Consider the following 72089-nt stretch of genomic DNA (forward strand, 5'->3'; position numbering starts at 1 on the left):
TGTTATCTAAGAACTCTTCAATCCACTCACGCAATTGGTCTGGTAGTCCATATGCTCTTACTTTGTTCATTTGTAACATCCCACCCGTCACTTATCTGGTTTTGGTGTGTGTTCACCCCAGATAAATGACTAACGGATCAACAGAGAGTGCAAAACTGCCGCAATGTCGGATAATGCAAAGAAAGTAATATTGCCCTGTGACTCCTGATTGAACTGCGGTGGCAGTGTTGACATTAATTGATTCAGAATTGATCCCTTTTAATTAAAAAGGGGTGCACATTGATGTTATATTCAGCTATTGAACACCAGATGAAAATGTTGAACATAAAATTAATTAAGAAAGTGACTTGGGATTTCAACTACTTGATTGAAAACATATGCAGTCGATTAGCACAGATTTATTTTAACTCACGACCTTCAATCATCACATTACATGGCTCTCCTAACAGGCAGTGGTAATAAATTGCGTTTGCATGGAGTAAAGCGCGATAAATCAAAAGTAATTCCTATCGACTGACCCAGGCGTAATGCGAAGCGCGAGAAGAATTCTACAATACACGGCCCATGAAACCCTCGGGGAAACTTTGCCGACGTTATCCAACAAATTATCAGTGGCCGGAGCGGGCGCAATATCACCGAATTCAGCGTGGCGGAGCGGCGTCGTTGTGTGGACGTCGGCCGACCTCGTGGTGATGCAAGGCTGCGCTCGTCTATTCACTTCTAGCTATCTTGCTCAGTACATAGCTGAACGAAAACTTCCTATCTCCAAGCTCAAGCGTTCCATTTGCTAAGTCCTAAACTGCAGAGATGCTCACTCTTTCTGAGGCAAGCTGAGTAAAGAACGCCATGTCCGCACTCTAGGCAAGCTGGGAACAAGAGACCCCAACAGAGACTTTTCCCAGTCCCCTCTTCGCCTCGGTTTCCCCTCCAGCAAAATCACTTACGCCAATTGCAGCGCAAGTCGCGTCAACTATGCATCGCTTCCCAGTGCCAACCAATGCCTGTTCTGGAAAGTGAACAAATACCCACAAAATTCCCCTTCCTCTCAATTTCTGCTATTTAGTTCCTCCCAGGCCACCCATCAAGGTTAGCGTCTGGACAAACACCAATTTTTCCGGAATTCTGACTCCCAGGAGAGGACTTCAAATTCCTTGGTCCTAAATTCCCATTGGAGGCCGGCGTATTTCATTCTGTCGCCCTTCACCTGATTTTCTTCAGACTCTGCAGACTGTGAATTCAGCGTGAAGTTGCTAGTCACGAACATGCATATTTTGACCTCTGTTGACCGCTCCACCATAGCTTTGCACGACTTTCTCGGATGTTTCACTGAAAACGGGACGACGGACATTTCTCAACAGGCATACAAGTTCTCTGTCTGCTTCCCAGTACACCAGCATGGGGTCAACCACCCACTCACTGTCACTCATCTTAAGGCAGCTTGAGGCCGCGCCCCGTTACCGCTTTCTCAGAGCTTGAGCCGCCCTAAGCTGCCTATTGTCGCTTCCCTTCACCGCTTCCCCGCCGGCCAACGTCAATTCTGAATACTTCCCTGGGATAAAGTAGCCTCCAGTAAATCGACGCGTTTCCACAAAGTTTTCATATCGTGTGAATTACTTTAAAACCATCACCCGACATTAATTATTCCAATACGTCCATACTATACCCTCTACAAGATGCATTGTGCCTTGTCAGTCATTTTTGTTCAGCCCTACTGTTCGCTCAACGTGAGTTAGGTGATCTTTAATTACTTCATGTCAGGGGCATAGTTCTTGCCATCTTACACATTAAACGACTGTGGGGAACTGTATCGAACCCCTTGCGAAAGTCAAGAAACACGACATCTACCTTGGAACCTGTGTCTATGGCCCTCTGAGTCTCGTGGACGAATAGCGTAAGCTGGGTTTCACACGATCTTTTTCGAAACCCATGCTGATTCCTACAGAGTAAATTTCTAGTCTCCAGAAAAGTCATTATACTCGAACATAATACGTGTTCCAAAATCGACGTAAGAGATATAGATCTATAGTTCTGCACATTGTTCGACGTCCCTTCTTGAAAACGGGCATGACCTGTGCCCCTTTCCAATCCTTTGGAACGCTACGCTCTTCTAGAGACCTACGGTACACCGCTGCAGAAAGGGGGACAAGTTCCTTCGCGTACTCTGTGTAAAATCGAACTGGTATCCCAGCAGGTCCAGCGGCCTTTCCTCTTTTGAGCGATTTAAATTGTTTCTCTATCCCCCTGTCGTCTATTTCGATATCCACCATTTTGTCATCTATGTGACAATCTAGAGAAGGAGCTACAGTGCAGTCTTCCTCTGTGAAACAGCTTTGGAAAAAGACATTTAGTATATCATTGCAGCTGTATGACATGTCGTGAACAAACACATGTGTTTTTGTCATGTGACTTCAAGGCCAACATAGCATGACGTCTTTGCAGTTTTGGCGTACCTTTCATGTTCATTTGAACTGTACCTGCTGCATTTTTTCTTCTTTCAAGCAAGCAGTGGAAGAGAGTTGGACTTGCGTACCAGTTGTCCACGTACAACGTGTGTTTAATATCGTCAGTTTACGAATAAAACCTCGAAACGCTTATGTAAGACGTTAGCGCTCCTGGCACACTCAGCTCAAGATGCATATATACGTCTTTAGCACTGGAGGTACGATGATTGTGCACGGATATATACGTCGTTGAGACTTAAAGGGTTAACACGCTCTTTCGACATTCATCTGCTTTCAAAAAACTGTAAATCTAAACTAAACTCCGCTCGAATAGGCCATGAAGGCCCAAAGGTACGAATCGGCCGCAGTGTCTTCCTCAGCCCAAAGGCGTCGCTGGATGCAGATGCGGAGAGGCATGTGGTCAGGACACTGCTCTCCCGGTCGGATGTCAGTTTCGAGACCGGAGCCGCTACTTCTCACTCAAGTAGCTCCTCAGTTTGCATCACAAGGGCTAAGTGCACCCCGCTTGCCAACAGCGCTCGGCAGACCGGATGGTCATCCACCCAAGCGGTAGCCCAGCCCGACAGCGCTTAACTTCGGTGATCTGGCGGGAACCGGTGTGACCACTGTGGCAAGGCCGTTGGCTCAAAAAATTTATCTTCTACATAAATGAAGATAGAAAAATGGGGTGAATCTTATCTTGTGAGTAGGAATACGAAGTTTTTATATTGAAAAGAACCATCCGATTTTGCAAAGGGTTATCTTTTACATATACGCATATATAACCTTGGGGCACTTTCGAGGAAGAAGTTTTCATTTGCCGCCCATAAATGTTCATCGCGTCGTCGACCAGGTTTAAGACAAACATCAGACAGTAATTAAAATCGTCCCACATTTTTGCGAGCATATCTGGAGTGACGGCATTCAGTGTTGTCGCTATGCGGCACAGCTGTGCGCCCAGTGTTGCCGGAACTCACACACGAAGCGTTTTACAGATACCGTCAGTTCAGGCGATCTCGGAGGCCAGTGTTGCAAAGCGAGGTCCGTATATCCCTAACGGCCGCCCATCGTAGAGACAGCTCACTTCTACTAAGTGCTTCTATTTGGTGGCGTAACTGAATTGCTCCTTATGAAAGGGAGAACACAAAGCGGCTTTTGTTGCTGTGTTACCCCTTGTCGAATCGACGCACACCGAGTGATAAAGAAGCGGGCGATTATCTGTACCAAGGAGACTCCTATGAGCAACCGTGTGAACCGACAAATTACAACTGGCGTCGTAGAAAAGCGTTAACCTCGATGGCTAAGTTAAAATTCCTTCCACTTCTCTAGCTTAATTAACCTTATACGCGATGAACTCCCTCTGCTATTGTGTCTTCATCCGACCCCACGATAAAAATCTCTACTCGTCTGTCTTCACTGTCTACTGTCGGTAGCGCATGTGCGACAGTCTCGCCTCGTTTCTGCACTCCTGCCTATGGATGTCGTCTGGTTGCTCGCTCGCCTTCGTGAGCAGCTCGTAACTTCAGTGTAGAACTGTACCAATTAACCTTGGAATTATCAAGATGCGCAATTTGGTAGCGTCAACTTGCTTCAATCGCCACGATATAAGGCATTTCTCACTTCTCGAGTCTCTAGTGACAATTATCCTCTAGTCGCTCCCATCTTATTGTAAAGCAGGTATCAGGCTTCAATGTCTTCTGCTAGATGTCCTACTTTCACTACTTCTGTTAGACGACTTCCTTCAAAGGGCAGCTGTTTAGTCACTTCCAACCGTGTGTGCTGATTAACAGCCCGCAATGCAACAAATCAAGTATTTAAAAAATGAACGCATAGAGCAACGGATGAAAGCGGCTGAAATACTGAAAATTTATTCGGACAGAACCAAAACCAGAAGTACAAGCGGGGAGCTTCGGTAAGCTACGACAGGGTAGAAAGAAAGGAAATCAATGGGGCACGAAACAGGATAATATCGGTTGAACGGGTGGCAACAGTCCAAATCACGCCAACAGGAACTTACAGTAGGTTTATACTGACATATTGTTCGCGTTACATCCTGTAAGGACGGTGTCCCTTCAAAGAAGACATTGAATTACACTGGGGATGACATCAGTGATCTTTCGCCTCCATAAACAATCTTGTGCTGCCCCTGCACTTTTCCCGTTCCCCTCCAATCCCGTCCTCCTAAACTGCCCATCAATCCCACAGTCCTAACAGACATAATTATCTGATGATGTGCTTTTTTTCTTAGATTGATCACGGTGTAATTGTCTAAGTTACAAGTACAATGGACGACAACGTGACGTTAAAGCAAATTCATATGAATTGATTCCTCCGTCGCTTCGTGGAAGAACACCATAAGGACTCCTTACCATCCTTGTGGCCAAAATGGAAGCAGCTTGCACAGCATCCGTTGCCACCCGTAGAGATCACATATCCTATTAAGAACCATGTCCCGCCGTTTTTAATATCCAAGGGATCATCATAAATCGCTGTCACATCAGTATAATCATCGTCTTTAAAAAATGAGTGATTTACGTTCGTCTCATTGCGTATTTCTTGCAGTGTCTTCCGCACTATACTGTAGCACTTCCATCTACGTAGCTTCCAAGCTTTTATTAAGCTATGTTACTTGGTAGTGACACCTTATGCGAAAGTTACTTTGTTCTTAAGTTTTTCAACCAGTGTATTTATAATTTTAATTTCATTTTTAAATCTAAAACAGTTCGTTACAAAAAATATAGACGTTTGGTTTTTACTTACATGCTTCTTTTATTTCGAAATACGTCTGGAAGCATCGCCTGATTGCACATTTCCTAGGTAATTCCCCTGTATGGCAACGTTTTCGGCTTCATTTCATGTTGGTTTGCTGCGCAACACCTTTCTTGGCGTGAGATGTAACGAAATATAGCAGCAACAGCGTTTCTTTATGATCACCCGGCACAAAGAAAAGTGTCTGTGCGTGTGTCTCTCTTTCCCCCGTCCTCCATTTCACCTCTACCTTCTCCCTATCACACTTTCTCCATTTCATTACCACACCTCTTTCCTCTCCCCTGCTTTGCACTCACTGTTCACTACCTTTACTCATCTATTCCTCCCTTGGCTTACCATATAGAACTTTAATTCCCAGTGCTAAACCAGACAGGTGGATGATGCATCGTTAATCCTTAAACACACTGGATAAGCCAAAGTTATAAGAATTGCTCTCCTAATCACAGATCATATGAAGCGAAGAGGTTTTAAAAATCGGAATAACGCAGGCAACGAGGGTCTTCCTGCCCAAAAGAAATCTACTAGTATCATACATTGGACTTAATTTGAAGAATAAATTAGTGAGAATGTGCGTTTGGAGCAAAAAAAAAAAAAAGTTCAAATGTGTGTGAAATCTTATGGGACTTAACTGCTGAGGTCATCAGTCCCTAAACTTACACACTACTTAACCTAAATTATCCTAAGGACAAACACACGCACCCATGGATCAGGGAGGACTCGAACCTCAGCCGGGACCAGCCGCACAGTCCATGACTACATGGAGCACAGCACTGAATGATAGAGAATCATGTCAAAAGATTCGATGCCATTTACTTCGTTTCTTTCCATTCCATGACGCTATAAAACGCAAATTAGTTAAATTTTTGATTTGCAAATTACAGGCAATATTATACATAAATTAATAACACCTCAATTAAATTCAATTACAAATGGGAGATTGCTTATACGCATGTTCCTTTCTATTTGCAGTTTAACTACAGTGATTGCATAGGCGATTTCACTCACTTCTTTTTTATTTCTTCGTGTGTAGCTAGATCTTGCATGTATACTGCGTACAGCTTAAGATGACGTCGGCAAGATGTGACCTCCTCAATGCAGACAGGACACTCCAAAGCAGACACTGTTCAAAGCCCCTCTCCTCCCCTCCCCCCCCCCCCCTACTGCATTCCGCAGATACGATATTCCCGCTTCGCAGTCTATAGCTTCATCAGTTTCCGATAGGTGGCGGCGCTATTTGTAACCTTTAAAATGGTGTCTGATCCGTAGGTGCGCTCCAGGCAGAGAGCTGCCATAGAGCTGCTTTGACGAAAAACCAGAGCATCGCAGGTATTCATAGGTGATTGCAGAATGTCTGAGTGATAAAAAGCGTGATTAGTCGTTGGGCGAGGTGTCTGTCATCATCGCAACGAGGTCGTGCAAATCTGTCCCATCTCCTGCGTGCTGGCTGGCCGCACACAGCTGTCCTTCTTATTGAAGGTGATGGATCACAGTTGCTCAGCTGGACTTCTTTGTTAGTAGTGTTGACACACTCACCCACCAGTTGGGGTACTCAAAAGGTGAGTGCTTCCTCATCCACCCTATAGCCTAGATTTCGAACCTTCCGGCTTCCACCCGTTTGGCCCAATGAAGGACGCGCTCCGCGTGAAGCAGTACGTGGATGGTCAGCAGGCTACTCATACAATAAGACGTTGTCCCCGACATCGGCCAGTAGAGTGGTACCATGCGGACAAAATGGTTCAAATGGCTCTGAGCACTATGGGACTTAACATTTGAGGTCATCAGTGCCCTAGAACTTAGAACTACTTAAATCTAACTATCCTAAGGACATCACACACATCCATACCCGAGGCAGGATTCAAACCTGCGACCGTAGCGGTCGCGCGGTTCCAGACGGAGGCGCCTAGAACCGATCGGCCACACTGGCGGGCCATGTTCACCAGAAAATTTGTTATTGTTTTGGTCCATACTACTTCCTGCAATATATACAATCAAGAGCCAAAGAGACTGGTACTTCTGTCTAATATCATGTGAGAACTCCGCGAGCTTGCAGAAGTGTCGCAGCACAAAGTGGAATGGACTCGACTGAAGTCTGAATTAGTGGTCGAGGGACTTGACACCATGAACCTGCAGGGCTGTCCATAAATCCGTAAGAGTACGAGGGGTTTGAGATCTCTTCTCAGCAGCATGTTACAAGGCATCCCAGATATGTTCAATAATGTTCACGTCTGGGGAGTCTGGTGGCGAGCGGAAGTGTTTAAACTCAGGAGAGTGTTCGTGGAGCTACTCCGCAGCAATTCTGAACGTGTGGGGTGTCGCAGTGTCCTGCTGGAATTGCCCAAGTCCGTCGCAATGCACTATGGACGTAAATGGATGCAGGTGATCAGACAGAAAGCTTACGTACATGCTACCTGTCGTATCTAGACGCATCAGGGGTCCCATATCGCCCCAACTGCACACGCTCCACACCATTACAGAGCCTCCACCAGCTTGAACGTTCCCCTGCTGACCAGGATGGTCTATGGATTCAGGAGATTGTCTCCATACCCATACGCTTCCATCCGCTCGATGTAATTTGAAACGAGACTCGTCCGATCCATGCTTCCAGTCATCAACAGTCCAACGTCGGTGTTGACGGGCCCAGCAGAGGTGTGAATCTTTGTGTCATGCAGTGATCAAGGTTACACCAGTAGCCCAGCGGCCAACGACCTGTCAGAGTCGTATCTAGACATATCAAGGGTCCCATATCACTCGACCTGCACACGCCCCACACCATTACAGAGCCTCTACCAGCTTGAACAGTTCCCTGCCGACATGCAGGGTCCATTAATTCATGAAGTTGTCTCTACACCCGTACACGTCCATCCGCTCGATACAATTTGAAACGAGACTTGTCCGACCAGGCAATATGTTTCCAGTCATCAACATTCCAATGTCGGTGTTGACGGGCCCACACGAGACGTGAAGCTTTGTAGCGTGCAGTAATCAAGGGTACACGAAAGCCCATATCGATGATGTTTCGTTGAATGGTCCGCACGCTGACACTTTATGGCCCAGTATTGAAATCTGCAGCAATTTGTGGAAGGTTGCACTTCTGTAACGTTGAACGATTCTCTTCAGTCGTCGTTGGTCCCGGTCTTGCAGCATCTTTTTCCGGTCGTAGCAATGTCGGAGATTTGATGTTTTACTGGATTCCTAATATTCACGGTACACTCGTGCAATGGTCGTACGGAAGAATTGCCATTTTGATCGCTACCTCGGAGATGCTGTATCCCATCGCTCGTGCGCCGACAATAACGTCACGTTCAAACTCACTTACATCTTGATAACCTGCCATTGTAGCAGCAGTAAGCACTCTGAAAATTTCTCCAGACTCTTGTTGCCTTATATAAGCGTTGCCAATCGCAGCACCGTATTCTGCCTGTTTACATATCTCTGTATTTGAATACGCATGCCTATACCAGTTTGTTTGGCGCTTCAGTGTAGAAGACAAAGAGCTTGCTGTAGAAGAGATTCGTTTACAGTAGTGAAGATGAAAAAGTCCCACAGCTCTGAAGGTAAGCATTGCAGAGCCTTTTTTGCTCCGAATGATCGTCCTTGCTATTTCAGTGAATACTGATCATCCCTCTGTGGACAACCTGTATATTAGATATATCCTGCTGTCCCAATATCCACCAGAAGATGAATGTACGGTGACTGGCAATAAGGTAACAGCACGGAAAGGCCACGAAGCACGGTGTGGCGGATACTGCCTGCCTAATTTCTCCAGGCAAAAGAGGCTTGAGTATGACATTTGCAAGAGAAACAGGTTGTAGCCAAAGATGTTTAGGACGACCAGAGTAACATATGAATAACGAAAGCATAACCCTCCGCAGAAGAGCGCTGTCTCTGCAGCGCACTGTGCCTTGACAGGGCAGCGTGCATTATTTAGCGCTAGGATGGAGGATGGCGTTTTAATGTCGTCGCCCAGGTAGGCGGGGTTAATTGGATCTGGTGACCGGTGGGCGGCGGGTGGCGTTCGCGAGTACAAACACGCCGGCTGACGCCCCCGCCTGATCTCGTAGCTTGTAACGTCAGTGGCCAGGGACCAGGGGCACCTCGTAGCCTGTCTGCGGCGGTCGGCGCTGTCGCCTCTGTGGTTCAAAATGGTTCAAGTGGCTCTGAGCACTATGGGACTTAACATCTGAGGTCATCAGTCCCCTAGAACTTAGAACTACTTGAACCTAACTAACCTAAGGACATCACATACATCCATGCCCGAGGCAGGATTCGAGCCTGCGACCGTAGCAGTCGCGCGGTTCCGGACTGAAGCGCCTAGAACCGCTCGGTCACAGCGGCCGGCGCCTCTGTGGTCCAGACTCTCTCTGAAGGGTTCTGTTCCTGTGCCTCCCAGCCAAGCACAGCATTCCAGAAGACAGCGGTCCAAATCTTTGTTCTACCATCCAGATTTAGTTCCCTACAAGTAATATTTGTTTAAAATTTCGATAAGACACTCACAATGAAACCCTTGACTGCGAGGTAGGGCGTTCAATCTTAATTGCTTGGTTTGCGGGAGGGGACCAAACAGCGAGGTCATCGGTCCCATCGGATTAGGGAAAGATGGGGAAGGAAATCGGCCGTGCCCTTTCAAAGCAACCATCCCGGCATCTGCCTGAGGAGATTTAGGGAAATCACGGGAAACCTAAATCAGGGTGGCCGGACGCGGGTTTCAACCGTCTTCCTGCCGAATGCGAGTCCAGTGTGCTAACCACTGCGCCACCTCGCTGGGTGATTTCAATCTTTAGCCCTTTATTTGGCAAATGGTGAAAATAAAAACAAAAAAATTTCAGTCCTTATATTTATTTATTATGCTTAAAGAACTACAATTCAGTCAGTTTTAGAAATTTTTGACAAAAATTATGAAAATTATGAAATGTTGCTTACAAGCAACACTGCCAGCAGTAGACCGCATTTATACATATTAAAGAAAAAAGTGTTTGCCAATAACCTCAGGCAAAAGGTTTCCTGTACGTGAATAATTTAATTTATGAACACATTAATGCATTCCTGCTGTGTAATAGAACTGTTTCATTTTCTCTTCTAGTTCTTCTTGCAATGGAATTTTTGGAAACAGTTCCTCTTTGGAACGAAGCACAATACTAGATTGCATATTGAATACGAGACTGTAGAATGTCCAGATGGATAATAATGACAACGATCTTGAGACCGTATACAGGCCAATGCTCCATATTATCAAATCGGACATCTTTTGTAACAGTCGGAGCTGTTTTGGTGGTGGTGTTATGTCTATTGAGGGCCTTCCTACTTTCCTTTTCCCTGAAAACATCAAACCATTGGCAATATCTGCCCTGAATGACTTCAATGAGGTCTTCTTATCCAGAGATTCTCTTCGAAATACCAGCCAGGCATTTACAACACTCAGATCTAGCATAAATCCAAACAATCTGATGTACCAACACCTAGTTTTCACTGGTACTCTGTAGAGCTATATCAGCATACCAGCAAGATCAATTCCTCCCATATCATTGTTGTACTGACGTACAGTACTGGGACAGGGCACATCAATTCTTATTTTTTCATTGCTGTCCCATCGTTTTACTGTTGCGAGTGGTTGGACACCACAAAATGAGCTTGCAAGTATCACGATTTAATTGTCTGCACACCTTACTAAAATGAGGTCTGAGTGACTGTCCTTCCTGTACTCATACCTGCCTCGTCCTTGTTTCAGTATCTGCTTCTCGTCTTGCAGAGGACACTTCTTTATTCGGTTCTTCCTTATGGTGCTCATGAACTCAATGATTTTGATTTTCTTAAAGTATTTTATAAGTTCAAGGCTGCAAAAGAAATTGTCAAAATAACCTCTGGGAGAAATATCTCATGGAATACTTTTGCAAAGTGTAACCACAACTTGTTCTCCAATTCCAAATACTTTCTCGTCATCAGCAAGATCAGTTATCATCCTCTTGCTACTATAGGGAAGAAAATCATAGACAACTCCAGACACACTAGCACGAACAAAAATCTTAAAACCCCCACTTGTGTGGCTTGTTTTGAATATATTGGCGCAAATTACCTGCTCTTGTACCTTTATATGGAACCACAATCTCATCCATAGAAAATTGCGACTCTTGTTTCTGCTCACGGCAGTTCTTTACAATTGACGAAAGAACAGGTCTTATTTTGAAAAGTCTGTCAGAAGGGTTCACAGCATTCTCATTGTTCGTGAAATGCAGGTATCGGTGGAGTTTCTGAAAGCGCTTCAAAATGAAAATGCTGGTGATTTTTTCACAATTCATTAACTGAGACCAATAGTCAGTGTACGAAGGCATAGAAACAAGACGTATGTGTATCAGACCACCGAAAAATTGTTCCATTTCATTTATATTGGCGTTTACTGACGTGGTAGTTCGTTGCACAGAGTATAAGTTCGTTTCCTGCACAATTTTGTCAGTTAGTTCTGAATCATAGAATCTTCTGAAATAACCGAGTGGTGTATTGCCTTCATCAGAAAACACAGGAGAGAGACTTTCTGCCCTAGCAGTTATATCTTTCTTTACGCACATGTGACTGCTTTTGTAATTTTCTTTTTCACTTGACTGGCACTTGCACTAGAAGGGTTCACTGCAGATGGTCCTTTCACATGTTCAGCTTCTGAGATTTCACTTCCTGAAACAGAATCAGTTTCTGGTATAACTAGGTTATGGAACTGAGATTGACGCTCTGGAATATAGTCTGGATCATCATCACTACAGTCTGCCAAAACTTCGAGTTCAGAGTCTTCAGATTCGCTTAGATCAGACAAAACCGGGTTTTCTGGTGGAACTACTATTCCTCTCGCTTTTTTAATTCCATAAAATATTCTGGAATCCATAGCTAAAAAGCTCCTGAAAATAAAAATGTCTACACTGTCACGCCGTAAGCATATGTAATATACTAATAGCACACGTCCCAACTATTGGCAATGTTGCTCACAGGCAACATAAAAGTTTTATACTGTTTACGTAATTCAAAACAATATTACATTAAAATATTTCTGCTGTAAACTCACCTCTGGGTGTTTCTTGAAGAAAATCTGCTAAGATTACTGCCAATTTATTGAAATCCACTCTTTCAGAACCAAAATAAGACAACTCTGTTGCTCGCACGAGGAGATCTCTGCAACACCACTGCACAAACTGCCATCTCGTGTGGAACACCTTGAACTATTACAACAACTGGCATTCGCAGTGTGTAAAGGAACGTTGTCTGGAGGCAACAATGCCAGTAAAAGGCACTGGGAAGTGTTTGTTGTCTCATAAGGCCAACGTAAATTTGATGTTGCTTGAGAGCAACACTGCCAAACAAAGGGTTAGTAAGGCTCCTAAGATAGTTTTATGTTAGCAATTATGACAGCAAAAATATTAGATGCTAATGATTCGCCATGTGCATCAGGAGGCCGGCAAAAACTGACTATCCAGTAGGTGCAGAGATAAATCGACTATGGGACACATGTATTGCACTTCACAAAATGGACATCGTTGACATTCAAGAAATGTTCAAAACTAACCATTAACTTGCATCATGAACACCGTATGAAAAATGACGTGCCACAGTGATCCAAAAGGTTCGCACCATCAAGATCGAAGGCGAACGCCTTGGGAGTTACGGCCCATGTAGGACATTCAGCTAGGTACAGTCTTAGACAATAAAACTGACCGCCCCTGACAACTCTTAAGTCCGGCCATATGCACAATCTGGCAACACTGTAGGATGCGGAAGTGTTAGGAGGAAGTGTTGTTTACTTCCGAGACGTTGTCGGACTGTCAGAGCCCGTGATTCAGAGGCAAGTGTCGTGCGTTCTCAACTTATAGTCGCCTGTTCGCGTCCGACTGTACTTTTTTTTTTTTTTTTACCACATTTCGCTCTAAAGTTATGAGTCTGACTGAACATCGAAGATCATTCGCTTAACATTCTACCCACCAGCAATAACAAGTATTCCAGCAACAATTCCGCAGGACAGCTCGTGGCTGCGTCGCGATCGTAACAGCTTACGCTCGAGCGTTTCCACGCGCTGCAGCGGCTACCGGCCACCGGCCAGGCGCCACCCGCCGCCTGAAATCCGGCGCCGCCCGTGTGATCGCGGCGCCACGCTGTCAGTGTATGTATCAACTGTCATTTTCGAATTTGAAGTTCTAGTTATCATCTTGCAGTTAAGCACTGGATTTTGCATACTTGAAAATCATGAACTACAGTTAAGCATTGTAAAATTGAATCGCAAGTGGAAAAAGGTGTAACATCTGCAACACAACGTTTACTTTTGGTATAACAGAGGGGTGAACGCAGAGGAGGCAGCTAGAAAGATTTGAATTGTGTGTGGAGCGAGTGCTTTTGTGAAAAATACGCCAGAAAAAGATATTCTTGTTTCAACAAAGATCGTTCTGGCATGAATGATTCTCCACATTAAGGAAGTCTCGATTACTGATATATGTGATAGATTACCATTTTACCATCATGCGACATTTGCATTCAGCAGGCAAAGTTCAGACGTCTGGTGTAGGAGTACTGCATGCTCTAATTCTAAACAACAAACATCAAAGGAGTGACTATCATTGAACGTCATCAGGTCGCTCATTGAGCATTCGTATGCAGTACTGTTATTGGCGACGTGTTATGATGCCTTTATCGTTAACTTCCTAAGAAGAAATGAAACGCTGAGCCCTACCAAAAGACATAAACTCGAGCAACGAATAGTGTGAACATAATATTTTACATCTGATAGATCCAAAAGTGTGTTTTGGGCTACGAATTCTGCCCCAAGGGCTGTGTGCAACACAGCTAGAATTTGTTGCCAACAACTGAGACACCTTTCGGTCTCAGTGTAAGAAAATCCAGCAACACAACTACATCACCTGTGTTACTGCATGATAACGCATTGTGTTGATTTGAGAAACAAAACTATCCAGGAGACTGATAGGAAAGTAGTCTCTCAGGCACTTGTATTGATAGAGAAGTCCTCTCTCAAACGTCCCTCTCGTCATATATTCGTCAAATTTTACCTTTCCCGCTCTTGATCGGTCAACCGTCAAGGCAATTCATTTCTAGACGAAAATACTCTTAAAACTACTCTGGTATAATGATATCGTTGGAACCAGTAGCTTTCTACTGGCGTAGAATTTGTAAACAACTTTAGCATTGTCAGATCGTTTTAGACATCTTGAAAGAAAATTCTGCTGCTGATCAATTCCTCTTTGATGATTACTGTTGCGTTTAGTAAACTAATGGAAAATTCAATTAAAATATTCACTGTACTAATACAAATTAAATTCAGCTTACTACAGAAACGTCACGACGGCAGTCTATCTTAATAAAGCAACAAGTGTCTGTAAGACGATTGAGCCTATTTTAACACGAATTAGTAGGATATTACCGACTTCGAAAAGGTCTGTATTTATTTCATTTCCTGTATCATTCGCCATTATTATGAAAATGTGGCATTTCATAGATCTAATTATGTATTGACAACAACAAAATATATGTCGGAATTATGAATTTGGCAGTACCGTAAGGTTTTCGCTCTGACACTAAGGGTTACTGAAAGTAGCAAGGCGAATTTTGCTCGAGCGTTGACTTACGATTTCCTTATTGCGTTTGTATCTGCCTGCTTGTAGCTCTGCTACAAAAGAATTAAAAATGTGGCTTCCAGCGAGTCTCGAAAGGCGAACGAAAGCAGATTGCACCTGGTAGCCAAACATGTTTCTTGGAAACTGGCTTTTTCCTAAAGTGGGAAGACATTCTTTTGTGGTTGAACTGTTGGCAAATGTCAGTCAGAGGTGTGCCGTTGGTCTAGGCGTTTCGGTGTGTTGAATTTGTAGCAATGATTTTTCTACAGGTTTTTTCTGTCCCAAATAGAGAGTTGAAGTCTCCCATTAGTATTTTCACGTCATCTTGGTGAATTTTGCTCACAGTATTTTCGAGTGTGTTCCAGAATTTTCCGACATTTTCGGTATTTTCCTTATTTTCGATGTTGGTGGGGGCATGAGCATTTATGAGTGTATATTTTTTATACGGGCTCTGAATGAGCGTAGTTGGTTGGTTGGTTGTTTTGGGGAAGGAGACCAGACAGCGAGGTCATTGGTCTCATCGGATTAGGGGAGGACGGGGAAGGAAGTCGGCCGTGACCTTTGAAAGGAACAATCCCGGCATTTGCCTGGAGCGATTTAGGGAAATCACGGAAAACCTAAATCACGATGGTCGGACACGGGATTGAACCGTCGTCCTCCCGAATGCGAGTCCAGTGTCTAACCACTGCGCCACCTCGCTCGGTGAGCGTAGTCATAAGTCGATTGTTGATGGGTGTGATTTCTTCGACAGAGTTTATGATAGATCTGTGCTCGAGAAATGCAATGCCGAAGATTGGTACGCCTTTCGCTACCTTTTGTTGTATTTTGCTCTTGAAGATGCCATGGTTTCCGTAATGCAAGTTTTAATTGTCAATTAGTCGTGGTTCTTGAAGAGCAAGGATGAGAATTTTTTGTCGGTCGATTTCTATTGTGAGATTATTTAGGTTTCTTGTTTGGATCAATGTATCGATGTTTAGTTTTCAAATGAATGTTTTCTGCTTGTAGGGAAATTTACCAGAGTTCTTCGATATTCTCTGCCGTACTAACCTGGACTCCCCAGAGTGCGAAAATCCAACTGCCGCCTATCGGTGGCCAGGTTGTGTACCACCTGGGGTAAAGTTACCTTTGCTTGCATAGTTCATGTTTTCTTGTGTTTCATTGGTTTGGCCTGGGTGATACCGGGACCGGACAGGGCCAGAGGGTGTTGAAGCCTTTGGAAGCAAATATTTTCAGCCAAGCTCATTGAGCTAACAGACGGTGACCAGAGTAGAGTGATTTTCACTCAGACGTGTCTGGATTTTGGGTTCAACGGATTGGGTAGCCGTTCAGGATTGTGTTAGTATTTGGTTCACCCCAAGTATTTGATTTCCTCGGTATCACCCATATGGGGGAGGGTTTTCCCTATCGGCCACACGGGATTTTTATTATTATTATTATTATTATTATTATTATTATTATTGTCATTATGTCATCAGCAAATCCTATAAGGTGTATCTTCCCACCATTGAAAGAGATGTGTATTGTTCGATTCAGTATTTCCATCACATAAATATGGGTTACAATTACGTTACATTGCTGCTAGTCGACATATTTCTCACTTTTTCTTAGATAGTTGCTAGCTGTTACTCCATCATAGGAATTTATTGCGCAGCATTGTTGCAATACAGACGTTCAAATTATCCGATTCGATACAAGATCGCCGTAATCGGACTCAGCCAGTCAGTCTTAATGTGGATATCCGACTACGACTCTCATCATATGATAGACTGGGTAAACCACATTCTTAATCGGACTGTTGAATCCAGATCACTTATCTATGACAGGGCCTGAATTCTTAAACACTGTGGAAAATAAAAGTATACTCGTCCACAAAATCCGTGTGAACAATTATCTGATAATCGGTCAGGCTTTGCTTTGTCGCAGCTCTTTAGCATACAACAAGTCCATTTACTTTCGGTCCCCTCCTTACATTTCTTGCCATTCAAGGTAACTGAAATATCTCATGCACTCGACGCCAACTGAGGAACTGACTGGTGCATGTGTTGTTCAACACACAGTAGTTGCAACCCTCACTGGAAATAATGACTGTTTCTGTATGTGTGTGTGTTTTCGTGTTCACGCACAATCTGAATCAATACTATTAACATTACAGAAACAACCAACAACAAATATAGCATCAAATATGACTGTAAAGTATTTTAATGCGATGGAAAGTTACAAACTGAATTTTTACCCTGCATGTTACGTTAAGTAAGATGTATTAACTCCATAGTATCGTTAGCAGAGAGCTTGATGTCGAGGCTCGCGACAAGTGCAGCGTTTAGCAGTGCCCAATGCCGCCGCGATTTGTTTATGTTGGATGAGCGTGGACACTGCAGCAGACGCTTCGCCCTGCCGGCCGCGGTGGTCTAGCGGTTCGGGCGCTGCAGTCCGGAACCGCGGGACTGCTACGGTCGCAGGTTCGAATCCTGCCTCGGGCATGGGTGTGTGTGATGTCCTTAGGTTAGTTAGGTTTAAGTAGTTCTAAGTTCTAGGGGACTTATGACCTAAGATGTTGAGTCCCATAGTGCTCAGAGCCATTTGAACCATTTTTTGAACGCTTCGCCCTAAACAGAAAGAAATCACCTTGGCTCTGGCTGCAGTGAGCGGATATCACTGCCTGCGTGTTCTTATAGTGATTAACGTAGCCGGCACGGTAGCTCAGCGTGTTTGGTCAGAGGGCTGCGTGCTCTCTGTAATAAAAAAACTGAGTCATAGAATCAACGATGAACTTGAACGTAAGTCTTGTGACGTCCGCCCCGACCAAACGCAACGAACAGTATCGAATAACATGAATTTAAAAAAAAAAAAAAAAAAAAAAACGTGAGACTCTACTCACAGGTGCCATGGAGCAATTGCAACGGGTATCATGTCATTAGTCATCAGAATATTAACCAGTGATGAAATGTCCACTCTATTTGAATCCCATGAAAATAGGAACCTTCTCACAAAGGAATGTGAAGTGATATCAAAATTTATCCAACATACAAAAATTAACTGGGTTTTCATGTATGCAGTAATAACACACAAGGAAATATTATGTCTTGGAAGCGTATATTTCATTTCCTCTTCTCATATTAACGCCCTTGTTTTAATATGAAGTGAGAAAATAAACACGGAAAACTAAAGTTCCTGAGAAGCATTTAAGTCATTTCCTCTTCTCATATCACAACTTTTGTTTTAGTATTAAGTAAAAAAATAAACAGTTTAGAGTTCTGAAGCATAATATGACACCAGACTATTATCGTAGGCGCTATCGGAAACGCAAAAAGCAGGGAGCTGCCCATTGTTTTGTCCATTCTTTTTTCCTTTCATGCATTACTGCCGCTAGGAGAATCTTATTTAAGGACTTGTGGGCATCAAGTTCTTCAGCAGAACAAGCTTTATGTTATTTTGCTAATTACGGTACGGAAAAAATGCAACAAAGACGAGTTCCGCTAGAGCAGTGAGGATATTTGCACATGTCTGTATTCAGCAATGACTGCCAGCTGCCACAACACTTCACAGAATCCTTGCGGCAGGCAACACAACTGTGCGTACACTTCAGACTTCATTCAGTGAGACGTCAGGAGATGGATGAAAACGTCAAATTAACGTCGCTTTCCGAGTCGTAAACAATCCAGAATGAGATGTTATTAAGGTAGTTGAGCGTTCTAGCAATTACGCTTTTATAATTCCCGTATGAGTATTTCGATAGCCAAAAGAACCCGTTAGTGTGAAACTATCGGGAACTCCATTAATATCAAACTGCAAGAACTTGAGACAATACGTGGACTCTTCGCTGGGTGCCCTATTACCGTTATTTAGCATTCTCTCCGTCCTAGTCGTAATGCAAATGGAACTTCAGAGGCGCTTTGCGCTATTCTTGACAAGCATCAGCAACCTGTAATCACTGAGAGTCACAACTGCGTGATGATAATGGTTCAGGTTGTCAGTAGTTGTGGTGGTGTTATGCTGTCAAACTGCTTACAGTAACGTTAATGGTGGCGCACATAATTTAGCGTTGACTGCCTACTTAAGTAACTTAAGGACATCCATGCCCGAGAGAGGATTCGAACCTGCGACCGTAGCGGTCGCGCGGTTACAGACTATAGCGTCTGGAACCGCTCGGCCACCCCGGCCGGCATACTTGTATACTGACCATTCGTTATTTGACCAAATATGAACTTCAATGTAATTCGCATGTATATGGCATGGGTTAGCGCCGGCACAAAGGTTTGACTAAGGGTTGGATGCCGTTGAAGTCCCGTTACATTGATGTCAACACAAATGTTCGCGAATCACCTCTATTGCCTCAAAAAACAAATGCATCTTAAATATCGAAGGACCGACGTCCACACTGTCACAGTGCGTTGAAATACAACAACGACGGCAGATGAAAATTTGTGACCGACTGGGCTTTGAACCCAGACCTCCTACTTACTAGACAGACGTTGTGATCACTGGACTTTTTTTTTGTTTTTTTTTTTTTTTTTGTTTATTAATGTTTGAGAAGTCTTTCAGCACCAGGTAGGCGGGGGCAAAGAGGGCACAATGCCTCCCTCCAACCTGTCACTGAGCAGCTGCATTATTCCCATGTATTCGATGTTTGCACCCGTATATTCCTTTAAATTGTAGAACAAAATTGAAGTAATAATTAAGGTAAAATAAATTACAGATTGCCGCCTCTAATGGCGTGCGTTCCTTGTAGAACATATGAAAAAGGTGACGGGAAAATTCATAACAAACATCATTCAGAAATATATTTACAATTTAAGTTATTATGCACTGGATGCATATGAGGTATGTAAGGAAGCCATATATTTTTCAATAAATAAAAGAAATTTCGGAGCCGGAGGAGTTTTGCTAAATTAGAAAAGTTCGATTTTCGATCCAAAGTAAAAGAAAATTCCAGGAATAAAAAAAGTGAAAGAATAGTATTCTGATTCTAATCAATAAAACTGACCACCTCTTTGTAGCCCACATAAAGCAATAGATAAAATTTTTTAAACTATTCCTTATATTTGTTATTCTTCTTCAGCTTAAAATGTTGTTCTGCAATATAGAACATGTACTCTACTAAGTTCTAAGTTTTGCTTGTTATGACGTAAAACACAAACTGTCCCAGAAGCCACGAATAACTGTTATTCTTTGCGGATGGGTAACATTTCCAGACGGGTTGTAAAGCTTAAGTTATCGGTATATGACTTTCTGCGGTTCTATTGACAGTGGTAATTTCTTCCTAGTCCAGTTTCAAATTCTGATTCTATTTTCACATAAGAAGATGTGCGCTACAGTTTCTACAAGCCGTTATTTGTCGCAGTAAGGAGCTGGTCTCAATTTGATTTTCCATAATCGTACCGCTGTGGATATGGTTTCGTTTACAACGTCGCACCATACGGCACTTACTCTAGTTGGTATAATTTTAGTGTTGATATTTTTACAGACTTTCCTCCAGTTTTTTGTAGGTTAATTTACCGGAATTGGTTTGTGAAGACGATGTCTAGTAATATAATCATAGACGGTTCTAGTGTTGGTTTGTGCTGGTGGAAGTCTTATACAGCTCCAATCGCCTTAGTACTTTCTGACGTAATCTAGGCTGGCGTGCTACATTAACAGGAGCGTTCCTATTCCCTGGATCTAACGAGAGGAACAGAAGTTTCGTGATGCCTGTCTTAGCGGCATGAATTAGTTTAAAGGCATGTCTTTAATTCCAAGTCCTCCGTTTTGCCTCTGCAAAGTCTCCATGTCGAAGTGTACTTTGAAGATATTTTGTTTCCACACATACCAAAAAGCTACAGCTAACATTTTATGTGCAGTGACGTGTAGTATCGGTAAGACTGCTGCGGTATGATATATTTTTCTAAGTATGTATGTGTTTATAATCTGAACTTTGTGCAGTCGGTCTAACGATCGCATGTCATAGTCCTTCAACAAGATTCTGATGACATTAAGTTTCTGCTCCCAATTGTTCGTGGCCATGCGCTTGGGATTCGCCCGTAACTACACTCCTGGAAATGGAAAAAAGAACACATTGACACCGGTGTGTCAGACCCACCATACTTGCTCCGGACACTGCGAGAGGGCTGTACAAGCAATGATCACACGCACGGCACAGCGGACACACCAGGAACCGCGGTGTTGGCCGTCGAATGGCGTTAGCTGCGCAGCATTTGTGCACCGCAGCCGTCAGTGTCAGCCAGTTTGCCGTGGCATACGGAGCTCCATCGCAGTCTTTAACACTGGTAGCATGCCGCGACAGCGTGGACGTGAACCGTATGTGCAGTTGACGGACTTTGAGCGAGGGCGTATAGGGGCATGCGGGAGGCCGGGTGGACGTACCGCCGAATTGCTCAACACGTGGGGCGTGAGGTCTCCACAGTACATCGATGTTGACGCCAGTGGTCGGCGGAAGGTGCACGTGCCCGTCGACCTGGGACCGGACCGCAGCGACGCACGGATGCACGCCAAGACCGTAGGATCCTACGCAGTGCCGTAGGGGACCGCACCGCCACTTCCCAGCAAATTAGGGACACTGTTGCTCCTGGGGTATCGGCGAGGACCATTCGCAACCGTCTCCATGAAGCTGGGCTACGGTCCCGCACACCGTTAGGCCGTCTTCCGCTCACGCCCCAACATCGTGCAGCCCGCCTCCAGTGGTGTCGCGACAGGCGTGAATGGAGGGACGAATGGAGACGTGTCGTCTTCAGCGATGAGAGTCGCTTCTGCCTTGGTGCCAATGATGGTCGTATGCGTGTTTGGCGCCGTGCAGGTGAGCGCCACAATCAGGACTGCATACGACCGAGGCACACAGGGCCAACACCCGGCATCATGGTGTGGGGAGCGATCTCCTACACTGGCCGTACACCACTGGTGATCGTTGAGGGGACACTGAATAGTGCACGGTACATCCAAACCGTCATCGAACCCATCGTTCTACCATTCCTAGACCGGCAAGGGAACTTGCTGTTCCAACAGGACAATGCACGTCCGCATGTATCCCGTGCCACCCAACGTGCTCTAGAAGGTGTAAGTCAACTACCCTGGCCAGCAAGATCTCCGGATCTGTCCCCCATTGAGCATGTTTGAGACTGGATGAAGCGTCGTCTCACGCGGTCTGCACGTCCAGCACGAACGCTGGTCCAACTGAGGCGCCAGGTGGAAATGGCATGGCAAGCCGTCCCACAGGACTACATCCAGCATCTCTACGATCGTCTCCATGGGAGAATAGCAGCCTGCATTGCTGCGAAAGGTGGATATACACTGTACTAGTGCCGACATTGTGCATGCTCTGTTGCCTGTGTCTATGTGCCTGTGGTTCTGTCAGTGTGATCATGTGATGTATCTGACCCCAGGAATGTGTCAATAAAGTTTCCCCTTCCTGGGACAATGAATTCACGGTGTTCTTATTTCAATTTCCAGGAGTGTACAATCCGAGTTGGAGTCTCGCTTCAGTTACATCTAAACAGTGCGCACCTATTGCACTATTGGAAGAACCGAGATGCAGTATTTTGGTATTAAAATTTTGTAAATCCGGGTTCGAATGTGGTCAGGCACAAATTTTCATCTAACGCTGTTGTTCTATTTTAATGCCCATGACAGCCTGGACCTCTGTCGTTCAATCTTCAATTGATTAAGAAGTCTGTCTATTTCGATTCGTAGTGTCTGTTCTTTCGGAAATGTCCTAAAGAACAGACACACACACACACACACACACATTTTTATAATAAGTGCTATTCGGAAAATGTTTGGCAATTCAGTGATAGTGACGGACTGGAGCTGCATCAACCTACTGATTTCACTAGATATAGCTGTAATTTTCTGAACAATTCCTGTTTAATAAGTGACAGCGACTGTCTCTCTCATCGTTTACTTTGTCGGAAACCTGCTTCTTTTTGCCCTAGCCTATACTATAGCAATGAGTGATTGCTCACATTGTTGATACCTCACTGGACGTGCTACTGCAACTGTAGCCAAAGATTCAAATCCCGCTGGAAAAGTATGTTTCAAGTCAGATGGTTTTACTCCTCCCCTACTGTCATTGAAAACAATCACAACGAAATTAAGTATATATATCCTATGAAACCCTTGAGTTCATACTGCGGTGCTATGAAGATGAAAAAGCAGTTTTCACAATTATCAGATGACAGATGGAATTTGTCAGATTCCACTAATTATGACTGCATCATTAACTGTTGGTTCACAGGCGCTTTTCTGCCGCTTATTGTAACTGTTATTTGTATGTTATAACTGGAAGTATAGAAACATCAAATTTTCGCCATATGGAATGGTCGAATTCAGCTTAAGTCTTCACGTTTCGAGCAAAGGCAGAATATCCATCATGAAAGCTGACAACAATAAGCCAGGCCATACTTGTCTTCTGGTGGACGTGCCAATGACAGTGGTCTCAATAACAATATTGTACAGCAAAGATACATTGCCAACTCAATCACTGGAGAAGCTCCAAAATTGTGAATCGCGTCTGGTGAATACGCTTTCAAGGTTTCGATCCGATTAAGACAGTAAAACACAAATAATTGTCGCGGTTATTAATTTATGATATTTAGTTTGCATTCAGTGCATCGATGTATTACAAGTAATTGCACTCTAGCCCCTAAACGTAGTTACAGAAATGCGAATAAGACTCATGGGCTTATAATGAGGATCTTGCGGCCCTTGCCACCCGCAACTTTGAGACGAAGCTATAGTCACTTCCGAGGTCACTCACAGAACACATCAGCTGGTATCCTTCCTGGCACTACGACTGAAACTTGGCAACAGCGCAGAATATGTTTGGCAACTCTGTGACCGACGAGTTACTTCCTTGATGGCACAGAACTATCCTGCTAAATTCACTTGATATTATCGTGTCATTTCAATTGAATACTGTGAGTGATTTTCTCTTGAGACGTGACATAAGGATATCAGTTAATGCTTTTGAGTCAACGAAAGTGATTCCACACGGGAAATACAACCACAGTCTGCCGCCGGCAGTGCTGCGAGGCGGTCACGCGCCAGAGCGCCGCGGGCGAGGCGCGCACGGTGTGTTTGTGTTTACTTCGGCCGCTGTAAGTGCCGTTTTTCCCTTCTAGACCACCATGGCGCACAACTATCGGAAGATTTACGTTTCAACTTTTGATCCGAATTCGCCCGACCCAAGGCCCAGGAGGTAGAATGATTTATTCGCGATGAAGTTAAAATACCACCAACGTATCTAATTGGTATCCACTTGTCCATAGTTAGCAGTACCGTCTACGTCAAAATGATCAACGATGCGGCGTGCGACAAGGTGCTTCAAGAGGCAAAACGTGGACTGCGCTTCTGTCATTCCGACGGCAACGTCGGACCCGTTACCGTCGATCACGCAGGTCTCGGCACACGGACTATAAGGATCTTCGAACTGCCGTTCGAACTACCTGCAGACGTCGTCAGCGAGGCGCTCCGTCCCTATGGCAACGTTCTGGAACATGTTGCCGAACGATGGGTACAATTTCAAACCTATCCCGTTTTAAACGGTGTTAGACAGGTCCGCATCGAGTTGCAGAAACACGTGCCTTCCTATCCACGTATCGGAGGCTGTCGTGCCATTAAAATGTACGACGGCCAACCTCGGACCTGTTCCGGTTGCGGGAAAGAAGGTCACCTACGGTCTGAATGCATTCAACGACGTGTCGGGCAGCTCCCGTTGTCGGAAGCGTCTGTCACACCCACGATGACCACCCTACCGGTCACTTACGCAGCGGCTCTTGCCACGTCTACAGTTTCGTCCAGTCCGTCGCCCGGTCCTTCCGATCGGCACGTCCCACCGTCCCAGTCACCTATGGACGGTGCGGACGTCCCACCTGACAACCTTGCCGCCGAACAGGCTCCCGCACCGGACGCTGAGGAGAACAGTACTTCTTCACAACACCTGTTTGACAATTTCATTGTACCCACCGACGCCTTCGAACCAGGTCGACGCTCCTCCTTGCCGTCGTCCGACACTGAGGAACACGTGCGCAAACAACGCTCACCACCTAGGCGCAAACGCCGTCGCCGTTCACCCACAGGCTCTCAAAGCGTCGCCACCCGCGACGACGAAGACGACACCCAACCAGCCGAAATTCCCACGCAAAGGTCGGCGGACAACTTTCACGATGAACAAAAAGTTTCGCAGGACGGGACCACCATGGAGGTCGCCACGCACAATGTAACGATCGGTGCGCCGGTTGAGACGCCTGTCTCCCCGCCAACAACTCCAGATCTCTCTCACCACGACGCCATTCCCGTGGACATTGGACAGACCCACGGCACAGGAGCATGGGCCGACGACATTGAGGAAGATACGCCCCCTCCTCCGGATGCATTGCCCCCGTCGGACAAGGCTGCCTGTTAATATCAAAAGCGAGGCACTGCAGCTGATGGGACGGGACTTCCTGTCGGTGCCCTCCTCATACTTCCCTTGGTGATGGTAGATGCGCGTCCACCACCACTGAAACAAACGTACCGGTTCGCCACACTGAACATCAACATGATCGGCACTGCACCCAAGCTGCAACTCCTATGTGACATGCTTCCGGCCTCTGACGTCGACGTCGCCCTTCTTCAGGAAGTACGCGTTGCCACACTACCACCAGTCTACGGCTGCGACTCATACACGTCCACATGTGATCAATCACGGCGTGGGGTGGCTTTCTACATACGCGAAGGAATCCCACTCAAGGACACGACAATCCTTCCCTGTGGAAGGGGCATGGCTGTTACAATCTTCGGCACGCGTGTCATCAATATCTACGCTCCGTCTGGCTCCACGAACCGTCGTCAGCGGTCCACTTTCTTCGGACATGACGTGGCGCCCCTGTTTTCTGGACGCTATGATCGACTTATCATGGGAGGCGATTTCAACTGCGTCCTCCATCCGCAGAACCAAATTCCTGGTTATTCGCCATGCCCGGCGCTGCTCACCTTAGAGGATTTTCATCTAGTGGACATTCTGCAAGCAGACTGGACCGGTTTTATGTCTCTGCCCACCTTGGCAATGAAGTCGCCCAAACTGAACGATGGTCCCTTGCATTTTCGGATCACTGCGCCGTCATTTGCTCCCTGGCTCTGCCACCTCAGTCAGTGTGGCGCAGCAGAGGTTACTGGAAGCTTAATACCTCCCTCCTTAATGATCCACACTGCCGACATGGGCGTCTTTCGCAAGACGCCTCCCGCAGTACACATCCACGTTCCATTAGTGGCTCAAATGTGCCAAACCTGCGATCAGAAAGGTCTTCATGCAATGTGGAAAGGAAGCAGCAGCATGGCATCGAGACACCACAAATTTTCACTACGCCGTCCTCCGTGAGCTCGATGCGCTCCCTCCATCACTTGACACCCACAGGGAACGACAGCGTACTAAAACTCGTCTCCTCTCTCTCCAACGTGCACGACTGCATGGTGTCGTGGTGCGTTCCCGACGATAAGACCTCCTCCACGACGAAACCCCATCCACAATCCACGCCGCATCCGACCATAGTCGTCAACGTCGACTTTTCGTCCCCAACATCACGACCTCCGCTGGTGTTCACCACACAACATAGGCGGCTGTGGTGTCTGCCTTTGCTGAACATTATCGTCAATTTTATGATGGTGAACCGATGGCAACGCCAATTCCTGATGATCTCCGTCCTTCCCTGATCGAACCTTCACCGTAGCTGAGTCAACGTCCATGATGTCTCCAATCACAGCAGAAGAGGTGGTAGATGCGATCAACAAAGGGGCCAAGAACAAATCACCAGGACCAGATGGTCTCCCAGTGGAGTTTTCCCGAGCGTTCACGACGTTAATGCTTCCTCACTGGACGGAAATGATTCAGGAACTCTTTACTCCGTCCTTCCCAATTCCACGTGAATTCGTCACTGGCATTCTTCTACCTGTGCCTAAGCCGAAGGGAGGGTCTCATGTCTCTGCATATCGCCCCCTTACACTACTGAATGCAGACTATAAAATCTATGCACGCCTCTTAGCAGCGCGCATACGCACCGTCTTACCTACGGTCCTTTCACCGGAGCAGACTGCACGTGGTTGTGGAGCCACCTTACAAACAGCCCTAGGAGAATGCCGTGACCTCATCGCACTGGCGTCGGTTTGTCGCCTTCGTGCAGCACTGGTATCCGTCGATTTCACGAGTGCCTTTGATCGCGTTCGATATCCATTCTTCCTCATGGTGGCGACACGTATGGGGTTCCCATTACCATTTGTCGATGCCATTCGCCGGTTACTACTTCCCGTGGTCTTGATGGTACAAGTCAATGGGAGGCTTGTAGGACCGATTCCTAAACGCCGCTCTGTGCGTCAAGGATGCCCTATGTCTAATTTACTACATGCCGTTGCACTTGAGCCCCTCATCACTGGTCTTACCTCTAGACTGCAGGGTCTCACTTTGCGTGACTACACCTTTCACTGCAGTGCTTGTGCGGACGACCTCCTCTTTTTCACCTGCTCCTCCACGGAACTCAATGACGCCATCCAATGGATCCACCAGTATGGACGTCTTTCAGGTAGCATTCTTAATGTCCGTAAATCGCCTATGATGCACATTGGGCGCGGCCTCCCGGCTATGGTGCCGACCCCACTCCCAGTCAGTACTTGGGTATCGAATTTACGAGCTCCACACACCGCACAGTGGCCCTGGCTTACCGGCTGCTTTTGCAGTCGATTCGGCACCATGTCCGCGGTCAAGTGCACCGTAACTTAAACCAACTCTAACGTGTGTCCTATGTCAACATGTATGTCGCCCCTAAACTGGTACACATCGCCCAGATCCTCTCAATGTCGCTACTCCTTGGTCAGCCTTTGGATATTTCATGTCAGCAGGGGTACTTTTCAAAGTCCGCTACAACACTCTAACACTGCCACCTGCAAAAGTGGCCACGGACTCGTCAACGTGCGGGCACGATCTTCTGCACTCTTTGTCCACACTGTGTTGCGGCACTGGCAGGGGCCGGTCCCGTCCTTAACACGCATTCTCTTAGATATACTCCGACCAGCTTCTCTCGATCCACCGATCAATGTGGCCCCTATTGTACCACGTCGCCAATTGTTTCCCAGAACTCAGCTACGTACGGACCGATCTTCCAGTCACCCGTCCTCCCCGTACAAAAGATTATTATCGTTTGTTTATGCTGTCCAAACCTTGCGACCCCATGGTGCTACAGCATCCTGACATTAACTGGCGAACGGTTTGGGGGTGTGTCCATGCACCCTTTTTACCGTCGTCTGTGTCTGCACTCTGGTATGTTTTAGTCTGTGGAAAATTCCCGACTAATAGTCGACTTTATCGCATAGGACTGGCCACCTCCCCGCTCTGCCCTGACTGTCAGTTCGAAGACACCGACGAGCACCGTCTTACGTGCCACCTGAAACAAAACGTATGGCTCCTCATCCAGCGAATTGTGGGCTTTTACCTCCGTGCCCCACCAACGACGGTAACCCCAGATTTCTTGTTGTTGCCTCAGACATTTCACTACCCTCTTGCTAAGCACCATACACTCATCTGGTTTCTAGGACAGGCTTTAGAATACCTCTTTCAGAGTGATCCGCGTACAGTCCTTGACTTCTGGTACAAAGTTGTGACCGCGCATAGCACCCTCACCCGAAAACCATCTTACCGACAAACTTTTGCCGGTTATCTCCGCAGCGTCTTCCTTGACCCCCCTCAAAGTTGGGGTGTGCCATGCTTACCTGTCGCATGATGCAACACCGTTATCCACGTTCTCATGCATCGACCAAAAAACAAATAAAAAAATAATTTAAAAAAAAAACAAAAGGAAGAAGACAGAATATGTTACATTTTGTTGTATTTAATGTTTTTTTAAATATTTTTTTGTTTAACTAACAGTCATTTTAATATGTTTAAATGGTACTTTAAGAACTCTTGCATAGTGAATGTATACGTACTTTTAGTTTGTTCAATAAAGATTATTAAAAAAAGTGGTTAGCACACTGGAAAAAAAATGATATGTTTGTATATCTATGGTCTGGGTTCGATAAAAAAAAGTGAGCAACAGGCCAAGGTTCGAATCCCAGACTTGGTAAAAATTTTAATTCATCACTTCAGTCTGCATCTATACATCATAGATGTTTCAGACCTGAAAATGTCTCTGAAACCACATAGTTTCATTTTATTGAAGCACCTACACCTGGGTTCCAGGCAGGATCCACCGTTTCGTTCGTTGCTGAGGCGCTGTTCCAATAAAATTGGAGTCCTCTGAATTTTGTTCTGGTTTAGGAGGAGTACCAAGTGGAGTGAGGCGTGAAAGGAGGCATTCCAGGGTGGTCAGTGCATTGTGCTAAGTCACTGTGCCAGAATGGCACAGTGGTTAGTTCAAAAATGGTTCAAATGGCTCTGAGCACTATGGGACTCAACTTCTGAGGTCATCAGTCCCCTAGACTTAGAACTACTTAAACCTAAGGACATCACAAACAACCATGTCCGAGGCAGGATTCGAATCTGCGACCGGAGCAGCAGCACGGTTCCGGACTGGAGCGCCTAGAACCGCTCGGCCACCACGGCCGGCACAGTGGTTAGTGCATCTGCAAAGTGAACAGGAGACAGGGTTCGAATTCCGGCTTTGAAACAAATTCTCATTCATCACTTCAATATCCATATATATACCATAGATGTATGAGAGTTAAAAAGGTCGCTGGAACAATATAGTTTCATTCTTAATCCTCTTCCTCCTTTGATTTCCAGCATCATCATTGCAGGACCAGTCGGTTAACGCAAGACTCCACTGAAGAGAGTGTTTCGTCTACTCCATCGTGATGACTACTAGATGCCCAAACTGGCATCTTAGATATTTCACAGAGAACATAAATGTGGCTCCTAAACTTTTGTAAGAGCTTGCGTAAGGTATATGAACGAACATAATAAGAGTGCAGATCTGTACTTACATTTGGCGCACTTGGCTAAGGTAATCGTAAGACAACGCTCTAGCAAAATTCGTCTTGCTACTTTTAGTAATCCTTAGTGTCAAAGCGAAAAACCTTACGGTACTGCCAAATTCATAATGCCACTTTTGTTTTCTGCCGACATATTTTTTGTTGTTGTGAATACGTAATTTTATCTATGAACTGCCACATTTTCATAATATTTACGAAGCAAATCATGTGAGGTAACACTTCACCAACTTGTGAATCCCAAATCAGTATGGCGATGGCTGGGGAAATGCCGACTAACAATACAATAACTTCTAGCTGTTTCAATAAACCTTGCCATGTAACAGTTGGAAGCAGGGAGCAGTGGAAGAACGAACCACTACACCGTTCAGGAGACATAATATAGTGGTATACTGACAGGTCGGAAACAGATGAAAGCACCGGGTCTGGTGTACTGCCTAGAATCTCTTTAGGGAAGATGGCCACAGTATTACATGGTATCTTCTATCAGCATGTGCACGGAGGAGAATTAGAGTAGACCCTACAAAAATCGTAGCATCTACTTTTATTCAGACAGTCAAGCAGCTCTGAAATCTCTATCAGCCCCTGCAACTAGACCGAAGGTCGTTGCAGAATGCCATGAAGCATTTTCTTTCGGACATGTCCGAAAGAGCAGACACCACGCATACATCCATATACAGAGTGTTTCAGGAGGAATATTAGATATTTTAGCAGGTGGTAGTACAGACGAATTGCATAAAAAAATTCCATATAAATGCGTCCACATTTTATTGTGTACAGAGATACAGATGTTAGTACGTAACCCTAACAAACTCAAAGCAAAGGCAACGAGTACATTCAAAGTTGATTTTCAAAAATTCCGCCACCAACTTCAATGCACGTTTGACTTCTCTTCATAACACCACGTGTAGGTCATCTTTGCGTTCTTTCTATGAGGGCTGCACTATTCATAATCCGAACGATCAAATCGGCTCTTGGGTTTACTTTTTCTTTGTAGACTTCGCCTTTAATCATCCCCGCAGGCAAAAATCGAAAGAGACAAGGTCCGGGAACCCTGAAGGCCAAGAAAAGTGCCCATATCTAATGATCCATCTTCCGGGAAATGTTAGGTTTGGATAATGTGTCACCTGACGACTAGAATGTGCAGGAGCCCCGTCATGCTGGAGGAACATAAGCATTCTTGTAGCCAAATGAACCTCTTCCAATGACGCTGGAAGCTCAAGTTCAAGGAAGTGTAGACAACTGGCTCCTTTAAGGGCCAAAATACGAAAGGAAAATGCATTGAACCGAGCTATATGCATGTTCAATAAAAATTGGACGCATGTTATATGTCATTATTTCAACAATTTCTCTATACTACCATCTCCTACAATATTTACTATTCCTCCTGAAACATATTGTATAATTATTTGGGTCTCCACGGGTCATCGAAAGTTTTCAGTGCTAGACGCACGACATCGTCCGACCCTCACGGGAATACAGTGTGCACGCGAGATAGTGGAACAATGACCGGGGGGTACGACGCATGTGGTATGCGGCAAAAATGGGAATTCGAGTCTGACGAGGAGCGTGTGTAGATAGGTGCTGCAGAGAGGTTGACTGCTGTGTCATCATAGTGTCCACCGTCGGAGGTTCGAATCCATAGCGTGAGTTAGTTTAACTTAGATTAAGTAATGTGTAAGCTTAGGGACCGATGTCCTAAGCAGCTTGGTCTCATAAATTCTTACCACAAATTAACAAAATTTTAATACCAAAATACTGCATCTCGGTACTTACAATAGTGCAATAGATGCGCACTGGGTAGATGTAACTGAAGAGAGTCTCCAGTTCCGACTGTGGTTAAGGGCGAATACCAAGCGCATGGCCAAGAACAATTGGGAGCGGAATGTCATCCGAACCTTGTTGAAGGGCCATGACATGCGATCGTTAGACCGACTGCACTAAGTTCAGATTATAAATATATACATACATACATACGTAGAAAAATATATCATACCGCAGCAGTCTTACCGATACTACACGTCACTGCACATAAAATATTAGCTGTAGCCTTTTGGTATGTCTGGAAACAAAATATCTTCAAAGTACCCTTCGATTCGGCGACTTAGCAGAGGCAAAACGAAGGACTTGGAATTAAAGACGTGCTTTTAAACTAATACATGCCGCTAAGACAGGCATCACGAAACTTCTGTTCCTCTCGTTAGATCCAGGGAATAGGAACGCTCCTGTTAATGTAGCACGCCAGCCTAGATTACGTCAGAAAGTACTAAGGCGATTGGAGCTGTATAAGACTCCCACCAGCACAAACCAACACTAGAACCGTCTATGATTATATTACTAGACATCGTCTTCACAAACCAATTCCGGTAACTTAACCTACAAAAAACTGGGGGAAAGTCTGTAAAAATATCAACAATAAAATTATACCAACTAGAGTAAGTGCCGTATGGTGCGACGTTGTAAACGAAACCATACCCACAGCGGTACGATTATGGAAAATCAAATTGAGACCATCTCCTTACTGCGACAAATGGCGGCTTGTAGAAACTGTAGCGCACATCTTCTTATGTGAAAATAGAATCAGAATTTGAAACTGGACTAGGAAGAAATTAGCACTGTCAATAGAACCGCAGAAAGTCATATACCGATAACTTAAGCTTTACAATCCTACTGGAAATGTTACCCGTCCGCAAAGAATAAAAGTTATTCGTAGCTTCTGGGACAGTTTGTGTTTTACGTCATAACAAGCAAAACTTAGAACTTAGTAGAGTACATGTTCTACATTGCAGAAGAACATTTTAAGCTGAAGAAGAATAAAAAATATAAGGAATAATAAGGAATAGTTTAAAATTTTTCATCTATTGCTTTATGTGGGCTACAAAGAGGTGGTCAGTTTTATATTCCTGGAATGTTCTTTTACGTTGGATCGAAAATCAGAACTGTTCTAATTTAGCAAAACCCCTCCGGCTCCGAAATTTCTTTTATTTATTGAAAAATATATGGCTTCCTTACATACCTCATATGCATCCAGTGCATAATAACTTAAATTGTAAATATATTTCTGAATGATGTTTGTTATGAATTTTCCCGTCACCTTTTTCATTGTTATAAGTTATGTTCTACAAGGAACGCACGCAATTAGAGGCGGCAATCTGTAATTTATTTTACCTTAATTATTACTTGAATTTTGTTCTACAATTTAAAGGAATATACGGGTGCAAACATGAAATACATGGGAATAATGCAGCTGCTCAGTGCCAGGTTGGAGGGTGGCATTGTGGCCAGGCCTCGGATCTTCGACCCCTGCCCTCTTTGCCCCCGCCTACCTGGTGCTGAAAGACTTCTCAAACATTAAAAAAAAAGTCCAGTCATCAGAACGTCTGTCTAGTAAGTAGGAGGTCTGGGTTCGAAGCCCAGTCGGTCACAAATTTTCATCTGCCGTCGTTGCTGTATTTCAACGCGCTGTGACAGTGTGGACGTCGGTCCTTCGATATTTAAGATGCATTTGTTTTTTGAGGCAATAGAGGTGATTTGCGAACATTTGTCTTGCCATCAATGTAAAGGGACTTCAACGGCATCCAACCCTTAATCATACCTTTTTGGCGGCGCTAACCCATGTCATATACAGGCGAATTAGATTGTAGTTCATATTTGGTCAAATAACGAATGGTCAGAATACAAATATGACGGCCGGGGTGGCCGAGCGGTTCCAAGCGCTACAGTCTGTAACCGCGCGACCGCTACGGTCGCAGGTTCGAATCCTGTCTCGGGCATGGATGTATCTGATGTCCTTAGGTTACTTAAGTAGGTAGTCAGCGCTAAATTATGTGCGCCACCATTAACGTTACTGTAAGCAGTTTGAAAGCATAACGCCACCACAACTACTGACAACCTGAACCATTATCATCACGCAGTTGTGACTCTCAGTGATTACAGGTTGCTGATGCTTGTCAAGAATAGCGCAAAGCGCCTCTGAAGTTCCATTTGCATTACGACTAGGACGGAGAGAATGCTAAATAACAGTAATACGTCACCTAGCGAAGAGTCCACGTATTGTCTCAAGTTCTTGCAGTTTGATATTAATGGAGTTCCCGATAGTTTCACACTAACGGGTTCTTTTGGCTATCGAAATACTCATACGGGAATTATAAAAGTGTAATTGCTAGAACGCTCAACTACCTTAATAACACCTCATTCTGGATTGAATACGACTCGGGAAGCGACGTTAATTTGACGTTTTCATCCATCTCCTGACGCCTCACTGAATGAAGTCTGATTTGTACGCACTGTTGTGTTGCCTGCCGCAAGGATTCTGTGGAGTGTTGTGGCAGCTGGCAGTCGTTGCTGAATACAGACATGTGCAAATATCCTCACTGCTCTAGCGGAACTCGCTTTTGTTGCATTTTTTCCATACCGTAATTAGCAAAATAACATGAGGCTTGTTCTGCTGAAGAACTTGATGCCCACAAGTCCTTAAATAAGATTCTCCTAGCTGTAGTAATGCATGAAAGGAAAAAAGAATGGACAAAAGAATGGACAGCTCCCTGCTTTTTACGTTTCCGATAGCGCCTACAATAAGAATCTGGTGTCATATTATGCTTCAGAACCCTAAACTGTTTATTTTCTCACTTCATATTAAAACAAGGGCGTTAATATGAGAAGAGGAAATGAAATATACGCTTCCAAGACGTAATATTTCCTTGTGTGCTATTACTGCATACATGAAAGCCCTGCAGTTAATTTTTTTATGTTGGATAAATTTTGATATCACCTCACATTCCTTTGTGAGAAGGTTCCTGTTTTCTTGGGATTCAAATAGAGTGGACATTTCATCACTGGTTAATATTCTGATGACTAATGACATGATACCCGTTGCAATTGCTCCATGGCACCTGTGAGTAGAGTCTCACGTTGGTTACTATGAGAACACGCAGGTAGTCATATCCGCTCACTGCAGCCAGAGCCAAGGTGATTTCTTTCTGTTTAGGGCGAAGCGTCTGCTGCAGTGTCCAACCTCAGCCAACATAAACAAATCGCGGCGGCATTGGGCACTGCTAATCGCTGCACTTGTCGCGAGCTTCGACAACAAGAGCGTACTGTCTCTGCTAACGATACTATGGAGTTAATACATCTTACTTAACGTAAGATGCAGGACGTGGGTTGGGTAAAAATTCAGTTTGTAACTTCCCATCGCATTAAAATACTTTACAGTCATACTTGATGCAATATTTATTGTTGGTTGTCTCTCTAATGTTAATAGTATTAATTCAGATTGTGCGTTAACACGAAAACACAGACACACACACACACACACACACACACACACTCACACACACACACACACAAACAGTCATGGACCCAGTGAGAGTGACAAGTACTGTGTGTTGAACAACACACGCACCAATCAGTTCCTCAGTTGGCGTCGAGTGGATGAGATTTTTCAGTTACCTTGCATTGCAAGAAACTGAGGGAACTGAAAGTAAATGGACATGCTAAAGAGCTGCGACAAAGCACAGCTTGACCGATTATCAGATAATTGTCCACATGGGTTTTGTGGACGAGTATACTTTTAGTAACCAACGCACCCACTATCATTACGTAAGATTTCTCGAGGGCGTAGGGAAATTGATTTCATTAAGTCGTCGACAGTGTAGCGTGATGGTTTACTTCCCAACATACGTTTTCTTTATTCGTCCAAAGGTCGCTTGCATTTGTAGGTCCACATGGCAATGACTTTGTTACCTCTGCCCAAATATTCTCTATCTGGTTGATGTTCGGTGATCATGGAACAAACGGCAACAGCTTTATACTCTCTTGGCCCTGAAACCGATCTCGCACTGCTCTGCTGTGATGGATGGGGCTCTGCTCCTGTAAATAAACTGTTATCTCGTTAGTTCATATATTTATATTTAAATAACGTATTTGTAATAAGCACATTGGATTATTATTTTCCACAGAGTTTAAGAATTCAGGCCCTGTCATAGATAAGTGATCTGGATTCAACAGTCCGATTAAGAATGTGGTTTACCCAGTCTATCATATGATGAGAGTCGTAGTCGGATATCCACATTGTCTTGTATCGAATCGGATAATTTGAACGTCTGTATTGCAACAGTGCTGCGCACATAAATTCCTATGATGGAGTGACAGTTAGCAACTGTCTAAGAAAAAGCGAGAAATGTGTCGACTAGCAGGAATGTAACGTAATTATAATCCATATTTATGTGATGGAAATACTGAATCGAACAATAAACATCTGTTTCAGTGGTGGGAAGATACACCATATCGGATTTGCTGATGACATAATGACAATAATAATAATAATAAAAATCCCGTGCGGCCGATAGGGAAAACCCTCCCCCATATGGGTGGTACCGAGGAAATCAAATACTTGGGGTGAACCAAATACTAACACAATCCTGAACGGCTACTCAATCCGTTGAACCCAAAACCAGACAGGTCTGAGTGAAAATCACTCTACTCTGGTCACCGTCCGTTAGCTTAATGAGCTTGGCTGAAAATATTTGCTTCCAAAGGCTTCAACACCCTCTGGTCCTGTCTGGTCCCGGTATCACCCAGGCCAAACCAATGAAACACAAGAAAACATGAACTATGCAAGCAAAGGTAACTTTACCCCAGGTGGTACACAACCTGGCCACCGATAGGCGGCAGTTGGATTTTCGCACTCTGGGGAGTCCAGGTTAGCACGGCAGAGAATATCGAAGATCTCTGGTAAATTTCCCTACAAGCAGAAAACATTCATTTGAAAACTAAACATCGATACACTGATACAAACAAGAAACCTAAATACTCTCACAAAAGTAATGGACCGACAAAAAATTCTCATCCTTGCTCTTCAAGAACCACGACTAATTGACAATTAAAACTTGCATTACGGTAACCATGGCATCTTCAAGAGCAAAATACAACAAAAGGTAGCGAAAGGCGTACCAATCTTCGGTATTGCATTTCTCGAGCACAGATCTATCATCAACTCTGTCGAAGAAATCACACCCATCAACAATCGACTTATGACTACGCTCACTCAGAGCCCCTATAAAAAATATACACTCATAAGTGCACATGCCCCCACCAACGTCGAAAATAAGGAAAACACCGAATATGTCGGAAAATTCTGGAACACACTCGAAAATACTGTGAGCAAAATTCACCAAGATGACGTGAAAATACTAACGGGAGACTTCAACTCTCTATTTGGGACAGAAAAAACCTGTAGAAAAATCATTGGTACAAATTCAACACACCGAAACGCTTAGACCAACGGCACACGTCTGACTGACATTTGCCAACAGTTCAACCACAAAAGAATGTCTTCCCACTTTAGGAAAAAGCCAGTTTCCAAGAAACATGTTTGGCTACCAGGTGCAAGCTGCTTTCGTTCGCCTTTCGAGACTCGCTGAAAGCCAGATTTTTAATTCTTTTGTAGCAGAGCTACAAGCAGGCAGATACAAACGCAATAAGGGAATCGTAAGACAACACTCGAGCAAAATTCGCATTGCTACTTTCAGTAACCCTTAGTGTCAGAGCGAAAACCTTACGGTACTGCCAAATTCATAATTCCGACATATTTTTTGTTGTTGTGAATACATAATTAGATCTATGAAATGCCACGTTTTCATAATAATTGCGAATGATACAGGAAATGAAGTAAATACAGACCTTTTCGAAGTCAGAAGTCGGTAATATCCTACTAATTCGTGTAAAAATAAGCTCAATTGTCTTACAGACACTTAATGCTTTACTAAGATAGACTGGCGTCGTGATGTTTCTGTAGTAAGCTGAATTTAATTTGTATTAGTACAGTGAATATTTTAATTGAATTTTCCATTAGTTTACCAAACGCAACAGTAATCATCAAAGAGAAATTAATCAGCAGCAGAATTTTCTTTCAAGATGTCTAAAACGATCTGACAATGCTAAAGTTGTTTACAAATTCTACGCCAGTTGAAAGCTACTGGTTCCAAAGATATCATTATACCAGAGTAGTTTTAAGAGTATTTTCGTCTAGAAATGAATTGCCTTGACGGTTGACCGATCAAGAGCGGGAAAGGTAAAATTTGACGAATATATGACGAGAGGGACGTTTGAGAGAGGATTTCTCTATCAATACAAGTGCCTGAGAGCCGAATTTCCTATCAATCTCCTGGATAGTTTTGTTTCTCAAATCAACATAGTGCGTTATCATGCATTAGCACAGGTGATGTAGTTGTGTTGTTTTGAATTAGAGCATGCAGTACTCCTACACCAGACGTCTGAACTTTGCCTGTTGAATGCAAATGTTGCATGATGGTAAAATGGTAATCTATCACATATATCAGTAGTCGAGACTTCCTTAATGTGGAAAATCATTCATGCCAGAACGATCTTTGTTGAAACAAGAATATCTTTTTCTGGCGTATTTTTCCCAAAAGCACTTGCTTCACACACTATTCAAATCTTTCTAGCTGCCCCCTCTGCATTCACCCCTCTCTTATACCAAAAGTAAACGTTGCGTTGCAGGTGTTACACCTTTTTCCACTTGCGATTCAATTTTACAATGCTTAGCTGTAGTTCATGATTTTCAAGTATGCAAAATCCAGTGCTTAAATACAAGGTGATAACTAGAACTTTAAATTCGAAAATGACAGTTGATACATACACTGACAGCGTGGCGCCGCGATAACATGGGCGGCGCCGGATTTCAGGCGGCGGGTGGCGTCTGGCCGGTGGCCGGTAGCCGCTGCAGCGCGTGGAAACGCTCGAGCGTAAGTTGTTATCATCGCGACGTAGGCACGAGCTGTCCTGCGGAATTGTTGCTGGAATACTTGTTATTGCTGGTGGGTAGAATGTTAAGCGAATGATCTTCGATGTTCAGTCATACTCATAACGTTAGAAAAAAAAAAAAAAAAATAGTCGGACGCGATTAGGCGACTATAAGTTTAGAACGCACGACACTTGCCCCCTTTTTTTTTAACAAAAGAAATAAAACAAAATCACAGCCATACATACGGGGCACCGCCACTTGTTTCCCTGCCAAACAAAAATGAACTCTTACCTCCTCAGACGTTGCCTTCCTAACTATACGTAACCACCCCCCATCGAAAATGCGTAGAAACTACACTGTACGGGACTAACGTGTGTGCATCAACCCACAAAAACACGATGAAAGGAATGGAGGAAGGGTATTTCTAGTAGGGTGCGGAAGATATTTTTTAAATTATTTTTTAATTGTTTTTTTATTTGTAATTGTTGTTTTATTTTTTAATTTTTTAATTATTTTTTATTTTTTATTTATGTAGGTATCAATGTTCGAACAGTCATAGTTAATCAAGCCTGGAAAACTAAAACAGATTGAAGACACCATCGAAGATCGTAAACATAAATAACATGAAAATAAAGCCGCCACTTCGTAGTCAGGCTTCCCAGCGACTGCGCCCACTGATAAAGATTGTTCAATATATGATCGTTTGCAATTCGTTCTGACCTCATCTACCACTGCCTGGAACATCCCAGCTACACGGCGGGCTGTGAAAGGCACTCCAGAGGTAGTTTGCGAAGCATTGTCGATATCTGGTATTCCCGGAAATAGCATGATGTCTTTCTTGCAAATAGAGCCAGAAGTCAAGTAAACTCTTGTGTCCGTCACGACAGAGGTACTGGACCGCATGTCCACGTATCCAGGTGACAGAGTTGGTTCGAGTCTTGGGGTAAAATGTCTCATCTGGAAACAATAACGTGCGTGCAGATATATGCTCCGGCCTAACTCGCAAGAGATAAGCCAGCATCTGCCGCACTAGGTGCCAAACCGTTTCCATCTGTCCACAGATGAGGCGGTGCTCGTCAGAATCTACTGTATTACAACCCACACAATTGGGAGATTCTGCCATGTGGATATTGTAGAGACGTTCTTGCGTCGCCAGCTTCCCATTAACGACTATTTACCATTTGGAAACAACATCGGAATCAAGCATGGCATCGTGTACAGTCTTTCACACCACGCGCCACCGTACTTCAGGATATTTTAGTTCGACCACATTTAGGGGGCGGCGCTGCAGCGTGTCGTGATATAGGCGTCGAGTTGTGGCTGTTCGCGGTTTCGTGAGCGCTACACTGCAATAACTTTGTTCTAAATAGAAACGTCCTATATAAAAGAGGGACGCTGGGATGTCCTGTAATGGCACGGGCGCTCTTAATGAAGCAGGACGTAGCGCCGTCAGAAGCAGACTCGTGAGGCTCGTAGGACAACGGCGCAGCAGACATAAATGTGAGCTAACGTAGAGGGAAATGGCCCTATCATGGACGTTAACTAGGCCGAGACCACCTTTTTCCTTGGGGAGGGTAAGAGATACGTATCTGATCTTCAGTAACATACCAGCGGTGACGAAGTATCCCAGCGCTGCCATAATGCTACGAGCCAAGGGTTTCGGAATGGGTAGCGTTTGGGCGACATAGGGTATGAGGGATGCAAGGTATACATTGGCATAATACGCCCGCTGAACGATGTTGAAGGATCGCAAGCGCTGATTTGCAATTCCGGCCCTAATTTGGTGAAGAAGGCTTCGATAATTGAGCGTCGTCGCGCGTCGCATGTCGTTCACGATATCTAAGCCCAAGCAGCGTACAGTATCACTGAAGCGTAAGGGGGCAATGGGTTCCTGCGGTAGCCCAATCCCGATGCTCAAGGCGACGGACTTGTCAACGTTGATTTGGCTACCAGAAGCTGTACCGTAGGTTGCAATACAGTCCAAAGCCGCGGCCATGTCGTCAGCTCCACGTATGACGATCATCAAGTCATCCGCATAGGCGGTGCAGCGATAGATGGAGCCGCCGAACTGTATCCCAGTGAGCCTGTCTCGGAGACCACACACCAAAGGTTCTAAGGCCAATGCAAATAACAATGTTGATAATGGACATCCCTGTCGTAGTGATCGGCGGATTGGCATGGGTGCCGTCAGTCTTCCATTAACAAGAACTCGAGAAGTAGCACCATGCAGAAGGCGTGTCACCACTGTGATAAAGGGGTCGGGGTATTCCATGCGCCGTAGAACGGCCGTGAGGAAAGTGTGGCCGACACGGTCAAAAGCCTGGCTAAAGTCGATTGACGCGAGGGCTGCCGGCAAACGTCTCACTCGTGCAAGGTAGATGAGATCTCTGTCTCTGTAACGACATAACGCAGTTCTCATGTTGTTGGGTCCCCCCAAGGACATCTGATAGCTGGACAGGAGGTGCAATAGTGTGCCGCGAATACGTTCTGATAGCAGCCTCTAAAAGATCTTGAAGTCGCTGTTCAATAACGTTAAGGGGCGATAATCGCGGACATGATTCCGTCCCTTCGGCTTATGGATGGGGACAATCAGACCTTCCAAGAACGGTGCAGGCAATGTTATACCAGGGGACATCAATTCCTGACAAATTTCAATCAAACACGGTACCAACTGTTGTTTAAAGGCTCGATAGAACTCTAATGGTAATCCGTCGATTCCTGGTGAGTTATGGGGAGCACCTTTACCAATGGCGTCGAGCACTTCCTCTTCTGTCACGTCTCCCAGTAAAGTCGGTACCATGTCTGGTGGAACTGTACCGTGGACATGTGCTGAAACGGTGTCTACCGTCGCCATATCACGGAGCACTGCTGAATAAAGTTGAGCGTAATGTCCATAGAAGGCTTCTGCTATATCTGCTTGTTCTACCATGTGTCGACCGTCGTCCGTTATCATGTCGGTTACCAGTGCCCTACGGCGCCTCCTGCGTTCTAGGAGCACGTGGTGCATAGATGGCCTTTCTGATTGTATCATGTCTGGAGCACGCGACCGTATAACAGCGCCCTGTAAATGACGGCGTGCTAAGGAGACGAGCTGCGCTTTCGCGCGATTGACTATGATCTGCCTGTCAGGTGATGGTTCCATAGCAAGACATTCCCGTAGGACGGTGTAATACAAGTTTTCCGTGTTCTTCCTCCATGCCGCTGCTTCCCGGCCGTAAGCCATGAAAGTGCGCCTAAGAGCAGGCTTCGCACATTCAATCCACCAACCGAGGGTCGATCTTTAACGACCACGACGCTGTAAGGACGCGTTCCACGACTCTTCGATAGCACCTTTACATGCCGGCTCGTTCAGATGGGCGACGTTCAGTTTCCAGGGGGGCCTACTGCGCCACACACGTGCAGGTTGGAGGGCAATGGTGCAAATATAGGCTGTGTGGTCGGTGAAAGCACTGGGCCAGAGCTCTGCTCCTCTCGTCGCCGTCGAAAGGGTGCTTGTGACGTAAATCCTGTCTAACCGACTTGATGAATGACTTGCATAATGGGTGTAACCAGGAGCTGGGCCATGGATGTGGCGCCACGTTTCGATCAGGTGGAGATCACGCACTAGCATTTCCAATTCCGCACACGGGACGTGATGTGGCTGCTGATCAGACGGAGATAATGTACAGTTAAAATCTCCTCCGATCACCATATCGTCTATGCGGCCCATAAATAGAGGCGTAATATCTTCCGAAAAAAAGCGGGCCCGATCTCTCCGTTTCCCTGATCCTGAAGGGGCATATACTTTGATGAGTCGTACACCGTTGACAGTTACTGCCATGGCTCTTGCACTCGGTAAGTACAGTACGTCCGTAGCCGCCAAGCCGTCCCGTAGCAGGACAGCCACACCACAATCGGTAGAAGAGGCGTGGGAGATGTGGGCGGTATATCCGTAGAAGTCAGGGAAACTAGCGACACATACTTCCTGCAAGAGGGCCACGTCGATGTCCGGCGCATCGAGCATGCGTTGTAGCATTGTCAGTTTGTGTGGCGCCCTTATCGCGTTGATATTGATTGTGGCACGGCGAAAGGTGTGCTGCCTAGCCTCTTCACCTAGGGTAGACGCCATGGCAATCAAAGCTAACCGCAAGAGATGCTGGACCCACCAAATCCGTTACAAATTATGAGTCTTTCACGCTAGGAGTGGCATCCCCAATGCCACCCCCTCCCCTGTCACCTGTGCCCTCTCCAGGATGTTCCTCAACATCGTCCGACCACAGTGGGTGCAACACGATGCTGTGTAGCTGATCGGCACCTAAATCTCTCTCACGCACGTCGTCTTTGTTAGGGGTAGACGGAGCGCCATCCATCGACGCGATCTGCTGCATCTGTGGTGCAAGAAGTAATTGGGCACTCGTAGTAGTGAACTGTCTACACCACTTAGATCCTCAGCAGGCGCAGCATCCATGCCGTCTGATGAGATGTCACCTTCTTGACTGGCCGTGTGTAGGAGGCAATCGTCAGAAGGGGTCCGCCGATGTCGCTTGCGTCGTCGAGGCGAACGTTGCCTTCGAACGTGGACATCCGTATCCGAATGTGGAAGGCAATCCAGCGTCGTATCACCTTCCGCTAGGAAAGCCGCGGTCGGTACAACGTTCGCATCCACGTCCATCTCGTTCTGATTGTTATGTTGCGTCTGGATTCTGTGGGACTGTTGCTGCTGTGGAGGAGGTGACATATGGGTTGGCATCTGGGGTCCTTCCTCTTCCTCCCTTGGTCCTTTTGACGTCGATGGATGTGCCCGATCGCCCGTGTCGTCCTCATCTCTGGTGCGCATCGTCGTCTGAGTGTACGTGAGGGGCAGGATTGTCGTCCCCGTCAGGGAAACGGAGTTTCCCACTGGTATCTGCGTAATTCTACGTTGTAAGCAGCTCGATCGAACATGGCCTTCCTGCCCACATCCGGAACAGGTACGCGGTTGACCGTCGTACATTATGATTGCACGACAGCCACCGATGTTCAAATAGGACGGCACATGTTTCTTGAGCTCAAGTTTAATTTGGCGCACACCATTGTAGACCTTATACGTCGAGAAAGTTTGCCACTTTTCTGCAAGGTGACTGATGACATTGCCATATGGTCGGAAGGCGTCCTTGACAACTTCCTCTGGGACCTCGAAGGGGAGCTAAAAAACCTGTACAGTCCTTAGGCCCATGCCTGCATGATCCACCGTCACTGCACCGATATGCCCGTCGAATGTTTGAATCTGAGTGAGTTCGATTATTTAAACTCCACTGACGCGCAGACCTCTGCACTGGTCATTTTAATATAAACCACGCTCGCCGTTATAGAAAAATGTATTCCGACGACACTCGCCGGATCTAAACGTAGATCATCGCGTATGAACTGTTCTATTTCATAGGCTCGAGGACGCGCGTGTTCTGGTTGGAAAGTAATTTTGATCGTATCGTGGCGCCATGTGTGTGCCGTAGTCGCACTGATCTTGGAACAAATACAACTCGCGCCGCGCGAAGGTAAACACAAGCAAGCGCTCACGGTCGCGCACGGCGGGTTGCAGCGGACGTCCTCGCCCCACCGCAACCGAAAGCAGACTGCTCCTAGACCACAGGCTCTGACAGTCCGACAACGTCTCAGAAGTAGACAACACTTCCTCCTAACACTTCCGCATCTTACAGTGTTGCCAGATTGTGCATAAGGCCGGACTTAGAGTTGTCAGGGGCGGTCAGTTTTATTGGCCACCTTAAGTGAACGACACGGACTTAGTCTCTGTGGCGGCCGGCCGGCGGTCAGTTTTACTGTCTAAGACTGTACCTACGCTAAATAAATGCATATAGAATCATATTGCTGCAACGGGATGATGATAACTGACGGAATGTGATGGCAAGCGACCGAATGCGAAACAGTTTGTCGTGGAGCTTATCGTGAAACTGGCTAACCTTTAAGGCGTACCTGCAGATAGTGTGACAATATGTTCAAGGCAGGGAAAAAACAAACAGCCAGAGGCTACGTTGATTTTGTCCTTGGCTCCAGATGTATGAATTACAATGTCACACACTTTTCAGGAGAGATAGTTTGCTCTAAAAGAGTATGATTCTTATATGCAGACCAGGAATGAAGTAAAAGCATGTTATTTTGACCAGTTATTGGCCTAAGACGGTACTCATACCATAGTTGTAGTTGTCTTATGCCCATTTCCTCACAGTTGCTTGGTGTGACGTAAGGATTCCCTTCTGCCCCTGCAAGGTCAGGCAAACGAGGTAGAATCGTAGGGGGCAGTGCACCTACATGTTCTCATAGCAAAATAAATAACTTTCCAGTCAATTTACCATCCAGTTTAACAGTCGTCATAATTGTATATGAATTCTTGTAGACATTGATGTTAGTTGATCTTGATACAACTCTCACGCTAGCTCTGATTTCCAGGGTTCCTGTCACATGCATTTCCTCATCAAATCCCGATTGATTGGCTTTGAAAACAAGTTCCTTGCTGAATGATGGGATAAGTCTCTTTGTCTCATCTACAAGTTTTCGGGCCGGTTCCACAGTTTGCGGTGACGCTTTGCTTGAAATTTCATTATCTTACATCTTCCAACCAAGCAACACTGTTTGAAATTATGCAACCATCCACAGCTTCCTTTGAGATCACTGTAATCTATGTCGTACGCAGTTTGATGTGATAAAGTAATAGTTCACTAGTATGCACATCTTGTAAATTGTATCGATTCCTTGAAACGCGCAGACAACAGTTTTTGTAAAAAGTGCACCTTGTCCTCCCTTGAATAACCGCAGCTTTTCTTATATACTACACGGTTGTATTGCTGCGGACTTATTCGAAATCTGTTCATAAGAGTTTCTTTACTATGCTGCCGATGATCTTTCCAAGTTCATAGCTACGCTTAGCATCCGCTTTATTGCATTTCATGGGAGACGGGATTTGTGGCTCCCTGTCCGACAAGGATGATGGACTACAGGGCTCGACACCTGTTTCAATATCACTTTCACTTGTTACACACGTATCGACATCATTGTACTCCTCGTGTACATTTTCCGCACTATCAGGCGTATACGACACCACACATTCCACTGACTCATCTTTCAGAAACGCTAATATTTCATCTGCCGCTTCTTTCTTACTCTGTGAAATTCTTTGGATTCCTTTCTGACGAAATGTCAACTTCGGTAACTGTTGTTGTAGAAATAGATGCAATGTTTGCCTTGTTTATCGTTGCCATTGGTGTGCTTCGTATCAACACCATTAGCAGTGTTGTGCTGTTGTGAGTTATTCGTCGACTAATTTCTCTTCTCCCCAATTCTATTCAGTAGCTTCTCATTACTTACGTGATCTACCCATCTAATCTTCAATATTCTTCCGTAGCACCACATTTCAAATTTTTCTATTCTCTTCCTATCTAAACTATTTATCGTCCATATTTCACTTCCGTACATGGCTACACTCCGTACAAATACTTTCAGAAAAGACTTCCTGAAGCTAAATCTATACTTGGTGTTAACTAATTTCTCTTTTCCAGAAACTCTTTTCTTGCCATTGCCAGTCAGCATTTTATATCCTCCCTACCATAAGCCGTTATTTTTGCTTTCTAAATAGCAAAACTCATCTACTACTTTAAGCGTCTCATTTCCTAATCTAATTCCCTCGGCATCATCTGATTTGATTAGACGACACTCCATTATCCTCGTTTTGCTTTTGTTGATGCTCATCTTATGTCTTCCTTTCAAGGCACTGTCCATTCCTTCAATTGCTCTTCCAAGTCCTTTGCTGTCTCTGACAGAATTACTCTGTCATCGGCAAACCTCACAGTTTTTATTTCTTCTCCTTGGACTTTAATTCCTACTCGAAATTTTTCTTTTGTTTCCTTTACTACATGCTCAGTATACAGATTGAATAACATTGGGGATAGGTTGCAACCGTCTCACTCCCTTTTCCACCACTATGTCCCTTTCATGCAGCTTGACTCTTATCACTGCCATCTGGTTTCTGTACAAATTGTAAATAGCCTTTCGCTCCCTGTATTTTAACCCTGCCACCTTTAGAATTTGAAAGAGAGCGCTCCAGTCAACATTGTCAAAAGCTTTCTCTAAGTATACAAATGCCATAAACGTAGGTTTGCCTTCTATGAGAAGTTGAAGGGCCAGTACTGCCGTCTCCATTTCTCTAGAATCCAAACTGATCCTCCCCGAGGTCGACTACTACCAATTTTTCTGTTCTTCTGTAAGAGCTTCGTGTTAGTGTTTTGCAACAGTTATTTGTTAAACTGATAGTTCGGTAATTTTCACACCCGTCACTACCTGCTTTCTTCGGAATTCGAATGATGATATTCTTCCTGAAGTCTGAGGGTATTTCTCGTGTTTCATACATCTAGCCCACCATATGGAAAAGATTTTTCATGGCTGGCTTTTCGAAAACTATCAGCAGCTTTAACGGAATATTGTCTGCTCCCCGGGCCTTGTTTTGACTTAAGTCTTTCAGCACTTTGTCAAATTCTCCACGTAGTACCATATCTTCCATTTCAACTTCATCTACGTCCTCTTCCGTTTGAATAATATTGCGCTCAAGTACGTTGCATTTGTATAGACCCTATATATACTCCTTCCACGTCTTTGCTTTCCCTTCTTTGCTTAGGACAGGTTTTCCATCTGAGCTATTCATATTCATTTCTCTTTTTTCCAAAGGTCTCTTTAATCTTCCTGTAGGCAGCACCTAACTTACCCCTAGTAGTAAATGCTTCTGTATCACTATATTTGTCCTCTAGCCATTCCTGCTTAGCCATTTTGCACTTAAATTAAAAGGAAGGTCAGCGTTGGCCGTAATATTGCTGTTTTATTGATAGAATTACAATAAAACATCAATCAAAAACAATAAAACATCGCTATTACGGACAACGCTGAACTTCCTTTTAATTTAACATATATGGTCGTTGTGCACACAGCACTCCATACAGTCGCCTATCAACAACATTTTGCACTTCTTGTCGATCTCATTTTTAGACGTTTGTATTGCCTTTCCCCTGCTTCATTTATTGCAATTTTATAATTTCTCCTTTCATCGATTACATTCAATATCTCTTGTGTTACCCAAGAATTTCTACTACTTCTCGTCTTTTTACCTACTTGATCCTCTGCTGCCTTCACTATTTCATCTATCAAAGTTACCCATTCTTCTTCTACTGTATTCCTTTCTCTTATTCTTGTCAATCTTTCCCTAATGCTCCCTCTGAAGCTCTCTAGAACCTCTGGTTGTTTCAGTTTATACAAGTCTAATTTCATTAAATTCCTGCCTTCTTGCACTTTCTTCGTTTTTAATCTACAGTTCATAACCAACAAACTGTTGTCAGAGTCTTAAAAATTAAAATCTGATTCTGAAATCTCTGTCGAACCATAATATAATCAATCTGATGCTACCGGTGTCTCCAGGTCTCTTCCTCATAAACAAGCTTGTCTTAAACCAAATGTTAGCTATAATTAAACTGTGCTCTGTGCAAAATTCTACCAGGCGGCTTCATCTTTCATCCCTTTCTCCCAATCATATTCACCTACCACTATTTCTTCCCTCTCTTTTCCTACTATCGAATCAAGTCCCCCATGACTACTAAATTTTTGGCTCCCTTAACTATCTGAATAAATTTCCTCTGTCTCCTCCTTATCTGCGGAGCTAGTTGGCATATAAACTTGTCCTACTGTGGTCGCTATGGGCTTCGTGTCTATCTTGGCTACAATAATGCGTTCATTATGCTGTTCATAGTAGCTTATCCGTGCTCCTATTTGTTTTATTTATTATTAAACCTACTGCTGCGTTATTTTTGATTTTCTATTTATAACCCTGTATTCACCTGAGCAGAAGTCCTGTTCCTCCTGCCACCGAACTTCAGTGATTCCCACTAAATATAACTTTAACCTAGACATTTCCCTTTTTTAATTTTCTAACCTACCTGCCCGATGAAGGGATCTGACATTCTACTCTCTGAACAGTAGAACGACGGTTTTTTTTTCTCCTGATACCGAAGTCCTCCTAAGTACTCCCCGGCCGTTGATCCAAATCGGGGACTATTTTACCTCCAGGATATTTTACGCAACAGGGTGTCATCATCATTTAACCATACAGTAGAGCTGCAAGTTCCCAGGAAAAATTACGGCTGTAGTTTCCCCTTGCTTTCAGCCATTTGCAGTACCAGCACAGTAAGGCCGGTTTGGTTGATGTTACAAGGCCAGATCAGTCAATCATCCGGACAGTTTACCTAGCAACTTCTGAAAAGGCTGCTGCCCCTCTACAGGAACCATACGTTTTTCTGGCCTCTCAACAGATACCCCTCCATTGTGGCTGCACCTACAGCACGACTATTTGTATTGCTGAGGCACGCAGGCCTCCACATCAATGGTGAGGTCCATGGGTAATGGGGGAGCTAACTCGCTGTAGTCGCCAGGACGCCGAGTACTGAGACACACCCGTCATGCTCCGTGTTACGACTAGGGCCAGAGTCGACGAAACGCGAGCCCAAGTGGCGCCAGTACGATGACGAGCGCGCCCTCACGGAAATCGCCACAGCTCACTTCATACAAAGGGTGTTCGCCTATTGTCTTAGTGCGCACGTTCTCCAGATCTCTGTCCTACTGAAAACATTTGATTGTGGGGTGCCGAGTGACTGCTATGGTACAATTTTCCCGCTACTTCCATTAATCAACTGTTGGCTTAAGTTTGAAGCGCATCTGAATACTCATCCAAGCTCAGTGTCCAGTCTTAGAGCTTATGTTCCACACGACTTTTGTTCTCAGGAGCGGCAACTCCGTGAAGTATTTTTCACCCCCTTGGCATGTCACTTACAATATTTTGCTTATTGTACTGTACACGCGCACTTAGTACAATATCGTCATTGCTACCATTCCTGATGTTTTACTTTCATAAGGCGGTAGTGTATATAATGTGGCAGGTGGATATTGTCGGCAACAAATGATGCTGTTGCATTTAGGGATGTCGCAACACTCAACATAAACATGATATAATATACTGCGTTTACATAGGCAGGAAGACCCTTTATTATTTAACTAAATCATTGTCAGTCACTGGGAACTTCCACATCCATTAAATATCTGGCAATGGCATATTGGGTGATTTAAAGTGCAACGACGGCTAATCTTAATACAGTCGCATGACATATTCACGAGAGTTCGCATACCTACATCCAGGTAGCGCGTGGGACGTCTGATGTTACTAGATTTCTTTGTGGAGTGCGAATGAATTCTTCAGCTGTATTTAAATCTCATGCTTGTGAAAATATTGCTAATTTGTTTTCTTACTCTTCTTTTTACTCTCTGCCTATATCTTTGATAATTTAAAATTTTTTTTATTTTGTTTTGCAGTACGAAACTTTGTCATGGTTTGCTTTATTTGTATTGCTACATGAATCTCCCTTTAATTAAGTATGCAAAAGTTTCAATGCATGTTTCACTGTCTTCGTAATACTTAGTGTAATGACCTGTGTAAAACTAAATGTAATAAGCAGCACTATTGCCAGAACTGAGATGCGACAGCGATATCGGTAACCGCAGTCGAAAAATGACATTCAAAAAGTGTGCGATGTCGTGGCGCACGTGCGTATATCTTGTGTAACCGTGCTATACAAAGACACACGAAAGTTTAGGGCCGCGTTCTTATTTTTCAGTCGCAGCGTAAACTAATCTTCAACGTGGACGTTAGGGAACAAAATGGCTCAAATGGTTCTGAGCACTATGGGACTTAACATCTGAGGTCATCAGACCGCTAAAACTTAGAACTACTTAAACCTAACTAACCTAAGGACATCACACACATCCATGCCCGAGGCAGAATGCGAACCTGCGACCGTAGCATTCGCGCGGCTCCAGACTGAAGCTCCTAGAACCTCTCGGCCACACCGGCCGGCGTTATGGAACAAAATGTTACACTGCGTGAGTACTGTCACTTTCGGTGTATTAATGTAAACGATTGTCATTGTGAGAACTTAACTGTTTGGAGTTAGCCGAATTGGACAGAGTAATATACTTTCAAGTTACCACCTCTTTTGTAACTTAATGAAGTTATGCGGGCGTTAAAACTTTTCCATGGAGACTTACAAACTGGTTATGACGTGTGGCACTGTTTCCGCCAGAACTGTGAATTCGCTATCGTGATTACTAAAAGTAGACGAACTGTAAATTCGCGTACGGCGAATCAAAGTGGATTTTCTACTGCTTTAAAACTGTATACGGGACGTTGATAACGGAATAGTGTGTGTAAGGAACGTCGTAATGGCTCACATACGAACTTCGATTTTTTTACAACAACAACTACAGTCGACCGGCCTGTCGGTTGAAGGAATTCAACGGAGGATAATATTGCCGCCTGGAGGAGCCTATATCAAACAAGACGATGTATCCATGGGAGTTTCATGACTAATGTAACCATAATAATTGCACTGATAGTGCAACGAGCTGCCGCTGACATTACGACGCTTCGTCTACAAAAAGATAAGCTACAAAGCCAAACGCTCTCCCCGCGTGAAGACTCAAAGAATTTGGTACAATTTTAAATACAAAGTTTTTTTCTTTTGTGAAAAACTTTTCTTCATACCTGCTATCTTTTAAAAAAATGCAATTTTAGTGAAGTGTATTACAGTCGGTAATAACGTTTTTGATCTACCATAAACGTTGCTATTTACTGCCTCTATCTTTCTTCTTCATTTTATTGCAGCAATTATTGCGTGTGCTGTTACGTATTCTTTTGAAGAGTTCTGCTTTTACGTAGTATGTGGCCAATGTTTATTTAGGCGTTGTTACGTGTGTTGCTGTGGTGTGTGCCAACCCGCGCAGTGTCGCGCCATTAAATTCTTAGGGCCGATCAGTCATAGTTAGGCAGCTCGTCTTCTATTAGTGCAAGGCACGATATAGAAATTTTAAATCTGACAGCTGTGAACTGCGTAAACTGTGTCACATTCAATAAGACGTACTCAAGACCAAGTACAAATTTATTTGGCTCTTGTAGTTATAACTAAATATTGTAACTAATTAAAATTATGCCGGCCGCGGTGGCCGTGCGGTTCTAGGCGCTGCAGTCCGGAACCGCGGGACTGCTACGGTCGCAGGTTCGAATCCTGCCTCGGGCATGGATGTGTGTGATGTCCTTAGGTTAGTTAGGTTTAAGTAGTTCTAAGTTCTAGGGGACTGATGACCTAAGATGTTAAGTCCCATAGTGCTCAGAGCCATTTTTTTTAATTAAAATTATAGTCATTTCCTTAGTTATTTATGAATTTATTTATAGAAGTTTTGTGTTTTATGTTCTTTTGAGGTTTGTTTGCCAAACTGGAGGTGGTTACTTTCGTCAAGTTTTGAAGTCAAACGAGTTCTTTTGAATTTAAATAGTCGAAAATCAAGGTCAAAATAATGCAAAGTAGATCTCTGAGAATCGTCGTCTTCACATGTATTGTTCTCTATCAGTTTTAGTGCAACAACGTACTATCTTCGAGACTGTGATAAACCAAGTAATAACGCTCATAACCCGGTAACAGTGTGGAATCACCGTTGCTGCGTCTCGACAGGAGAACAGATACAACTTACGTGAGGTGCAACAACCCGCGGTTAAATATCGCCAGGCTCAATAAAGAGCTTTGTAGATACGTGTTCGGATCGCGCCAGCGCGGGAGTCATCAGACTGGAGTCTATATGTGCGGTCGGTCGAGAACAGTCACTATGTTTACATGTGGCACATCTTCCAGTATACGAAAACCGAGTTTCGGAAACCGTTTTTAGCTGTATCGTTTACATGTTAACGTCTAAAGCGGATTTGCTAGCCCAGTTAAATATGGCGCCTGGAAAACAGCTGATCTAGTTTCTCATACAGTCAACACAATCGTTATTTCTCTTCACTTCTTTTTATTTCAGGTAGGCAGCTGACTGCTCAAACTCTTAAACGAATGTTCTGAAAAGAAAAAGTAACTGGACAAATCAAGAACGCTTCAAAACCGGTTGCATTTACAAGGGAGCGAAAATATATTGCGGAATTGGAAAACTTGCAACTAGAAACGGATTTCCAGAATCTATTTTGAAGTGTCAGCATGATCACCTAGAAGAGGTATTGGGGAAGTGGTTTACGAAATCCGGTTTTGAGATGCCCATGTAAACGTGATGAATAAGTCGGTGGTAGCAGTCAAATAGTTGAATAGCGCACTGGATTTTGCGCCTGCAAGTCAGATGAAGAGTAGCAATGATACTGCATAGTAATTCTCAAGTAGATAATGTCGTCCAAGATTGAAATATTCTTGAAAATTGTTTGTGTCGAATCTCGTGCCATAATTTTGTTACTATAATTTAACAATACGGTTCGAGCAAAGGATATAAGAAAGTAATAGTGACGTTCCAGTCAATTTTGACTACTGAACTCGACCCAATCGATCTTCATGTAATGTTAATTAAGAAACAATCACTAGTCGCCAAGGACAGGAGTAATCACAAAAAATGGGGAACTCACAACCACCGCCGGCCGAAGTGGCCGTGCGGTTAAAGGCGCTGCAGTCTGGAACCGCAAGACCGCTACGGTCGCAGGTTCGAATCCTGCCTCGGGCGTGGATGTTTGTGATGTCCTTAGGTTAGTTAGGTTTAACTAGTTCTAAGTTCTAGGGGACTAATGACCTCAGCAGTTGAGTCCCATAGTGCTCAGAGCCATTTGAACCACAACCACCATACTAAGATGAATTCTGATGTTGCAGTGGCAAGATCTTTTACTGACTGTGAACATGAGGGCAGGCATAGTTGTCATCAAGGCTCCCATCTACCACGTCTGATCATTACAAGTTAGGATCAGCGCATTGTGGACCAAGCACGCGGTATCCCTTTCACGTCCGCACCTTCCATCCGATGGGGTAATGGACTCCCTTTGACATTCTTTGTCGTTTCGCATCACTGGTCAATGACCAGCAGCCGCTGGACTAGGGAATTATCGTCGAATCAGAGGCTGCCGTTAGTACCACAGCACAAAATGGTTGCTTTTGGATTGGTGCAGTGACCGAGAAACATCGAGTTGTGGCAAATAGTGTTCAGCGATGAATCGCGGTTCTGCACTGAACGGGATATATATATATATAGTCCGCGATTTTCTCTTCCCGGAAACTGGGTGTTTGTGCTGTCCTCATCATTTCATCATCATCGTTCGTGACAGTGGCAAAATTGGACTGTGAAAGAAATTGGGACTTTGTACAGGCGCTGATGACCGCGCAGTTGAGCGCCCCACAAACCAAACATCCTCTTTCGCGAATAAAGCAGTCACTCTTTGTTCGCCGGCCGAAGTGGCCGTGCGGTTCTAGGCGCTCCAGTCTGGAACCGCGAGACCGCTACGGTCGCAGGTTCGAATCCTGCCTCGGGCATGGATGTGTGTGATGTCCTTAGGTTAGTTAGGTTTAACTAGTTCTAAGTTCTAGGGGACTAATGACCTCAGAAGTTGAGTCCCATAGTGCTCAGAGCCATTTGAAAGACTCTTTGTTCGATTGTTTTGGCGACGTACGGCGGTTTTAATCACGGCGTCGTGATGTGGGGAGCCATCGGATAAGACTTCAAGCCACGGTTCCTAGTGACTGAGGGACCTTTAACAGCACAGCGGTGCCTCACAGAAATCCATTGTTACCTCTCATGCGACTACATCGCGGTGCCATTTTGCAAGAGTACATTGCTCGTTCGTACTTGGGACGCTTGTCTATGAACTGTGTGGCTGCTTTTGAGGTACTCCCCTGTTCGTGACAGAATGTGCGTGGGACCAACTAGGACGGAACTGCGTCACATCAAGGTGAAGTTACAAGAGTTGTGGGCCAGCTTGCCTCAGGAAAGCATAAATGGTTCAAATGGCTCTGAGCACTATGGGACTTAACATCTATGGTCATCAGTCCCCTAGAACTTAGAACTACTTAAACCTAACTAAGCTAAGGACATCACACAACACCCAGCCATCACGAGGCAGAGAAAATCCCTGACCCCGCCGGGAATCGAACCCGGGAACCCGGGCGTGGGACAGGAAAGCATACAACGGCTTTATGATACTCTTACCAAGCGAACCACTGCGTGCATCCAGGACAATGGCGAGCAATGTGATAGTGGTAAATGAGCTCGTACTAAAGTTCTGTGCAAATCTGATTCCATTTCGTAATGGTTGAAATAATATCACATGCCTTCATTTTCTTGGCAGTCCCCCACCCATCCTTTTTTTATCGCGCGGTGTACAGTTGTTGTATATGCTGTATCACGTTGTATCGTCACCACCCCTTGTGCGCTGCGAAGTTGGAGTCGGAGTTGCAAGTTCCTGCCTGACACCGATAGCAGCTGCGCGGGATCTGGTGGACCAAACGGTGTGTACCCGCTGATCCACGCCCCTAGCAGCTCGGTACCACTAGTGCCCTCTGCCGCCTCGATAAAGAACAGTGGGCGGCGGCTACTGACCGCACTTGGAGCTTCATCGCTACCATACAATCATTTGTGCTTAGTACAGTGGGTCTCATCCTCGTAGCTACTGTGTGGGCTGGTCTCTAATTGTTGATGCATTATTTGTAATGAATCTTCGTACGCTTGGAGAAATGCAAGTTATGTAGATCTTCCATTTGTTGTGTTACCTTGTTCGCTATCCATTTACGCTCCTGTACAGCTACGACGGCAGTTGCCACATCACTATGTAGCCCATCTCTCCTTACTGCCGGCCGTTGTGGCTGAGCGGTTCTAGGCGCTTCAGTCTGGAACTGCGCTGCTGCTACGGTCGCAAGTTCGAATCCTGCCTCGGGCATGGATGTATGTGATGTCCTTAGATTAGTTAGGTTTAAGTAGTTGTAAGTCTGGGGAGTGATGACCTCAGATGTTAAGTCCCATAGTGCTTAGAGCCATTTAAACGATTTGCAGTCATATCTGTTACCCCCACACCAGCAGTCAGCTATAGAGATGGGGGATCCGCTCCTGAACTGATTCATAGAGTTGAATCTTTCAAAGGAGTGAACAATCAGTGATTCAGAAAAAAAGAACGGTAGCTCCAAACGTTTCCAGCGGCAGAGAGAGAGAGAGAGAGAGAGAGACGGAGCATATCAGCAGCGCCTCTGCTGGTCACAGCACAGTGCACGCCACGCAACACACCCAGCGCTGGCCTCTGCCCTGCTTCTACCTTGGCTGCCTGCATTGTGCAGTGCCCCATTGGATTTTGTGTTTCACATATGCCGTGCCGTCCCTGTGCGTCGTCTGCCGTGTGCAGTGTCTGGCGCAGCTTAGCTTCGCATCGCACTCTGTCGACGATCATTTCAGTCGCACGTCCTGCCCTCTGGGCAGTTGATGCGAGCAACAGGACAGAGAGCCACCTAGCGGATAACATAGGAACTACTTGCAACAACCTGCTCGCAAGAGAATGGACGATTTGTCTCAGAGCAGTTGACTGGTGGCCGTTCACCGCTCCCCCCACCCTCGAAACTTGTCCGCTCAACGCTCACCCCACCGTTCTCGACTCTAGCCAGAGCGTTGAGCAAAGCAACTCAGGTGTCACTCTGGTCTCTGCGGTCTTAGCTCACGCAGTAATACAGCTCGCGGCTCGACCTCCTCGACTCAGTGCTTCTGCATCGGAGTTCGTCTCTATTGGATATTGTTCTTCGTGGTAATACCGCTATGTATATTACATTATTATGTTATGTATACATCATTTGTTTTTATTTTATTTTTATTTGTTTAAACTGATCAGATTAGGTTCCTGACGACTCCTCTTACTATAGGATTTTTATTACGGACACTCGAATTTACGCTTTAATTACGAGCGAACCGATAAACGTATTGCAAAATGTGATCCACCAATATTTTCCTTGTTTTATTCTGCGTAAGGCTATATGCAGCACTTTCGTTTTACAGTCAAATTTATATTTTTTGTTCTTATTCTGGTACGGATTTTGCGATTTTAGGCGTCTTCGGAAGGAAACGTTCACTTTAAAAATATATGGCTTGCGATGTATTTATATGAGGTTAATGAAATTTTAATACATTAAAGCCAAATATATTTTTAATGTAAATCTCAAGTTACAACATTTTCCGATCACCCAAAAAACCACGATAGTGCAAAATAAATCAATAATCAAATACTTTGTCATATCGTGGAAATTTCAATAAACAATACAAAATTCTTATTCATTATCTGTGTTACTTCAAAATAGGATCAAATAAGATCAAAATACAGGTATAGTACTGGAATAAACCAAGTTTAAAGGGCAATGTGCTTTCCATTTATTTTCTATTGTAAATGGGTGGTGAGTCATGAAAAAGAGCTAATTCATTTCAGGGAGTGAACAGTTCTGATCCGATCTCTGAAAAGAACAGTTTTGCCCATCTCTAGTCAGCTACGCTATGCACCAGATATCCCGCGGCGGCGTCCCCTGAGGTGCAGAACGCATGGGGAGGCGTGGGAGCTCTGTATTGCGGCTGCTGGCTGCTGGCTGGTAGCTAGTGTGCGCTGGGGCGTGGCGGCCGGTATGCGCGCTGCGCGGCGTGCGGTGGGCGCCGGCCGCGTAATCCGGCGATTGTGTGGCGAGGCCGCACCTGTGTTTGCACTCCCAATAAAACGTCAATTGGGCCCGCGGAGCGAGAGGAGCCGCCAGAATGGTGCCGCCCGCAGCTGTCCGCGCCGATCTGCCCGCAACAAAGCCGGCGATGGCTTAAGCGCGCGGTATATCTGGTCCGCGCCGCGCTCCGGGAGAGCTCTCCGTCGAGACGGCGAGAGCTCTGCGGGTAACGCGTTTAGTTTAACAGACCACCGGACACGCGGCCGACGCACACCGTGCGCGGACCGCCCGTGATTTAAGTAGGCGTGTAAGTGGCAGATGCGATTCTGCGGAACCGGCTTCGAGCGTTCTCAGCAGTGAATACGGCAGGTACAAAAGCGTCACCTGTCTTAACGGTGCCGAATCAATACGTAGTGAAAGCATGCTAGCCTGACATGGCGCTAACAAAAGAACAGTACATCTAAGGTTCACAGGTATTGATCATATTTTGCACAGTTGTAGTACATACTTTGAGATGACGAGTGCCACTGGAGTACTACGCGCTTCCCAAGCGTTCTCGAGAAGTCGAGATTCCAGATTTTACGCGCCTAATCAGTAGAAAACGATAGCTTCACTCGCAGAGTAGTGGCCTTAACAGCAACCCACAAAGGCGTCAGCCTAAAATCTCCGAAACTGGTCTCGAAACAATTTTTCCCCCAGTCTTCCACGAAACATGTATGTCGCTGTAACGAATCACGTATCTTCAAAATGAACAATGACAGTAAATATCAATCTGCTATATTCTAAGCGAAAAGTAATCAAGTTTTGGTAATGAATTTGAGCCGTGCACGGCTTGTGTTCATGTCATTTATTGTTTGTCATCTTCTATTACGGAACTGCCGCCTCGTTTTCTTATTCCATTTACTGGCGTCACTAACTTCCTGCCTTACTTGCCCGTCAACGGCAGCAGCAGCGCGTATCGATAAGTGCACTGTCGTACAATCGGGAGCCACCGATAGTATTTCCGGGTCGTCGTGTGTCTGGCGGTCAGTTGGAGACGGACCAGCAGTGAAGTCCGGACGCAGCAGCAGTGAAGTCGAGGACGGAGCGCCGGTGAGGACAGCCAATGCTCGCCGACCGCTGGCGACACACACGAACTGTCCAACGGAGAGAGATTGGAGCGGGACGACCGTCGGTTGGTCGTTCAGTTGGTGGTCTCATCGGCCGACGTATACTTGGTCCTTTCACCGTTTCCGGGCCTGGGCAGTTGGTCGGTTGGCGTGGAGCAGCGAGGAAATCTCCACGGCTCGTAGTTTGGCCGAGGTCGCTGGCGGCGTCCACTCGCGGTCGGAGTGTGTGGTGCTGATCCCATTGCTACGAGGTCCGTGGCTCACCGATCCTGGACACGAAAGTTCAGTTCTGACTTAATCTACCAGCAAGTCACGACTGTTCACATTGTGTCGTTTGGATTTAGTTGTCGGCTGTTGGGATATTCCCGCGAGCAACAACTTGTGTTTCCAAGTTGGCAAATTTTAGCCACTCTCTGGAGGAATTTAACTGTACTTGCTTATTTTGAATTGAAGTGCACCAGCGGAATCTTCTGCCGTGTGGCCGTTAACGTTCCGGTTACCTGTCCTGGCCGTTGACGTAAATTCAGGCAGTGTATTTCTTTCGCATCGTGTTGTCGCTGTCCAGCACGGTGTGTTGTATGACAGCTCAGTGTATAATTGGTTGTGGGCGCCAATACCTTCTACGTTGTTCCATTGAACTCCCTGTTGAGTGCTGGTCGGGTGGAGCGAAAGTTATCTTGTCGGTAGGTCCGTTGACTTTCTGTCGGTTGGGTTGTCGTCGGATCGAGAATGGCTGGGCCTACTGTCTGTCTATCCTAAGCGAGCGATAGTGTTGAAATTCCAGGCCGACCCTCGGAACCTTCTGAGAGCCGTTGGGTGTACTGCCTTTTCTTATTTGTTCTTGTTGTTTGTATTTGTATGGCTTATAGCCGATTTTTAAATTAATGTTGTTTTGCCCTTAAGGCATAAGATTGTTTGGGCCTTCAGCCTAATTAAAAGAACAGTTTTAAGGTAAGGCATTGGCCTTTTAAGAATTTATTTTGGTTTGAGTCTTCAGTTATTGGCTTTCATCCGATTTTAAACTAAAATGGTCTTGCGCTTAAGGCCTGAGATTGTATGGCACATTCAGCCGATAATTAAGTTCCAAAAATTAATGCTGTGTTTGTTTTAATTTTTCTTGGCTCTTATCATGTTTGGTCAAAAAATAAAGTTGTATGTTTGGGTGTAACTGACAGCCGCTTATTTTGGTCCCTTTCCACAATTTAAACCACATGTCCCGTCCTGCGGGTTTAGCAGGGCGTCTCAGAATTGTTATAATATAATAATTTATGTGTTACATTCATACACGTGCAGCAAAGGCCTCATAACGGACTATACCAGCTTTCCTGGCAACAAAATTGGGGTACCAAAGAAAGGGAGGAGGAAAATAAATGGGACTTCACGGTAAAGAGGGTATGTGATATTATTTCGCTGATTACAGAATCGTGTCAGCCATACAAAAGTACTTCGCAGTATGGCGCCATTCATCAGTCACTGATCCCCTGATACACGACCTGATTCTGATGGGAAGGACGTCATAAAGAGTCATAAAGCCGTTGTATCCTCATCTGAAACTGTTCTGACTGGTCGCTGACAGCCTAGGTACCTGCACTGAGGGCACAGATCTGGAGGGATTTTGTTAGCCATGAGAGTACCTCATCGCCACCCACGCAAACAGTTCATAGAGAAGCGTGCCATGTATGGATGGGCGTTGTCCTGTTGAAAAATGGCACCACGATACAGTCGCTTGAGATGAGACACATGAGTCCACAGGATATCCATGACGTATCTTTGTGTGCTAATAAAGGTACTGTCTCCTGAAGTCATACCCGATGGCTCCCGACCCCTGGCACAGAAACAACACGGCTGTGTCTCTCCAAAAGATTGCAAGAATAGGATGTCTCCCCAAGTCGCCGCAATATTCGCCGTCGATGGTCACCCCAGCATAGTGCAGAACTGCGATTCGTCGCCCAACATAACGCGACGCCATCTATCAGCAATCGTGCTTCGCGGTCACGGCACCCTTCGAAACTCAACCGTTTGGCTTGCCGTGTTAACGGCAGCCCACACATGCGGCGATAATTCCGTGATGCGGCTACCGCTGATCGCCAACCAGCTCTGCGAGATGACCCATAATGTTGCAGGGCGTCCATTATTTGATCTTGGATGCCAGGCACAGATGTGAAGGGGGTTACGATGTGCGTGGTGCACAATACGGCTGTGCCCTCTTGCTCTTGTCAGACGTGATCAACCGAAATCTTGACGTTCACGGCTGTCCTCACGTTCCCATGCAGTCCGATATCGGTCCGAATGCTGCACAAATCTAGATATTGCGCTATTCGACCAACTGGTCAAATTAAGATCCACGACGAAGTCCATTTCAAATGCTGTCTCACACGAATGTGCGGGAATCTCTGTGCCCTTCACAATGGCCACTCACATTATGCTGTTCGTGCCCCTTATACGTATACCCTCCCATGCCCGATAACACAAAACACGAACGACAATGTGGTGACCGTTCTACCTGTCACTGATTAGACCTCTGATGACGTACGCAGCTCCCGCCTGGGGATATGCAGCTCCTACACGACTGCGCCGCCTGCAGATCATACAGAACAAGGTGCTACGAATCATTAGCAACGCTCCACGCTACACACGCACCGTGGATCTTCACCATGAATACCGCCTTGATACCCTCAAGGAAGTATTCAAAAACCACGCCACACGACTATACAGGAACTCGAGACACTCGAACAATCCTTTCATCCTCACTCTGGGAAACTACGATCACAACCACAGGTGGAAGCACAAGCGGCCAAAGACACTGCTAGCTAGGGCATAGCCACCTATGGTAAGCTAACACACGCAAACAGCGACAAACGTCGGCAAGCCCCTGCATATCAGCAACACTGACAGCTGCTATTAGAGCCGACCAACAGGCCACAGCAGGGACACCGACGAGCTCGCCCACAGACGCACAAACAATCTGCCAACATTCCCTCACACTGTGCCTCCGGTATATGACCTATCGGACACAAGATCGATAACAAACCTAACTGTTGCAGGTTGCTGACGCTGAACGAGGACTATGTACCAGCACCCAGCGCCAGCCGCCGAGCAGCACAAACGCACAACGCCAAGGTATCGACATGCATGATACCCACTACTAACAAAGCCTATCCTTGCACAACCTATCGCAGGCAGCAAGACAACCGCTACTGCTCTTACCACCCGACCTAATTTTCGCAGAGGTTTTTTTCCCTTGGCTCTTACCTTCGCACTTTTTTTCCTCTGCCCTTCAAACCGCTACCCTTCGTCAGATTTCGACCAATCTATCTCCAGATAAGCGCGTATTAATGGTTAATCCTAACCAGACGCACCCAAACATCGCAGTACCCACATCCTGCGACACCTCACTTTAGTGAATACTAACCCTTATGCAGAGATGGCAGTAGACCTTTTGTGTTGGCCATCATGCCGGTGTGGGCGTGGAGGGGCTCCACCTCTTATATAAAAAAAAAAAAAAACTGTCTCAGCTGCAGTCGTTTGCCTAGGCGCCGAAGGCATGTTCTTGGAGGTTCAAATGGTTCAAATGGCTCTGAGCACTATGGGACTTAACTTCTGCTGCCATCAGTCCCCTAGAACTTAGAACTACTTAAGCCTAACTAACCTAAGGACATCACACACATCCATGCCCGAGTCAGGATTCGAACCTGCGACCGTAGCCGTCGCACGGTTCCAGACTGTAGCGCCTAGAACCGCTCGGTCACCCCGGCCGGCGTACTTCTAGGAAGTGACACATACATTCGACCATGTCTTCAGGTTACTACACTTTTTGTAAGGGAGTGTGTAAATGATTGTTTCATCGAGATCTCGATTATACTCCGCCAAAAAAATACTACAATTACGAGGGTTGGAACTTAAATAGCGGCAACTATTTATTCACAACCGATACAAAAGGGTTACATGTTTTCACCTGTTACTGTTCTTCAAAGTAGTCACCAGCGTTGTGTAAAACCCGTTGCCAGCGATATGGAAGGCGTAGTATACCGTTAGGAGAGCCAGTTCTGTTGATGGTGCGAATGGAGCGATCTACTGCCTGTCGAATCTCTGGAACAGTTCTGAAGCGAATGCCACGAAGTGGTTGCTTCATCTCTGGAATCAAATCAAAGTCACTAGGTCTTGTCCGGGGAGTATGGTGGATGGTACAGTACTTCCTAGTCCCATTGACCAAACAGAGCAGCCACAGCTTGCGCTGTATGGGCCCGCTTTTGTCGTGTAAAATGGTGGGTGGGTTGCGATGAAAGTGTCGCCGCTTCTTTCGCAAAGCTGGTCGCAGGTGATGCTCCAAAAACGAACAGTAATACTGTCCACTGATGGTCTGCCGTGAGGAACGTAATGCCTTAGGATAACACCATCCCAGTCGTACACGAGTATCACGATAACTTTAGACCGCTCCATTCGCACCATCAACAGAACAGGCCCTGCTATCAGTATACTACGCCTTCCACATCGCTGGCAACGGGTTCTACATAACGCTGGTGACTACTTTGAAGGACACTAACAGGTGCACACATGTAACTCTTTTGTATCTGTTGTGAATAAATAGTTGCCACTATTTAAGTTCCAGCCCTCGTATTATCGTTGTAAAGAAACTTTGTTTAAAAGTGTAACTGTATGAGTACAACTAAAAAAATGATGTGTTAATTACTGTAACAATTATCATGTATACATTCCTGCAAACTGATTCCATCCACATCATTTTCGTAAAAGAATAGTTTAAATGATCTATGGAACAGGTGATTAACTAACTCACTCCTTGTCAATGAAACATACAAACGTATGTTGGAAGATTAGAAACGAAGAAAAAGAATAACATTACTCGAATGCAATTACGTGAATTCTCATAGTCTGCTACTTTAGCCGGTTGCACTCGTGTGTTGTAAAACTCTGAGCATCGATTTCTCGAATACGCTCGTTGTACTAGAGCAATATTTATCTCATCTAAGTATATATTACACTCGAGCGAAAGGTACCAGATCGGTTCCCATTTTATGTAGGGTTCACTTCTAAGCTCTGGCAAGAGACTGTTTAATATACTCTGACTTTAGAAGACATTGCGGAAAAAAAACTTATCGTTTCCATCGCATATTTTTTTGTGCACACCTGCGTAGTAAGGTTCGCTGAACGGTATGCTAAAACAAATCAAAATAGAAGATTCAAACAAAATACTTTTCTTCAGCTTTAGTAAAACGCTTTTCACGGCATAAATAAATCTGTTCGAGAGTGTCAGTGAGGGTTTCTGTTCAAGCACTGACGTCACGCGACGTTAGATGTTAGTCATAATGTTAACGGACAGCGGATAACTGTCCTTTGTAAAAGTAGCAGTTGCCTGCGCAACTCCGGATCGTGCAGGCCTCATCCTCTGTGATAGGTATTTACAGAAATGGTGGGCCACCATCTAACATGTCAGTGAAATCTCCAGCCTTCTGCTCGTCCGTCAGTTTGCACGCCACGTATATGTAGCAGAACTGCTGCTTAGCGAAAGTTCCGAGTACAACGGCGTTCACACTGCGGCTGCTGCTCGCAGACTCGTCTGAGACAGTCGCCAGTCTGCAACCAGCGCCTGCCAAACTTCCTCGGTGCAGTTTTCAGTCTTATTCTTCAATCGTATCCGGAGCGTGGTACATCCTCGGAACCATGGACGATAAGCTTGACTGTGGCACTGTGCAGGATATGGAGCATCTGCTCGCCTGCCCGAACTGCCCTTATTGGTGCAGCCCCGACGATTTATGGCTGGACAAGAAAGAAGCCTTGGACGTGGTCCTACATTGTGACCTGGTTTCCGGACACTAAAAGGTAAAGTAAAGTAAGGCACATCCTGCACAGTTCCGCGTTTGAAATAGTCGTGAACAATGCTTGTTGTATATACCTTATTTCTAAACTCTTGATGACGCCATCTGCGATGAATCATCGTCATCGTTTAACCACAGTTCCGTTGTTCCGTTGCTTTGCAGCATGAGTCTTTACACTTATTGCAGTTTAATGTGTATACTCTTTCTGTTCCAGTCACTGTTCAATACGCGCTTCATTGACCATGCTATCATCATCCGGTCGAGTTCGTTCTGCTTATGTTTTCGATAGCATTTGTGGATTGCGTATGTGATATGGTTATAGGGAGACAGCGGTAAGACAACACGATAATCTGTCATCTTGTCTGCATAAAAAAAGAGAAACGTTTGGTATATTCTGTCAAAGCGCAGCTCAAGCACCGGAGAGAAATGAAAACAATTGAATCTTAGAAGAAACTGGACGTAATGACGGTAATGATAATAACGACATACCGCTGGGTAAAAAAATGAATAGATGAGGGATGGGCGAAGGAAGTTCCTCTCGAGTTTACTAAACTGACAGAAATGGAAAGCCTAACACCATGAAGATCTTGACAAAACGCTACCAAACTTCTACGCCACTATTACCAAGTCTGTAGGGCATGTTGATTATTTTCAGTATTCTGAGTACAGAAGGAAAGTCATTCGTCGGGGTTGAAACAGTGTGAGTACATGATGGCTGCTAAGCATATCTAATGTTGCTGGAACTTGTCGTGTGGTGTGCCCAGAGAATGTACACCTGCAGCTTAACACCATCTATCGGTCTGTGAGAATGGTCTGCTCATCGGCGTTAGGGTGTAGTACAAGGCAGAGACCTATAGCTGCTTCCAGGCCTTGATAAATATCAACGGGGACAGTTGAAAAATGTGTACCCAGAACGGGACTCGAACCCGGGATCTCCTGCTCACACGGCAGACGCTATATCCGACTGAGCCACCGAGGACAGACAGTGAGTGACTACAGAATGAGTGTTGTCTTGATAGAACCAGGACAAAAAGAGAAGGCACGGTTCCTTCCAGAAGGACATACCACAAGAAGGGAGGATTGTTCGAGTAGCTGAAATTCGGAAAGAAGCTACAGAAAGAGTATGAACCGACGAGAACAGATAATTGAAATCTGGATTGGATCTCGAGTTGGCATGCGCCTTTTACTGCTGCTACCATACTATATGCAGTATATAGAGACTTAAGTGGTATACAGGAAAAGTCAACTGGGACACTGAGTGGTATTCTGGGGTGTTCAGCAGTTAGTGTCGCTCCCATTTGTTGCGGCAAGATAGATGCCGGCGCGTCCGTAGGCAACACGGTGACAGGTCACAGGAAGCGGCGACTCTCGATATCTATGCCTTGTCAACTCCTGCAATGATGATGTAGGAAGCTAGTGGACGTAAGAACAGGGCTGATTAAGTTACTGTTGTAGGGATGCTTATCAATGTATGGCTAGAATAGAAACCACTTCTTCAAACTCCTCGTGACCAGGATACCAACTAACATATTCCAGAAGGATAACGCAATAGTGTACACTACAGTTCACACCACAAACCCTCTGAGGAATGTAAGGACCCCTGACTTGTCACTCACACAGCATGATTGTGACACGATGGGAAGACGTATGCTTCCATACAAACTTCCAGCCACTGACAAAATATGTGTGTCAGGCATAGCAACAAATATATCAAGATGGCATTCAGAGGCGGTTCGCTTCCATGGCACGACCAATACAGGAGTGTATTTGTGACTGTGAGGGTTTAAGATGACACTGCTGTTGATAGCGGTCATCAGTTCCTAATGGATTGAAAGTTTAATCGCGTAACATCAGGTATGTGATGAACATCTTAACAAAGTTCGATAAATATCGGGATGGCGCTTCATGTGCTACACTATCCATTTACATCACTTAGGAAACGGAAGGATGAAGATCACGACAGAGTGGAAAGTGAGTACATGACACCAGAAAATATGCAGGATAAATACGATGGTTGGAACTTTAACAGTGGCAACTATTTATTTACAGCTCGTACAAAACCGATACGTGTTTCAAAGTTTTACTGACCTTCAAAGTAGTCAACAGCAATGTGTACAGCCCGTTGCAAGCTATGTGGAAGTCGTAGGATACTCTTAGCAGTGCCAGTTATGTTGACAGTTCGAGTGACGTGGTCTATTGCCCGACGAATATGTAGCAGTTCTGAAGCAAATGCCGTGAAGTGTTTCCTTCAGTTTAGAAATCGAGTTGAACTTACGAGGGTTTAAGTCGGGGAAGTGCAGTAGGTGGTATAACACTCCGCAGCCCCATCAGTCAAACAGCAGTTCCAGTGGGATCTAAGCATCGTCTTCCTGTGTACTGGCTTCAGATCAGGTAGACACTGCCCGTGATAGCCGCGTTAAAAGTCTCATGGATTCATATCAGGTGATCTTGCAGGCCACGCATCGGGAAAACCTCTGGACATAATACGGTGGAAGGTTACATTAAGCAAATCTTTCACGGGGTTAGTGGCATGAGGTGTTGCCCATCCTGTGGTTTCCACGCAGTTATACTCTTCCAAAGCAGGAATCACATGGTATACAAGAAGGTCTCGATAATGTGTAGACCTCTCGGGTACACCTGACAGGCTCTCTGAGTGTATTACCTACAACGAAGAACGGATCGAAAATGAAGATGCGTATGAATGCACACCACACGGCTAGTAAAATGGCTGTTTGTGCAAACACTCGGTTTCATAGTACCCAGATTCGACAATTCCGTCTATTCGCCGCGCCCTGCAGTGTGATATGTTTCTCGTCATCCTGTAGAATATTATCCGATCACCTGTCACCATCTTCAAAAAATGATTCAAATGGCTCTGAGAACTATGGGACTTAACTCTTGAGCTCATCAATCTTCTAGAACATAGAACTACTTAAACCTAACTAACCTAAGGACATCACACACATCCATGCCCGAGGCATGTAGCGCGTGGAACCGCTCGGCCACTCTGGCCTACTCACCAACTTCGATCCACGCCAGAAAGGAAGAGCAAATACAGAATGTTGCTGCGGAATATGAGGTTTCAGTTGCAGCGTCTGGATATCGTATGAGTACCAGAGCAAAGCAGACTGCAAAACTTTCCGTGCTGTTGACTGTGGGATGGAAAATTCTCGTAACACTGCACGAGCACCAGCACTACCAGGGGCACTCGCTACACGGTCAGTTACGGCAACAGCTAACTCGTCACCAACTTCCACCAGGTTGGAACACCTTCCTCACCCAGGTGCAAGCTCATCCGTGTTTTCTAATTGCACTGTCATCTTCTTTAAACCATTTAATGATATCGAGCCTCTCTCCAGATCTTTCAGGCGCGATAAACTGTCAGTGTAGCACTGCAATTTCTGCCGTTCCCAAAAAACAGTTTCACCAACAGCACACGGCCTTTCTTCACGGCAGCCACATTGTTCACTCACGTTACGGCTTGTCAAATGAAACCGTGGATAACATACGAACGATATACAACTCTAAATTTGCACCTGGTGGCTACAATTGGAACTATTGTGCTTTACAGGGTAAATCGGTTCCGCATGAACACAGTAGTATACCTACTAAGTTTCGCTGCCATACGATAACTACAGCCCACATAGCACCTCCGCGAGTAGCTGCATTTTAGTTATAACCATACAGTATAAACTGGTCGCAGATCCGGACTTTTCGTATTGACGTTTAAAGTTCCAAGCTAACTGTTTTTCTTGGCTTCAAGTTTTCAGTTTATAGCAGAATAATTTTTTTTGATCAAGTATTTTTTCCTGACACTTAAAACAATTTTCTTGTGACTCGAAGTTGTGTCGTGGTCCGGACTGTTTGTTGTGCTGTAGTTCCCAATACGAATGGCTGATGATATGCAGCATAAATCGGATGAAAGTGCGGACTATATTTATCTACCTATCAACTTTCACCGTGATAATGCTTAACTCCTGCAATTTTCTGCCTTAGCGGCAACCTTACATGCCGAACGCTGACGATTTTATGTAAGTGTTCAAGGGGAAAGAAAGCGGAAGAAATTTAGTTTCAGCTGTATTCTCTGACCCAAGAACTGTTAATCATACGACTGCCTGCTTGGTGTATTACGTTGTCCTACGAGGAACGACGATGCTCGAAAAGTTGTGAATTTCGAGCATTCATGAAATGTTAATGTCTGCAGCCAAGTGCAAGTGTTACACACATACTGGTAGTTTTCTGTTAACTATATGTTCATGAAATTCGGTTTTCTAACACTGCAAACGTAAAACCGAATCATACACAGATCAGTCAATTGGAAACAAGTTTGAGAGCCACATTCAGTCTTTGGCAAAGCCACAGCAGGCAGCTCTAGGGCAGCGATTTCTCAGCCGCCGTCCTCCGGTCGCATAAGAGTGCGCTTATGCTCCAATTACTCAGGTCTAATTAAAACTTTGCCGTGGGATGAAACTTTGTCCTTAGTAATCTATGAGCGCGATCGTGTTTCGTCCACAGAAGATAGCCTTTCCCGAAGTTTGAAGCCTGCAGAAAGTTTGAAGACGGCAGAGATAACACCAGAAGTTGAAACACGTCTACTAGAGACCTACGTAGGTCTCAGTAGTAACAGCTTGCACTGTCGTTGCTTGGACATTGATCTGCAAAATGATGGTCAGGTCCTGCAGAGAGTGTCATCACTTCTGTCTCTAAGCTGGTCGTAGGTTGTGTTCCAAAAATAAACAGCTTAGATACAGAAGTGATGAATGACATTTTATGCAGGACCTGACCATCATTTTGAGGACAATGCCCAAGCACGTACAGTGCAAGCTGTTACTGATTTGTTTGACTGACGGGGTTGCTAAGTGCTATACGACCTTCTGCACTCCCCTGACTTAAGCGCTCCTGAGTTCAACTCAACCGTTACGGCGCCTTCCATGACCACCAGCGGCGTAAATCGGCCCCACATAATGCCCCCCCCCAAAACAGCAAGGAACCTACACATAGTTCAACCATGCCTAGACGGTCAATACTGCGGTTCGATCACGTCTGCGTTTTTACTTTGTGCCAGAAAGGGCTCTCAACAAGGAAAGTGTCCAGGCGTCTCGGAGTGAACCCAAGCGGTGATGTTCGGACATGGAGGAGATACAGAGAGATAGGAACTATCGATGACATGCCTCGCTCAGGCCGCCTAAGTGCTACTACTGCAGTGGGTGACCACTACCTACGAATTATGGTCGGAGGAACCCTGACAGCAACGTCACCATGTTGGATATTGTTCTTCGTGCAGCCGCAGGACGTCCTGTTACGACTTAAACTGTGTGCAACAGACTGCATGTTGCGCAACCTCGCTCCCAACGTCAATGGCGAGGTCCATCCTTGCAACCACGACACCATGCAGTGCGGTACAGATGGGCTCAACGACATGCCGAATGGACTGCTCAGGATTGGCATGACGTTCTCTTCACCGATGAGTGTCGCAAATGCCTTCAACCCGACAATCTTCGGAGACGTATTTGGAGGCAACCCGGACAGGCTGAACGTCTTGGACCACTGTTCAGCGAGTTGACCACGTCTTTTTGCCGACACAGCATCTCGTCGACGTCTCCGGTTGTCATATTAAGCAAATGGTATAAGCGGGAGTAAACAATAAAATCAACATTATGGCTTTCTCGCTCTCTCGACCTTTTCTGCCCACGTCTCGTCCCTTACCCATTACATTTGGTAACATTTCTACACGTCTCTCTTGTATTCATAGCGGCATATTTGCTCCCGGTGGCCACTTGCATCTTGGTCGATGAAATACTGTTGCGTATCAATGAAAAGCTGAATAGTGTCCGGCATCATGATTCATTTATCTGCTATTACAACCAAAGCTATCCTATTTGTCTCAAACCTTTTGGTTAAACTGAAACAGGCGGTACTGGGTTCGCAACCGATAGTGTTGAGATAGGGAACCAATGGTCGAAAATGCATATTTATTGTGTTATGGACGTACACAGCGGATACCGCATAACACAACGTACGTCATAGTAACTGTTCGAAGTGCCGACCGCCGGTATCAGTGAATGCATGACAACGGCGCATGGAGTCCTGCCGCACTGTCTCAAACATCCCTGGTGTCTGTTGTAGCAGGACACAGGCAGCTTGGATGCTAGCAACCAAGTCTTCATTCGTTTCTATGGACGTTTCATACACTAAGGGCTAGTCGTGACCCCAGAGAAATGTGTTCAGAGGTGTGAGACATGGCGATCGCACTGGCCATGGGACAGGACATACCGCTTCCAATCCCACGATGTGGGTACGTGTTGTTCAGGTGCTCACGGACTTTAACATCGAAGCGGGGTGGTACACCGTCGTGATGAAACCACATTCTTAAGCGGACAAAAAGGGGTACGGTCTCCAATAACTGTGGCAGCACTTTGCAATACATGCATTGAGACTGGCGGTCGTCGCTTTGAACAATTACTATGAGCTACGTTGTTGTTATGCGGTGTACTCTGTATTTTATCACAACACAATAAATATTCATTTCCGACCATTGGTTCCCTACTTCTGTATAGTCGGTTGTGGACTAATTATCACCTGTTTTAGTTTGACCCATTAGGTTATTTGATTATAAAAGTACCATAAAGAAAAGTAGTTGTCCACAAGAGTATTATATTTCTCTGACGATAGTATGAAAGGTGCAGGTTTTGTTGGTGTCAACCCCTGTGTGCTGTAGATGTGATCACAGCGTGCGACGCTAGTAGAAACACCGATGGACGGGACGCGAAGTCAGCGTGAGTCGCACGGCAGCAGTGAAGTGAGCCAAGATGGTTGATGTGAAAGTGCGTGCAAAGTATTGAACAGTGAAATAAACATTTGGCATGCAATCTCGAGGGTGCAAGAAAGGTGCGAGTATTGCAAGGGAAGTAATGAAACAAGACAATGTTAGACAAAATGTCTACCTTGATCGACCGTCATTGTGGAGTCGATACTAGTTTTATATTAATATCTGGTGCCGAAAAAGCAAATTTGACAATAATTACCACTGAAAACTACGAATTGTGGTTTCTTCTTTAATTTAATCATCTTCGCACAAAACAATACCATGGAAGAAGAGACGCAATCAAACACCATGTTCCCCGGAAACTTCAAGCGATGAAGACGGATCACAAGTCTGTTCTTAACACAAATGCTGTAAGATTCAATGCTTAAGAGTAGATATTACATGTTGCAGGTCGTCTCACTAGTATTTCCTTTTGCAATCAGACAGATCACACAAAAACTAAAAGTACAGAAGCCATGTGGTACTGGAAAATATCTACTCACTAGGCTATCTACTGGATACTGAGTTAGCGGGAACTCCGACATTGATCGATGTTATTATTGTGGTCTTCAGTCAGGAGATTGGTTTGATGCAGCTCTCCACAGCAGCTCATCACGTGCAAGTCTCTTCGTCTTTGCGTAACTGCTGCTATGTATGTCCACTTGATCCTGCTTACTGTAGTCAATCCCTCGTCTCACTTTACAATATTCAATATTTATCCCTCCGCTCTTGACACCATTACCAAATTTATATGCGCCGCGCGCGGTAGCCGCGCGGTCTGAGACGTCTTCACAGTCCGTGCGACTCCCCCCGTCGGAGGTTCGAGTCCTCCCTCGGGCATGGGTGTGTGTGTTGTTCTTACCGTAAGTTAGTTTAAGTTAGGTTAAGTAGTGCGTAAGCTTAGGGACTGATGGCCTCAGCAGTTTGGTCCCATAAGACCTTACCACAAATTATAAATTATAATTACCAAATTTGTTGTCTTGTGGCTGAGCATGTGTTGCTATGTGCCGATCGCTTCTTTTAGTCAAGTTTTCGTTTAAAATTATTTGTTTTTAATCCGATTCAGTACCTCTTCAGTAGTTTCCAGTGTATTCAGCATTCATCACTGGCACAACATCTCAAAACGTCTGTACTGTTCGCTTCCATGTAAGGGTGTTTTCGATACAAGTGCTTTCAGAAAAGCCTTCCTCACATTTAAATTTGTATCACATATTAAATACTTCTTTGTCAGGAAAGATGTTCTTTATGATACCAGCTAGTACTTAACAAACTCTTCTGACATCGCCAGTTATTTTGCTGCT

Source organism: Schistocerca cancellata, chromosome 1 (assembly GCF_023864275.1).
Source record: "Schistocerca cancellata isolate TAMUIC-IGC-003103 chromosome 1, iqSchCanc2.1, whole genome shotgun sequence".
NCBI lineage: Eukaryota > Metazoa > Arthropoda > Insecta > Orthoptera > Acrididae > Schistocerca > Schistocerca cancellata.